A 72,089-nucleotide genomic window follows, 5' to 3' on the forward strand; every position below is an offset into this window, starting at 1 on the left:
TCCCCGTAACACACCTAACCTTTTGCACACAAAGGGGCAATTTGGCATTGCCAATCCACCTAACTCATCAATCTTTGGAAACTAAGGGGTAATTAGCAAGGCCAATCCACCTAACCCATCAATCTAAGGGGCAATTTAGCACGGCCAATCCACCTAACCTGCACATCTTTGGAAACCTGAGCACCCAGAGGAAACCCACGCACACACGGGGAGAACATACAAACTCCACAAGGTCACCCAGGGTCTGAATCGAGCCCAGGTCCCTGGCTCTGTGAGGCAGCAGTGTTAACCACTGTGCCAACCCCTCTGGTTTTATCCATGAGTTGGTTAGGCCACTTCACTTCATTTTGTTCATTAAGATACCAGTGTCAAATTTTCTTGTTACTTTTTCAATTAATCTGGTAACTATGTAATTACTTTCAGAGTTTATTGTACCATGAGTAACAGACTGGAACTAGCAGTTTTCACAAACCATAATATGTTAAACAAAGATAGTCCCCTGCATGCATCCACTTAGAAGCGTTCTCACTTAATGTCCTGTGAAAAATGAGATGTAAATGCAAGGCATAGTTCTCCATGAACAAGGAATTTAATCAAATCAGTGGGATTCACATCGAAAGCTGCATCTTTATTCGTCTATTTCATATAAAATGAACAGCTGGCCGTTTGAAATTCCCTCTTCATCTCAGTGCTAATTTGGTATAAGGAAAGCAGAGTTCACATGGCACCACATGTTCTTATTCCAGAGTAACTGGTCTCCTACATGTTCCTTCAACCTCGCTATTGATTAATTGAGTACTGTGCAGAGAAATGTGTACTCCAGATTATAGGGAATGTGAGCACCATTTACGGCTTGAGTGGTGATTGTGAACTCCAAAAGTATCTGGAGCACGATCAAAATAAATGTGACAATTGTCTTATCACTTGCTGTCTGACAATCATGTACCCAGAATACACATTGCACCCCCTGCACCTTCTGCGAACTCCTCAGGGAAAAAAAACCAATCAGATTATTCAAGTGTCAAATTTACTCGCTGTAAATCCATGTTGACGCCTTTGGTTTTGTCCATGAGTTGCTTCGACCAGTTCAGTTCATTTTGTTTAATTGAGGCATATGTGTCACATTGGAGTAAAGAACAAGTTGACTTTCTTATTAACTTTTCAATTAATCCGCTAACTATTGAATGACTTCCAGATATTGTTGTACTATGAGTAATAGGCAGGAAATAGCATTTTTCATATTCAATAGACCAGGATATGGTCAGGCAAAAATAGTCACTTACATGCATCCACTGAGAAGCATTCTCACTTAATATCCCTGTCTTGCAGAGCATTCACTTCTCCGAAACATCCATCAGGCAGAAATCATTTACTCATGCGAAAGGCCTTATTAAGTTGAATGAAACAAATTTTGCTCTATCATTTCGAAAATAGCCTATAAGGTCAGTAACTTCTGATAACTGCACTCTTTACGACCTCATTTTCAGGGACATTATCTAAATTGTTTCCTAGTGGAATGTGTGCGTATGAACATATTTATTTGCACCGAGGTACAACTAAAGTGTTCCTTGAATTTCATTTTGAAAATTACCTTTAAAATCCACAATGTTTTAGTTGCTAAGCAGCTGTTAGGTTTTGATGTCTTGCATGTCAGATTCCGTGTTATTATTTGTCCTTGGGATCATGGTGACAGATTACTAACCTAGTTATATTCCAATTCCAATTCTCTTCCCGCACCTGGTGATGCACTTTTGTCTTTTTCCATACCGAGTAATTCAGGGAAGAGGTCACTAGTCTGTCACCAGGGGCTTTTAGCTTGAAGGTGCACCATTCCCCATCGAGCATGGCTGGCCAGGTGCCTCTCCCACTCTTAGCGTGAGCCATTGGCGTGTTGTGTGGATTTTGCAGGTTAATACACTCAACCTGTTTGGTCACGTTAATAATAATAATACTGATAATCTTTATTAGATTATCACGGCAGGGTAGCACAGTGGTTAGCAATGGTTGCTTCACAGCGCCAGAGTCTGAAGTTCGATTCCCAGCTTGGGTCACTGTCTGTGGGGAGTCTGCACGTTCTCCTTGTGTCTGCGTGGGTTTCCTCCGGGTGCTCCGGCTTCCTCCCACAAGTTCCAAAAGTCGTGCTGTTAAGTAATTTCGATATTCTGAATTCTCCCTCTGTGTACCCGAACAGGCGCCGGAATGTGGTGACTAGGGGCTTTTCACAGTAACTTCATTGCAGTGTGAATGTAACCTACTTGTGACAATAAAGATTATTATTTTTATTAGTGTCACAAGTAAGCTTACATTAACACTGCAATGAAGTTACTGTGAAAATCCCCTAGTCGCCACACTCCGCCATCTGTTCGGGTACACTGAGTGGGAGAATTCAGAACGTCCAATTCACCTAACAAGCACATCTTTCAGGACTTGTGGGAGGAGCAGCTGGAGGAAACCCACGCAGACACAGGGAGAACGTGCAGACTCCACACAGACAATTCCGTGGCCATCAAGTCCTGGAGTGGGACTCAAAGCGTCGTTATATGGCAAGTGTTAATAATCAACCATACCATGTGGAGCTGTGGACACTTATTGATGGTGGGACCAATGAATAATGATTTTGATTGCAGTTACCACTTGGGGCAGAATTTTCAAGTTCTGTCTCACCCCCCCCCCCCCCTCCCCCATGGTGAATTAAGCACTAATCCCACTAGAGGCCGACGTGAAATCGTTTTGCATTACGTTACTGGGATGCAGCAGGTTTTTACACTGGTGTTGAAAACATCTGGATCAATATGTCATGCAAATGTCAGCACTTACCTGAAGAAAGGCTGCAGAGATTGGACGATGGAGGCCTCCAGCGACCGTGGACCCTGGAAGCATGTCGTGCAGCAGTAGGTGGAGCATCCGCCATGTGAACCTTCAAACAGCAACTTTCTGGACGTGGATTTGGCACTGCAGTTGGACAGCTGTAGTAGATACTATTGGACACTGATGGTCTGTGCTGGGGCAGATTAGATGAGGGGGAGAATAATGAAGAGATGGAGCGGGTATGGAGGTCTTTGGGGCTGGTGAGGTTGGGGGTGGTAGGAGAAAGAGACAGATGTTGCAGGGGTCATCACATTAAAGATGAGATCGCGGAGTACTTGGGAATGCGTGATAAAATAGGACTGAGTCAGCACGGCTTCGTCAAGGGGCGGTCTGACAAATCTGTTAGAGTTCTTTGAGGAAGTAACAAGGACGTTAGAGAAAGGAGAAACCAGTGGACGTGATTTATTTAGATTTCCAGAAGGCCTTTGACAAGGTGCCACATAGGAGACTGTTAAATAAGTTCAGAGCCCATGGTGTTCAGGGTACGATCCTGGCATGGATAGAGGATTGGCTGACTGGCAGAAGGCAGAGAGTGGGGATAAAGGGGTCTTTTTCAGGATGGCAGCCGGTGACAAGTGGTGTACCTCAGGGGTCGGTGCACTGACCACAACTTTTCACAATATACATTAATGATCTTGAGGAAGGAACTCAAGGCACGGTTGCTAAATTTGCAGATGATACAAAGATCTGCAGGGGGGCAGGTAGTGTTTAGGAAGCAGGCGGGCTGCAGAAGGACTTGGACAGGTTAGGAGTGTGGGCCAAGAATTGGCAGATGGAATACAATGTGGAAAAGTGTGAGGTTATGCCCTTTGGAAGGAGAAATGGAGGCACAGACTATTTTCTAAATGGTAAAATGCTTAGGAAATCAGGAGCACAAATGGACTTGGGAGTCCTTGTTCACAATTCTCTTAAGGTTAACGTGCAGGTTCAGTTAGCAGTTAGGAAGGCAAATGTTAAGATTCATGTCGAGAGGCCTACAATACAAGACCTTGGATGTACTTCTGAAGCTATATAAGGCTCTGGTTAGACCCCACTTGGAGTATTGTGAGCAGTTTTGCGCCCCGTATCTAAGGAAGGATGTTCTGGCCTTGGAAAAGGTCCAGAGGAGGTTCACAAGAATGATCCCTGGAATGAAGAGCTTGTCGTATGAGCAACAGTTGAGGACTTTGGGTCTGTACTCATTGGAGTTTAGAAGGATGAGGGGGATCTAATTGAATCTTACAGGCCTAGATAGAGTGGACGTGGAGAAAATGTTTCCACTTGTAGGAAAAACTGGAAGCAGAGGACAGAATCTCAAACTAAAGGGACAATCCTTTAAAACAGGAGGAGGAATTTCTTCAGAGGGTGGTGAATCTGTGGAACTCTTTGTCACAGAAGGCTATGGAGGCTAAATCACTGAGTGCCTTTAAAACAGAAGTAGATAGGTTTTTGATCAATAAGGGAATCAGGGGTTATGGGGAGATGGCAGGAGAATGGGGATGAGAAAAATATCAGCCATGATTGAATGGCAGAGCAGACTCGATGGCTGAGTGGCCTAGTTCTGCTCCTATGCCTTATGGTTCATCAAATGCATGATCTAGTATGGAGTGAGAAGGTGGGAGGCATCGTGCTGAAGGACAGCGAGGGACATTGTGAAAGTGTGAATGGGAATGGGGGAGGGGAGGAAGTGGGGAAAGAGATTCAGAGGTATGAGTTTCTAGTGTTATTTGAGGAGCCCATGGAGCATACTCAAGGGATTGATGGTAGGAATGGATGGTGAGGCTTAGAGGGGGCAGTGGGAGCTGTAGGGTGGGAAAGTGAGGGTTCAGCGATGGTGGGTGAAGGGGCACTGAGGGTTGTTGGAGGGGACACGGAAGGAGAAGTGGATTGTAGGAATTGTCAGAATGCATGGGGGTTGGGGGAGGGCAGTGCAGATCTAAAGTTACGAGGTTGGGCTCCTCAGGAAGTTAGGGAAATGGACATTCACCTGTATGGGATGGAGGGTGACAGAGGAGTATTGAAGGGTAATTGTTGGAAAGTTAAATATTGTACCTGAGGGGTCAATGGTTATGTGGGGCAGGGTGTAGGTCACGGGAGAAGGGAAAGGGTGATTGGATGGTGAATGGCACGAAAACCATGGCTGCTCCAAACGCTACAGAGACTCCTCGTGGAGATCTCGAAATGCAGCATGGGCGTTGACTCATCAGGGGATGAGTGGAGATGCAGGTCAGCTGAACTGGGCAGATGAAGGAGAACCCCAGCATTTAATACTGACAATGCTGGGGCATTGGAACTGATGAGAGTATGAAGGGGAAATGCTCAGTATGAGTTGGAGAGTTCTTGCACATGGCTCGCAAGGGCCGTGGCAAATATTGTGGCCTCCCTGTACATGCATGATTCCAGGGGTCATAGACCCAGCCTGGTGTGTCCCTCAGAAGATGGTGGGGAGGGGAGAACACCTGAAGGATTATCAGACTTCATTAAAGTGTAAGTGGGCAATATTTCCAAAAGTGTTAGAAGATTATCAATGATTTAGAGAAAATGCTGTCTGATTAGTAAGTTTGCGGATGACACCAAAGTTGGTGGAGTGGCAGATAGTGTTGAGGATTGTCAGAAGATACAGAAGGACATAGATAGGTTAGAGATGTGGGCAAAGAAATGGCAAATGGAGTTAAATCCGGACAAAGTGAGGCAATGCATTTTGATAGGTCTAACATAGAGGGGAAATATACTGTAAATGGTAAAACTCTTCGGAATATTGAAAGTCAGAGAGATTTGGGCATGCATGTCCACAGATCTTTGAAGGTGGCAACACAAGTGCATAAGGTAGTCAAGAAAGCATACGGAATGCTTGCCTTCATTGGACGGAGCATCGAGTATAAAAATTGGCAAGTCATGCTACAGTTGTATAGAATCTTGCAATATTGCACACAATTCTGGTTGTCACACTACCCGAAGGATGTGGAGGCTTTGGAGAGGGTGCAGAGGAGGTTTACCAGGATGTTGCCTGGTCCTGAGGGTGTTAGCCATGTAGAGAGGTTGAATAGACTCAGACTGTTTTCATTCGAAAGACGGAGGTTGAGGGGTGACCTGATAGACATGAAGGACATGGATAGAGTAGATGTGCATGCACTCTTTCGCAGGGTAGAGGGGTCAGTCCCCACCAGGGGGCATAGGTTTAAGCTCCGTGCGGCAACGTTCAGAGGAGATATGCGAGGCAGATTTTTTACGTAGAGTGTGGTGAATGCCTGGAACGTGTTGCCAGAGGAGTAGGGGAGGCTATGGGAGCAGATACATTACCGGCGTTCAAAAGGCATCTTGACAAACACATGGATTGGATAGGTATAGAGGGATACGGCATAAGGAAATGCTGAGGGTTTTGGCAAAGGTTGGTATCATGACTGGTACAGGCTTGGAGGGCCAAAGGGCCTGTTCCTGTGCAGCATTGTTCTTTGTTCATAGTGCACCCTGAAATCACAGCTTGTTAAGCCTACATTCTCAACCTTACAGTAGGGGTGGAGGTAGCCTGCTGACCAGTTTGTTCGGTTGTCTTGGAGGGCCTTGGAGGGGATCTTCTGGAAACCCGATGCCTGGTGGGCCCTGGCTTACTTTGGCTGTCCTGCTGTGGACCAGCTGCTCCCTCCGCAGTCACAGAGGATGAAGCGGAAAGGGGTCACAGGCAAGAGGGATTCCAAAGGGCCTGACACCCTCAAGGGGTTTTGAGTGTCCAACAGCTACTTCTCCATTTGGGTGCCTGAGGGCCCCTGCCTGACTCCTTGTAGGAACGGGGCACCTGGAGGGAGGTTGGGTTTCCCCATACTCCTCTCACATAGCTGATGTGTTGGGTAAGCTGGGTCTACGAGGATTGCGTTTACTGCAGTGGTGAGAGAGACAGGCCTCCAACACTTGAAGAAATGCAACTCAATTTTATTGAACACTTAACTATAATTCATGCTTTAACTGTGGGTTGACACTCTGTTGACTTGACTGGAGACCTGAGGCTAACCTGACCAGACTATCTTACTACCACATGGTGTTTGTTCTAGTTGTTGCTCACGGGCTCTGACTGTCTCAGAGGCTGGATCCCGAGAGAGCGGGAAAACTAGTGCCCTCTGGCTTTATAGTGGTCGTGTCCTGTCTGGTGATTGGCTGCTGTATTCTGTGTGGTCACTGGTTATCCTGTGTGTCAATCACTGCCTGTCTGCACTCCATCATATACCTGGATGTATATTATGACAATAGCTGCTTCAAAAGCTCACCCATAGCCACTGCGATGGAATTTTGTTCTGTGCAGATCTCTGATGGAAGTTGGACATTCTGTTGGACCACCCTCCCATGGAGACCTCCATGCATGCATACATCATCAGCACATCAGAGAGCACGCGGATGGACTCATCCATCACGTGCCACTTTATTGAGGGCACCTTTTCCTGATGTTGTCCTGTCTCTCACTGTGTCTCCGGCACCTCATGCATGCCGCATCCCAGAGGCTTGTCATCGCAATGCATTCTATGCTCGGTTCTAGCAGGAAACCATCAATCCACTGTCGACTGCCCCAGCAGCCCCGGACAAACCCATACCCACCGTCACAGCTTCCAAAGTCAGATCGGCCTTCCTGAAAGTGAACTCTCGGAAGGTGACGGGACAGGATAGGGTGCCTGGTCGTGCACTCAGAGCCTGTGCGGACTAGCTGGCAGATTCGTTCACGTGTTCAACCTATCCCTATTCTGCTTCGAGCTCCCCACCTGCTTCAAGAAGATCACCATTGTACCGAGAACCAGACAACGTGCATCAATGACTACTGTCCGGTGGCCCTGACATCAGTCGTAATGAATTGCTTCACGAGGTTGGTCATGAAGTGCATGGACTCCATACTCCCAGGATGACTAGATCCACTGCAATTCACATACCGCCGCAACCGGTCCACAGCAGACACCATCTCCCTACCCTTCACTCGTCCCTGGAGCATCTCAACAACAAGGACTCCTACATCAGACTCTATCTATTGACTACAGCGCTGCCTTCAACACCATAATCCCAGCCAAGCTCGTATCAAAGCTCCAAAACCTAGGACTTGGCTCCTCCCTCTGCAACTGGATCCTCGACTTTCTGACCCACAGACCACAATCAGTAAGAATAAACAACACCACCTCCTCCACGAGAGTCCTCAATACCAGGGCCCTGGAAGGCTGCGTACGTAGTCCCCTACTATACCCCCTGTAAACACATGACTGCGGGGCAAAATTTGGTTCCAACTGCGTCTACAAGTTTGCTGATGACATGACCATAGTGGGAATGAATTCGAACAATGGCGAGTCAAAATACAGGAGGGTGACAGAGAACCTAGTGGAGTGGTGCAGCGACAACAATCTCTCCCTCACTAAAGAGCTGGTCATTGACTTCAGGAAGCAAAGTACTGTACACACCCCTGTCAGCATCAAGGTGGAGACAATTGACAGATTCAAATTCCTAAGTGTGCACATCACCAAAAATTTGTCCTGGTCCACCCACATCGAAGCTATCACCAAGAAAGCACAACCGCACTTTTACTTCCTCAGGAAACTATGGAAATTCGGCATATCCACATTGACTCTTACCAACTTTTACAGATGAACCATAGAAAGCACCCTGTCTGGCTGCATCACAGCCTGGTAAGGCAACTGCTCATCCCAAGTCCCCAAGAAACTTCAGAGAGTCGTGTACACCGCCCAGTCCATCACACAAACCCGCCTCCCGTCCACTGACTCTATCTGCACCTCCTGCTGCCTTGGGAAAGCAGGCAGCAAAATCAAAGACCCCTCCCACCCGACTGACTCACTCTTCCAATTTCTTCCATCGGGCAGGAGATACAAATGTCTGAGAACACGCACGAACAAATTCAAGCAGAGCTTCTTCCCCGCTGTTACCAGATTCCTATACGACCCTTGTATGGACTGACCTGATTAATACTACACACTTGTATGCTGCACCTGATGCTGGTGTCTATTTATTTCCATTGTGTACCTTGTGTTGCCCTGTTATGTTTTTGCTTTATTTTTCATGTACTAAATGATCTGTTTGAGCTGCTCGCAGAAAAATACTTTTCACTGTACCTCGGTACACATGACAATAAGCAAATCCAATCCAATCCGATTCGCAGATACCCCTTGTCCAGCAGTCCTGCGAGTGCAGTGAGCTTGACCTACCCTGGCCTTCTACTGCTGTGGTCACATGCCTGTGTGGTAACCACCAGACTGTGAGAGCCGGGCTGAACTAGATTGAGTTCCAACTGAGGTGTGTGTCGCTGCGCTGGTGGAGGATGCTGCGATGCCTCTACAGGTACACTTTCCTACGCTCCCATTGCCTCAGTCTTCTGTGGGCTGGGTGAATGGCTGGACAGCGTCTCCTCTTGTTCCCTTACCCACTTCCTGCTGATATCTGTAAGTGAGAGTGAAGAGAGCGAGTGACTGCATGGGCTGCCTCCAACATGGATGAACTCATGCCCTTTACGTTTCTATGTGACACGCATGGTTCCTTACTAGATGGAGGCCGCCCGCAGATCTCTCCATCACCACAGGCTTGGTGTGGCTCCTCACCTGTCAACTGGGCTGTCGCTGCTCAAAGTCAGTGAGTCTCTTGAGGTCATTCCCCGCCCCACTCCACCCCACCCAATCTCCTCTCGGTCCCCCCTATTGTTCCTCACCTTTTCCTGCTCAAAGAGAGAAGATAGGGTTTAAAGTCATCGGGTTTTCTGTATCTTTCTCACTATTCCAGGCTTACAAATAACCCACTGCATTGCGGCCCATGTGATTGGTGCATTGCAGGGTGTCCTCAAGGGCTCTGGGGCAGCGCCCTCCAGAGCGGTGAGCCCACGCAGGTAGAGGGAAAAGGCTCACAGAGGCATGTCTTTATTGGTGCTTGCTGGTGTTCTCAATGCCTAACCCCTTCAACCCCCCACCCACCCTCCATCCCAGATAGATCTGAGCTCTGTGTGTGGAAAGGTCAGGGATCCACAGTGGTCCCTCCATCTGCAGACTCGATGGAGTTCAGTGGGGCTGTGAGGCATTGCCAGACTGGAAGACAATGTAGGTCAGCGAGAACAGGGGCGATTTGATGGCAATTAGTGTGTGGGCATCAGACCTCTGGAGGAGCTTGGGTTTGCAGGGGGTGTAAGCTGGGAGATGGGTCAGGAGTGTATCAGAATAGTCAAGTCTAGAGGTTAAAAAGGGCATGGATAAAGGTTTCAGCAGAATTTGAGCAGAGGCTGGGCCAGAATTGGTGAAGGTAGACAGTCTTGACGTCGGAACAGATGTGTGGTCAGAAGTTCAGCTCAGTTTGTGAACGTCTTCCGCCTCAAGCAGTTGCCAAGGAGAGCTAAGTGGGGTTCCATAACTTGTAAAAGTGACCAGGACTTCAGAGTCTGTTAACAGATTCTGTCCTGATGTTCCACAGCAATACTCGGGTGAAGAAATATTCAATGATGAACATTCTTTTGAATTCCATGCATGGGAAAAACGTATTTTTCTGAGCAAGTGACTGTGGAGCAGCTCAGTAAATCATTCTGCAAATGGCTTGGGTTATTTAAGGTGACAAAGTGCTTCATAAATGTAAATATTCCCATGAGGAGTGTGGACTTATAACATTTATGACTATGATCATCGCTTCTCGGCCTTTTGGCTAAGATGAGAGTGAGATCAGGTGTAATGCCTGGATATGGTAAGACTCTCTAGTGGGGACCATGAATTGGATTCAATCTGAATTAGTTTTTGGAGCAAACAAGGAGCTGGATTAGGGGTTTGCCCTGTCCATTCTCTTGAGCTCTGGCTTTGTAACACTGATAAAGGAATAATTTTAAACAAAATTATGACTATGATCGCTTCACAAGAATTATAAACCCTAGTTAGATTTGTACCTGAACGTTTAATTACATGACCTCTCCCTCCAACAGTCCAGAACAGTCAAACTGTCAGAGTTCCCTATCTTCAACTTTATTTAACTAACAAAGAAACACTCAAAGAATTTTTTTTGAAAATCATAAGTTTTCCTCATGCCCCAGTGATTTCAGGAGATGAATCTTCAATTCTAATAGACTCAGGGCAAACTCCTAATCGCTGTAAAAAGGAGATTCACCAGGATGTTGCCTGGGCTGGAGCGGCTGTCACTGTAAAGTTCCAGGCGAACAGGGCAGCACGGTGGCGCAGTGGGTTAGCACTGCGGCCTCACGGCGCTGAGGTCCCAGGTTCGATTCTGGGTCACTGTCTGTGTGGAGTTTGCACATTCACCCTGTGTTTGTGTGGGTTTCACCCTCACAATCCAAAGATGTGCAGGGTAGGTGGATTGGCCACACTAAATTGCCCCTTAATTGGAAAAAATAAATTGGATACTCTAAATTTAAGGAAAAGAAAGTTCCAGGCAAGTGACCACACGGAATCAATGACTGTTAGAAAACTTCATATTTATTTTACCTCCGTGATACAAGTCCTACTCCCCGAAGGTGCTCCCATGCCCGGCCTACTCGTGGGTCGGGGTATTTATGTTCTAGTGAATCCTTGCCTCAAGGTATAGCTCCGCCCCCTCATCTGGGGAGATCCTATTCTGGTGAGTCCACTGGGACTCTGATGTTGCAGACCCCGTGACCTCTGGTCGGGTTATATTCGTTAGGCTGGGTTATTTTCCTTTGAGAAGAGAAGGCTGAGGGGGGAGGACCTGATTGAGGTGTGCAAAATTATGGGGGACATTGGTGGGATAGATAGGAAAAGGCGTTTCTCCTTAGTCGAGATAACCAGGTGCAGAGATTTAAAGTGAGGAGCAGGAGAATTAGAGGTGATGTGAGGGAAAACATTTTTATCCAGAGTTGGTGGGAATCTGGAACTCACTGACTAAAAGAATGGAAGAGGTGGGGCCTTCACTGCATTTAAGAAGCATTTAAATGAGTACTTGAAATGCCACAGCATAAGGCTGGAAAACGAGATTAGAATAGATAGGTGCTTGATGGCCGCCACAGACATGATGGGCCGAAGGGCCTCTTTCTGTCCTGTAAATGTCTATGACTCTATGACTGCAGCCTCATTATCTCTGTGTTGATCAGACATATAAAAAATTGGTCAAAGATGTGTGTGAGCAGGTTCTATCTGAGCTCTCCCAAAGTAGCAGTGAAATCCTATCAATGACTTCAGGATAAATCCCAGATAGACTTGAGATTTCTGTGCAAATCCTTGCAGTTATGCACTTTGTTACAGTTATATCAAGTTTGCCCTGCGCAGTGACAGAAAATTCATTAAACAGTCACAAGCTGATCTCTCCTGGTTATCCACAGTGTGTAACAGTCAAAAGTGGCGGTGGTTACAATGTTTGCTGAGGAGGATCAGAAGGCTCATCTGGCCCTGGATTAGCGGATTTTCACAGTAGAATAGATTCACAGAATCGTAGATTGTTAGAGTAGGGACAGGTTCATCCTATCTACTCAGTCCAGATCCTTCATCCTTTGCAATACCCCTCTCAAATCTCCTCTTAATCTTCTTCTGTCCAAAAGAACAATACCAATCCTCCAACCTATCTCCATAACTGCAGTTTACAGTGTTGTTTTATATTGCTTTCTTGGAGCCGATAGACTTTTGCTGATCTTTCCCACAGATGCTCTTATTGTCCAACAACAGGTTTACTTCCATCACCATGCTGAAAGAAAAGCTCCATGATGGAAAATGCATACGTTTGATGCCATGGGCGGAATATTCCGAAAAAATAACTATTATTTTCGGGAAGTAAATTGTTGCGGTTCCCGACAGCCCCAGCATGCGATCCAAACCGCAATTTTTAAGCATTGAGAACTTTTTCGCCCCCACGTGAAAAACGCTACGCCTGAGTCACAGTGTGTCTGATTCGCCCGCGCTGAGGCGGTCACCTGAACACTTTAATGAAGGATGAGCCACATTTAAATGGCACCACAGCACTTGCTGTCATTCAAACCTGATTAGGGATGGCAGCGAGGAAACCAGCTCCTCGATTTACTGAGGGGGGCCTCAAGCTATTTTCTGGATGCCATAGAGGAGAGGCAGGCTACAATACCGTCGGGCTGGCAGGAGGCCCTCCAGTGAGGTGATGGATCCCTCCTGGGAGACTGTCACAGTACCGGTCAGTGCCAGCAGCCTGATCAAGAGGAAGGATGTGCAATGTCGGAAAACGATGAATGACCTATTCCGATCAGCCGGGGTAAGTGCTCTTGGTCTCCTCTCTGCACTCTAACTTGCCATCACCCCTGGAATGTTACCTCAATCCCATTCTAATCCAATTTTCCAGCACTTGCTGCCATCACACAGGCCCCAACAACCGACTCCCACCAGCCTCCTCACACCCTCTGACACTCCTGTTCAGAATCCCTCCCGGCTTAGGTGCATGAAAGACCGCCCTACCTTGGACTCAACCGTTGCAGGCAGAAAGAGGGAGAGCACCCAACCGCGTTTTCTGGACGTCTTTGAATCCATTTTACTGCAATATTCGGTGAGTCAGCCCGCGCCCATCTATCAGCAGACAATACGGCCAAATGGACCCTTACGTTAGTGTCCCACGCCACAGAGGCAGTACAGAAGGCATGCGCCAATTATGACCTCTCAGACCCAGCACACAATGAAGTGTGGGTTCAAAAACGATTGTCCAAAGCTTGGGAACAGTCGGCACAGAAAAGGACAGAAAACGAGAGAGTAGACGCCACCATGAACACAATTAAGGCTCACCAAGACCCCACATGGGTAAATGAAGGCAGAGGTACAGCGCAGCACCCCAAGACACAGGAATGCTACAATTGTGGACACGAAGGACATTATGCCCGAAAATGCAATGCCCCTCCAAAGCATCAAAGGAATCAACACCCAAAAGCCCCCCCCTCCCCCCCAGAAACAATGCCCGACCCATTCACAGCATTAGCGCCCGACCAGATAATTCGGCCACGAGTGGCACTGATTGACGGTGTTTGGCTTCTCAACTTGGGTCTGCGATACCCTCTGGGACAAGTCCGGAAGACCAGTCGTTGCAGGCACAGTCCGGGGACACCCTGTAGAGTTCCTTTGGGACACAGGAGGGTCCCGAACCACGTTAAACTCCTCCATCATGTTCCAGAAAGAGATATGGCCCACCACGGATATCGTTACCATTATTGGCTTCACAGGTCACCTCCAGCAGGGACACATCAAAGCCCCTGTGGACGTACAGCTCGGTAATATTAGGACAAAACATTTGGTTGTGTTAGTAGACTTGCCCCAGTCAGCAGAACACATTTTAGGTATCGATTTCATGAGCACACACAACCTCCCATTCGGCCCAGTCAACCGATGCATCTGGAAAATGGCTAGAGCTGCGTGAGCTCCCGCCGTGCTCACATAAGGAGATTATGCCTATAGAATCAGCTCCATAGGAGAGTACTAGTTTGATCCACAAACCATTACCACAGACATAGCAGTTAGAGAGGTCTTGAAAAGACTTCAGACAGCATTTGCCCAGCACAAGCACGACTGCAGTAAAATCCCAGGTGTTGTAAACATTACAGGTCCCGATCCCAAGCCCCAGAAACAGTACGGCTTCCCACAGCAAGCCGAGGGAGAAATAGCCAATGTAATTCAAAGCTTATTGAAGCAAGGCGTCATTTGACCCGTTGCATCGGCAAATAATGCCCCGATTTGGCACGTAAGGAAACCCGATGGATCATGCCGACTGACCATCGACTACCGGGAATTGAACAAAGTAACCCCCCTAGCCGCCCCCACCATTGCCACTAGTCCCGAGACCATGTTGAGACAGGGACTCCAGTCGAAGTTTTTTTCCGTTTTAGACATCAGTAATGGCTTTTGGTCCATACCACTGGACAAAGCATGCCAGTATAAATTTGCGTTCACTTTCCAGGGAAAGCAGTACACAAGCCTTCCACAAGGCTTCCACAATTCCCCCTCCATTTTTCACAGACAGTTGGCAAACGGATTACCTGAATTTTCCCGTCCTGAATGCCTTGTTCAGTATGTGGACGACTTGCTCCTTCAGACTGACACCAAGGAAGGGCACATCTCGCTTCTTTTGGAATTATTAGAACTCCTTACAATGATTGGATGCAAAATTAATGCCAAGAAAGCCCAAATTCTTCAGGAACAGGTCACTTACTTAGGTACAGTCATCGTGCATGGGGAGCGTGAAATAGAATTCAAACAGATTGAGTCCATTGTAAATTTGCCCTTGCCCCAGAACGTTACAGCCCTCCGGTCATTTTTAGGACTGGTTGGCTATTGTCGGAACCATATCGACGGATTCGCCACAAATGCAGCTCCACTCTCCGAGTTATGAAAGAAACAGGCACCATGGAAATGGCTTCCACAGCACACGGATGCCGGGAATGCATTGAAACGCACCCTGAGCACGGCCCCCGCTTTGCCAGCCCCCGATCCCCACTCCCCGTACGCGATAGAGATAGCGACCACTGATCGCACCCTTTTGGCCGTACTCCTGCAGGAAAGGCACGATCGTCTGGGACCCGTAGCCTATGCCTCACGAGTCTTTGATCCGGTCGAACAAGGATTTTCAGCCTGCAACAGGCACCGATGAGCAGTTTTCTGGGCGGTACAGTACTTCTCGTACATAACCGGATTCAACCCAGTAACCATTTTGCCCGAGCACACCCCAACACAGCTTTTATTGGACGGCAGATTAAAGGACGGCACAGTAAGCCAAATTTGCACAACGCGATGGGCCCTACTCCTACAGGGACGCGACATCACGGTAAAACGGACCAAAATGCATACGTTTTTGGCCGATAATTTGCACTTAGCAGGAACCCCACATGAGTCCGAGATCATAGCCCCCAAGCACAGCACAGTCCCCTTTCTTCCAAAGTCGGTACCAAGAAAGACAGGTATCAGACCCCAGGCCACAGACAAATGATCTAAATTTTCCCGCCCTGAATGCCTTGTTCAGTATGTGGACGGATCCTCCACAGTCCTTGAAGGAAAATGGATAACAGGCTATGGTATTTATGTAGAGGACGCGCAGGGACACGCTTTCAAAGAGATAGCTTTAAAATTGCCTGGACACTTAGGTTCGCAGGCAGCCGAGTTAGCAGCCATTGCTTACATTGTCCAGCACCCCGATTCGTTCCCAATCCCTGCAGACATATATTCGGACAGTTTGTACGTCTGCAACAGCCTTACAGAATTCTTACCCTGTGGGAATCGAGAGGATTTATTTCCACAGACGGAAAACCTCTACCCTCAGCCCCATTACTCAAACATATCCTTCAGACAGCTAAAGGCAGAGAATACGGCATCATCAAAGTAAGAAGTCAACATCATTCCTCCCCACCCGGTAATGTGAAAGCTGACACCCTAGCGAAGGCAGGCTCACGACATGGCCACTTTTGGCAACCCCCAGAGAGTGCCCCAGTACACGCAGTTCAGGTCTCACAGACCAACATCCAAGACCTAGCCCAGGCACAAAAGGAAGACAAGACAATGAGGGAAATTTTAAAAGGAAACATCCCAGCTCCCTTTGACGGTCCATGAGGGAATCGTTTTAAGGATGGAGTTTATGTAGTCCCCACCCAGGACAGAAACAAAATTATTTGCAAGTTCCATGACGGTCATGGACATCAAGAGATTGAGTTCACCCTTGCCCACCTCAGACCCCTCTGCTGGTGGCCCGATTTGAAAACCAACGTGTCCCACAACGTCGAGAATTGTTTAATTTGCTCCCAAAACAACCCCGACCGGTGTGCGAAAAAAGACCAGCTCGCCCTGTAAATGGCCCATGGACAAACCTCCAATTAGATTATATTGGCCCCTCCCCCCCTGCAGAAATGGTTACAAGTACGTCTTCGTAGTGATAGACATATTCACGGAATGGGTCGAAGCATTCCCAGTGACAGCAAACACAGCCAAGGCCACCAAAATGGTCTTAACAGAACAGATTTTTTACAAGATGGGAACTCCCCCGTTCTATTGAGTCGGACCAAGGTTCCCACTTTACGGGAAGAGTCATGAAAAATGTTGTGACAATATTTGGTATTAAACAAAAGTTCCACGTTGCATATCACCCACAGTCTAGCAGAATAGTGGAGCGCATGAATCATACGCTAAAAGCCACCCTTAGGAAAATGGTGCAGCAGCACAATGCAACATGGGACACAGTGCTTCCATTCACACTGATGTTTATTAGGAACACAGTGTCGAGCTCGTCAGGACATACCCCCCATACCCTCATGACCGGATGACCATGAAGGGTACCGAATGCTTATTCGGACTTGATTTGGCCAGCCCCGCAGTTACCGCCCTGACCCATGAGGAAGCAGTCCAGAACATGGTCGAGAATATTAAAGCAGCACAGCTCACTGCAGCTGTTCGACTAGGCGCTAAATGAAAGCAGAGTAAGGCCTGCTTTGACAAAACAGTACACCCGACGGAGTATACAGTCTGACAGCAGGTAATGATCACCTTGTACAACCCTAGTTCATTCCTCTCCCCAAAATGTGCAGGACCCTATTCAATTTCAGACAAGGCAAGCCCCTCAGTTTACAAAATCAAGTTCCCAAATGGAAAATCAGGATGGTTCCATGTCAATCAACTCAAGGTTTATGGAACGCAGTGTAGCCAATCGCACCATCTCTCATTGGCGATGGCAGATACTGAGGACCCGCCCACTGACAACCCAAGTTCCCCCTCCCCCAGCAGTAGCAGCACGTCCACAGACGCAACCTTGACCACGCCCCCAGAATCAAATTTCACCCTGACGCTTGATTTGGCTGCTAGCAACAGCGACAGCACCACTGACGCCCCTGAGAGACCTGAACAGAGATCCCACGACCCATGCCCCAGCCACTACAGGCCCAGAGACCCCAACGATGATACACTCAGCCCCTTTGAAACAATTTATCTGCCCAATCCGGAACCTGACCCGCCACCCAACGATAGCGACACCACCCTGACAACCTCCCTACGGACCAAGAAGCACTGGCACCGTGACAATTCCTGTCGCCTGACGAGAAATGACAAAATGGACCCCACATTGGCACATGCCACGTTAGCATGCAAACTCCATGAAAGAATTTGGCACCCGGGAGATGGAGACATCTACGAGTCTGAATCCCGCCATGGTAACCCCTTTGCAAATCTTTTTGAGATGGAACCGTGAGGTGTCGAGATAATGAGAGTCAGGAACTGGTAGATATTCACAGTGTCCTGCACTCTGATGGAGCCTGCCCGTTTTTTTCTTTGATTTGTTATTTTTATACGTTGAACGTTCGTTTATTTGTGTGACTACTCGTGTCGTTCTAACTTAATTTCTTGATACAGTTTCTTCTTTCGGTCTCACACCAACGTTCTTGATACAGTCATAACTGCTATTCTGACGCCACATGGCAGTTAGTGAAACAAGTTTGTTGGTAACCAATATTGTTACAAATTCGTTCCTTGGAAGGTCACTCAGGCAGTGGAGTAACGGTACTGATCCCCGCCCTGCCTGGGGACCCCCTATACATTTGGTCAGCCAAGCGCGGGTAGTGGAGCAACGGCACTGATCACCGCCCTACCCGGGGATCCCACCATTCTTGCCCTGCCGCGGATCATACACACCGCCCCATTCGGATACTTGGTTTCAAAACTCTTTTTCTGTTTTTTTTCGACCCCTGTGGTTTAAAGAATGCTCTTTGCCACTTCTTTTGCCCTTCCTGGCAACCCGTCGGTTGCTATCCCCTGCATACTATTTACATGTAAGAAACACTCAGCTGGAAAAACAAGTCTGCAGAGGACGGAGAAATTGTCCACCCACTCAGCACATCGACCATAGGCTGCGAGAGTTCTCGCGCTGTGACAGAGAACCTTTGGAATGTATTGTCTCCGCAAATGGTTGTTTAAAAAAAAAATGAGGGAGTCACATCTGGTGATGATTATAATGGAAAAATTGACATTAAGGAGACACAGACGGATATACGAGATTTTAAACAACACGATTATAACAGACACTATGCTTATTCCCTTAGAGAGAAACGAAGACACTCGACGGTGAAGGAAAACCAAAACAAGATGAAGACGACCCTGATGATCGACATCATGGTCGTCGTTGGAACAATCCATTTGCGCGCGTTACCTACCTCCATCCCCCTCACCACACCGGCCCCGAACACGACCACCCAGCACACACACCCAGCCACCGATACCCCCACATGGCGTGAGAACCTCATCAAATGGTATTCCATGTCCCACACAGTGGAAGCCCTACTAGTAATAACCATATTATACAGCATCACTCAGACAATTAGATTGCTCCAGTATATACATTCAGAGCCCCTTTCCTCGGACTCCAGCAAACACCACCCTCTTTCGGAACCTTTTCTTTAATAAATTCCGCGGTTGTTGTTTTTGTGAATAAAGTTTATTTTTCTGTGTACACAAGTCTCAATGATAGGGAGAAATGCGATGCAGCTATCAATTTTTTTTGTATTGTAACATAAATTTTGGATTGTAAATAGCAGCATGAGTGTAGTCTAGTTAGAGACAGTTAGAGGTTCCCCTTTTTCTGAATGTTAAATGGCCCCCTAGAGATTCTTAGACATGTGTTGTTTAGGGAAATTAGGTAAATGTTTTTGGACCCATAGGACAGAGTAGAGTAAACCTGTCCTTGGTTAAGGGTACCCGGCATCCCAAGAAAACAAAGAAGACCCAGTATTGTGATCCTTCATGCTTCGCGTTGTGGATCAAGAGGACGGAGTGTACCCATCTCAGGTGGCCACTTCCAACTAAGCACAGAGCAACTCACAAAGACTGATGGGTAAAATGGACAAGCCAAGAGTCAGGCAGGTTCTGAGCCTGAAATGCATATTCGTTAGCAAAGTCCAGACGGTATCGAAACCCCGTCCCATTAGCATGTTAATCAGGCCGATTAGCAGGTGATGGCCCATCTTTCCCAAAACAAAGGACTAGTACTCCAGCTACCGGGACAATCCCAGAGATTTTGGCGCCACTCCCTGTCCAAGGGAAACGCAAACAACGGGGTCAATGACCGCTTGAGACACCCCCAGTCATCCAGATCCCCGCCCACTTATTGGTTAAGGAATCAAACGGAGTGATCAGTGATCACCCAATTAGTAAGGCCCAAAGTGAAGGACCGCCCAAAAGAGTGCGAAAGCCCCCCAAGTATAAAGGAAGAGTTCGCCATATGTTCGCTCTCTTTTGGCCTTGGTACCCCGGTCACGGCCATCACCAACTGCAGCAACACCAGAAACAAGTTCGAGTTCAACGCCCACTACCAGAAGGACGAGCCCAGCCGAGCAGCAGTTACCACTTCGAACCCGAGAGATCCTGAACAGCGGCCACTGTTTCCTGACCTAAACCGGGTGCCCTAGGTTAAGTACAGGTTGTCTTAGTAATAGGTGTAGTTAACTAGTAGTGTATGTTGCATGATTGATTGTCTGTAAATAAAGTACCCTTGACCTTGAACTAACTAACTGGTGTTTGGCTCTTTGATCGATAGCCTGTTGAAACCTGTGGTGGTATTATTCAATACCTGGCGACTCTAAGCATTCAGACATAGACAATACAGAAAGAAGGCAAATTCACTGATTGCCCTAATTGGAAGAGAGCCAGAGTAAAGAGCATAGTAAAGAGAAAACGCACAACAGTATCCTTATTGGAGATAGCAAATCGAGAGGATCAGCCATGATCGCGGTGAACAGCAGAGCAGGCTCAAAGGGCCGAATGGCCTACTCCTATTCCTATTTTCCGTATACCGATGTTTCAAGTAGGCCTGAAGGATTCCGCACAAGTTGAAGAAGACGCTTGGGGTGAGGGGCTTGATCTAATTGATATTTCTCCCTCAACCCACACCTCCAATACAGAATTACTGATCATTTATCTCATTGCTGCTTTTGCAAAACCGTGTGCCCAGTTTTTAATCTTGCGGTCAAATTTGCCGACATCACAACAGTTAGCTGCATTCCAAAGTGACCCATTCTGAGCTGTCACTGAAAGGGGAAAATGTAAAAGAAAACAAGATTTTTAGCCCTTCAAGAATTTTCTAAGATCCCCATTGGAGCAGCGTATTTTAGAGTTGCAACTTCCTGCCTGGTCACGTTAATGGCTTGGAGATCACGCACTCACGGTGCTCCCAATTTGTGCACCCAGCAGGGTCGATGCTGGGGATATCTCAGAGAACGCTCCCAGAGATACAAGGCTCCAAATCCTCATGTACTAAGAGATTAAATTAGTTTGCGAAAGCCAGTTGGTGCTTCGGTGTCAAGACCAGGTGAGTGAAGAATTTATCCTGCAGCCTCTCAGCTGGAACAGCTGTTATTTATTTCTTTATTTTTTTTCTATATATATATTTAGAGTACCCAATTAATTTTTTCCAATTAAGGGGCAATATAGCGTAGTCAATTCACCTACCCTGCACATCTTTGGGTTGTGGGGGCGAAACCCACGCAAACAGAGGGAGAATGTGCAAACTCCACACGGACAGTGACCCAGAGCCGGGATTGAACCTGGGACCTCGGCGGCGTGAGGCAGCAGGGTTAACCCACTGCACCACCGTGCTGCCCTGAACAGCTGTTCTAACAGATGTTGGAGACGAACCATCTGCACTTGGTTGATATGTAACATCCTAACAAATCGACAGCAAAGCCTGGCAAACATTAGGAACAGGAGGAGGCCACCATGTCTTTGCTCTTCCATTCTATCAGGTCTCTTCCACATATTCCATTTATCTGCCTTTCATCCATAGCCCAGAATGGCCGTAATCTCACAAAAACCCATCTCAGGCTGGAAGTTCTCATTTGATATCCATCATCCATCCATTCACTGGATGATGTGAAAATGTTTCCTGATTTTCTGGTCATGTTATGGTCCATGGGCAATGCAAATGAGTGATCCACAAAGGACCGTCGACATCTCTCCGTTAGAGAGAAACAGTGGGATCCATAACCTGAGGGGCACCACTCCGTAAGCATGTGGGCAAGGTGAGGAGGTAGGCCAGTATGAAGAGTCAACTTCTTTATATTGGAATGGTGTATAAATTGGAATAATAATATCTATTCCCTGGTCTTTGCAGCCACCATGTGGAATCTTAACGGTAATGCAGTATTTCAGAAGATTTTGTTTCACTTCAGTTCTTCATTCGATCGATAAATCTCTCTATAATTACTCATTGATGCGAGTTTAGGCTTTATTAAGTTTTTTTGTGGGCCACAGTGAAAGGGGTCAGGGTTGGGGGAATGAGATCAGGATCGAGAGAGTGGAGTTAGGGTCAGAGAATGGGGTTAGTAGAGTCTGGAGAATGGGGGTCTGGGTCAGGGGACTGTGGACAGTAATTAGGGCAAGAACCAGATTCAATAGAGATTCAATGGAATGATACATAAAGAGTTGAACGGCGTAGGTTGTCATTTTTCGCTGATCCTCAAATAGTCCTCCCCAAGTTAAAAAATATTGTCCTCCCAATATTTTAATAATAATAATCTTTATTGTCACAAGTAGGCTTACATTAACACTGCAATGAAGTTACTGTGGAAAGCCCCTAGTCGCCACATTCCAGCGCCTGTTTGGGTACACTGAGGGAGAATTCAGAATGTCTAAATTCAGAATTTACAAATTGCCTAACAGCACGTCTTTTCGGGACTTGTGGGAGGAAACCAGAGCAACCGGAGGAAACCCAAGCAGACACGGGGAGAATGGGCACACTCCACACTGACAGTGACTCAAGCCTGGAATCGAACTTGGGACCCTGGATCTGTGAAGCAACAGTGCTACCCACTGTGCTACCATGCTGCCCTACCACATTGGCCTACTCAGCTGCAAAGCTGCCTCCCAACAAGTTTCTGAGACAGAGCGTTCAGAGTATAGGGCAGACAGTGTATAGAGTGAACATAGTATAGACTGCAGAGCCTACAGCGTTTGGGCAGGCAGAGAGCATAGACTGCTAAATCTACAGGTCAAAGTACAGAGCACAGAGTAAACCATCTACAGCGATTGGAATGTACAGCATATAGAATGCACAAAGTGTAGGGCGCTCAGTGTGTAGGGTGCTCAGGATGTAAGGGGCTCAGAGTGTAGGGGGCACAGTGTGTAGGGGGCACAGTGTGCAGGACGCGCAGAGTATACAGTTGTAAGAAATGAGGGTCTTTAATAAACACGTCCATTCTCTCTCCAGAAAGGCAATTCCTAAACAGTCCCTGAAAATGTGAGTGTCACATTGTGCAGGCTGCCATCTTGATATTCCTCAGTTGATCGGATGGCGATCTGTCTATGCCCTTATCTAGGGCAGCGCTTAGAAAGGCCAGGAGATGATGTCAACTAGAAAGCTGACCAGGAGCAGGGTGATGAACACAGGGAGGAGGTGACCTCATTTTGGGTACCTGTCCTGTATTCATTGATCAAGAGGGTTTCAGTAGCTCAGGATTTCTCACAATTTTCCAGTCACGGAACCAGTTTGACCTCCCAAGAGAGCTGAAGGAGCCCCTGGGAAACATTCTTATTATATTGAAGAATTGAACCAGCAAAAATGATTATTATTGTGCAATAGGTACAAACGTCCAAAAATAAACTGAAAAGATGTTTCTATGTCTTATATTATTCAACAAGTGCTTCCAAATCTTACCTTCATTTTGTTGTTTTTAATGGGCGTACCCACTCACACTCACTCTTTCACCCTCTCTCACCCTTACCCACAGAGGGTGGGTCTGTGGCTGAAGAGATGGTCGGAAGGGGAGGGTTTCAGATTCCAGGGGCATTGGGGCCTGTTCTGCGGGAGGTGGGACCACTGCAAACTGGATGGGTTACACTTGGGCAGGACCAGGACTGATTACCTCGGGGTTATATTTCTTAGAGTGGGTGGGCGGGTTTAAACTATAAAGGGAGGGGGCTGGGTACCTATGCAAGGAGTCTCAGGTGGGGGAAACAGGGACAAGAACAAAAGACAGCAAGAGGAATACGAAAAGTGATAGGTAGAGAAATCAAGGGTCAGAATCAAACAGGGCCACAGTGAAAAATAATGGGAACGGGACAAGGGATGTTAAAAAACAACCCCAAGGCTTTGTGCCTTAATGAGTGGAGCATTCGCAATAAAGTGGATGAATTAATTGCGTGAATAGATGTAAACATAGTCATAGTCATAGAATTTACACTGCAGAAGGAGGCCATTCAGCCCATCGAGTCTGCACTGGTCCTTGGAAAGAGCACCCTACCTAAGTCCATGGCTCCACCCTAGCCCCGTAATCCAGTAACACCACCTAATATATTGGACACTCGATGTGATCATCAATTCACACGAGTCGATTAGTAGAAGTGAACAGTGGTTTTAATATGCTAGATCTGTGCCTGCCTGCCTGCGACTGCTTTGTACCGAGTGCCGTCTACAGGCTTACAGGTTTATATACCACCCCCGAGGGGGCGGAGCCACAGGTAGAGCCCACAAGGGCTTCAACATAATACAACACAATACCGTGGTGAATTGTAGTAACATATGTTCACCACATTCGCCCCCTGTTAAAAAATTGAAGTCTAGCGGGGGTGAAGTGGGCTCACAGATCGAGTCTGTCCCTGTCTGCGCCTTGATCATTCCCTTTGATCGCCTCAGCTCCGGCTTCGCTGCGGGCACGGGTGTTGGGCTCGTTCCTGCGGGCACGGGTGTTGGGCTCGTTGACTCCGGGAGTGTGTCGTCTGGTGCTTCATAATGGTAGGTCGCGATGGGGGGAGGGGGGTGTAGGCCATGTAGGGGTGGGGGCGGTGTTCAGTGTAGGGTGGAGGGGGTAGGTGATGGTCGCAGGGGAACCAGCGGGTGCCAGATCCCGGAGGGAGATGTATCTTGCCGGCCATCGTGGTGCGCCACGTAGGCATACTGAGGGTTGGCGTGTAGCAGCTGGACCCTCTCGACCAAGGGGTCGGACTTATGGCTCCTCACATGCTTCCGGAGGAGGACAGGCCCTGGTATTGTCAGCCAGGACAGAAGCGAGACCCCGGAGGTGGATTTCCTGGGGAAGACAAACAGCCAGTCATGGGGGGGTCTTGTTCGTGGCTGCGCAGAGGAGCGACCTAATGGAGCGGAGCGCGTCGGGGAGGACCTCCTGCCAGCGGGAAACTGGGAGACTTATAGCCCGTAGGGCCAGAAGGACGGCCTTCCAGACCGTTACGTTCTCCCTCTCCACCTGTCCGTTTCCCCGGGGGTTGTAGCGGGTAGTCCTGCTCGAGGCAATGCCCTTAGCGAGCAGGTACTGATGCAGCTCATCGCTCATAAATGAGGAGCCCCGGTCACTGTGAACGTAAGTGGGGAAACCGAACAGGGTAAAGATGCTAAGCAGGGCCTTATGACAGTGGCAGTGGTCATGTCGGGGCAGGGGATGGCAAAGGGGAAACGGGAGTACTCGTCAACGACATTAAGAAAATACACATTGCGGTCAGTAGCGGGGAGGGGCCCTTTGAAATCGACGCTGAGACGCTCAAGGAGGCAGGATTCCTTTACCACGTGGGCCTCGTCTGGCCGGCAGAAGTGCGGTTTGCACTCCGCGCAGACTTGGCAGTCCCTGGTCATGGCCCTGACCTCCTCGGTGGAGTAGGGCAGGTTGCCGGCCTTGATGAAGTGGAGAAGCCGGGTGACCCCCGGGTGACAGAGGTCATTGTGGATGACCCAAAGCAGGTCATCTTGCGCGCTGGCGCATGTGTCGCGGGACAGGGCATCTGGGGGCTCATTGAGCTTCCCCGGACGATACACAATATCATAATTATAGGTGGAGAGTTCAATTCTCCACCTCAAGATTTTATCGTTCTTGATCTTGCCCCGCTGTGCGTTGTTGAACATGAAGGCTACCGACCATTGGTCGGTGACGAAGGTGAACCTCCTACCGGCCAGGTAATGCCTCCAATGCTGCTCAGCTTCCACAATGGCTTGAGCTTCCTTTACGACAGAGGAGTGTCGAATCTCAGAGGTGTTGCGGGTACAGGAAAAAAAGGCCACGGGCCTGCCCGCCAGGTTAAGGGTCACAGCCGGGGCGGCATCTGACGCGTCGCTCTCCACCTGGAAGGGGATGGACTTGTCCACCGCATGCATCGCAGCCTTGGTAATGTCTGCCTTGATGCGGCTGAAGACCAGGTGGGCCTCAGTCGTCAGTGGGAAGATGGTGGCTTTGATAAGTGGTCGGGCTTTGTCTGCATAGTTGGGGACCCACTAAGCATAATGTGAAAATAACCCCAGGCATCCTTTCAGGGCCTTGGGGCAGTGGGGAAGGGGAGTTGCAGGAGGGGGCGCATGCGGTCGGGGTCGGGCCCTAGGACTCCATTTTCCATGACATAGCCGAGGATGGCTAGTCGGGTTCGGTGGAAAACGCATTTCTCCTTGTTGTCGGTGAGATTGAGGGCTTGGGCGGTTTGGAGGAACTTCGGAAGGTTAGCATTGTGGTCCTGCTGATCATGGCCGCAGATGGTGACGTTATCCAAGTACAGGAATGTGGCTCGCAGCCCGTACTGGTCAACCATTCGGTTCATCGTTCTTTGGAAGACCGAGACCCCATTGGTGATGCCGAAGGGGACCCTGAGGAAGTGGAGGAGGTGGTCATCTGCCTCAAAGGCCGTGTGTAGCGGTCTTCTGGGTGGATTGGAAGCTGGTGGTATGTGGACTTCAAATCTACGTGGAGAAAACCCGGTAGTGTGCAATCTGATTAACCATGTCCGCTATACGGGGAAGGGGGTACGCATCGAGTTGCTTGTACCGATTTATGGTTTGGCTGTAGTCTACAAACATCAGGTTCTTTTCCCCGGTCCTGACCACCACCTTTTGGGCTCTCCAGGGGTTCGCGACACAGTACCCCAGATCTGCACTGAATGTGATCCGGAAGCAAAGGAGATTGTTTGGGAAATGGGGTAAATCTGGAGGGAACAGCGCCTTACCGTGTCTGGATTTATGAAGCTCTCCATGCTCCCAGGGTCAAAGAGGGACAGGGCGTTTCGTGCCCATTGACCCGGACGATCATCATGGAGTTCTTGAGGTGCTCCTCTTGACAGCACCGAGCTGCGGCGTGGTCGGTGGTAGCGGGGTGGTCCCAAGATGGCGGCCCCCGTCGGTCCACGTGTCGGGCGGCGTTGAAGCAGGTGGCCAAGATGGTGGCCCCCGTCGGTTGCACACTGTCGGGAGACGTTGAAGTTGGCGGTCAAAATGGTGGTCCCGATGAGTTGCACTTGTCGGGTAGAGTTAATGATGGCGGAAAGCACGAGACGGATGACGAGTCAGAAGGGGGCATTACCGGCAGGCACGCAGCCATGCTGCGGGGTCTACGGGCCTATTAGTCTGTAAGTTGGGCTTGCGGTTTTGGAACTTTGGATCCGGCCAAGCAGACTTTGGCAAAATGTCCTTTCTTGCCGCAGATGCTGCAGGTAGCGTAGCGAGCTGGGCAAAGCTGCCTGAGGTGCTGGTTCTGATTGCAGAAATAGCAGGGCGGGCCCTCGGGTTGGGCGGGCAGCCACGCGGCACAGGCCTGGGACACCTTCGGGTCGGGTGATGGTCGCGCCTCCGGGGCCCACGCGGGAAGCGCGTGGTCGAAGGGGAAAGCATTTAGGCTCTGGAGGGCTACCTCTGACGAGGTGGATAGTTTTACCGTCTTTTCTCAGCCGAGGGCGCCCTTTTCGAGCAGGCGCTGTCTGACATAGTTGTTTTCGGACTCCAGCCACATAGGTGTCCCGGATGGTAAGTTCCATGTGCTGCGAGGCCGTGACGTCCTTGTAGTTGCAGTTTCGAGCGAGTACCCTCCGGTCGCATAGATAGTCCTCCAGCGATTCACCGGAGCGTTGACGATGTGTGGTGAGGGGATGCCGCGCAAACACTTTGTTTACCGGCCTCACGTGATGTCTCTTCAGGATCGCGTCTGCGTACGTGGCCGCGTCTTCGAGTAGTACGGAGATTCTGTGGCTCACCCGGGCGTAGAGGAGACTCAGCTTCTGTGCCTCGGTGACGGCAGGCGAGGAGGAGGCGGCGAGGTAGGCCTCAAAGCAGCCGAGCCAGTGTGAAAAGTTTCCCTTGGCTTCAGCTGCCTGTGGGTCGAGTTCCAGTCGATCAGGTTTGAGGGCGGCTTCCATTGCGACGATCAATTCACACAAGGGCAGCACGGTAGCATAGTGGTTAGCACAATTGCTTCACAGCTCCAGGGTCCCAGGTTCAATTCCCAGCCTGGGTCACTGTCTGTGCCGAGTCTGCACGTCCTCCCCGTGTGTGCGTGGGTTTCCTCCGGGTGCTCCAGTTTCCTCCCACAGTCCAAAGCTGTGCAGGTTAGCTGGATTGGCCATGCTAAATTGCCCTTAGTGTCCAAAATTGCCCTTAGAGGTGGGTGGGTTTACTGGGTTATGGGGATAGGGTGGAAGTGTGGGCTTGGGTAGGGTGCTCTTTCCAAGAACCGGTGCAGACTTGATGGGCCGAATGGCCTCCTTCTGCACTGTAAATTCTATGAAATTCTATGATTAGTAGAAGTGAACAGTGGTTTTAATATGCTGGATCTGTGCCTGCCTGCGATTGCTCTGTACTGAGTGCAGCCTCCAGGCTTACTACCCCAGAGGGGGCAGAGCCACAGGCGGAGCCCATAAGGGCATCAACATAATACAACACAATACCGTGTGAATTGTAGTAGCTTACGTTCACCACAACACTTAAGGGGCAATTTAGCATGGCCAATCCACCTAACCTGCACATCATTAAACGGGTATGATATAGTCGGGATTTCGGAGACATGGCTGCAGGGTGACCAGGAAACAACATCCAGGGGTATTTAGTATTTAGGAAGGCCAGACAAAAAGGAAAAGGCAGTGGAGTTGCATTGCTGGTTAAAGAGGAAATTAACACAACAATGAGGAAGGATATTAGCTCCGACAATGTGGAATCTGTGTGGGTGAAGCTGCAAAATACCAAGTGGAAAAAAACATTATTAGGGGTTGTATATAGACCCTCAATCTGTAGAGGTGATGTTGGAAATGATATGAAACGGAAAATAGAGATACATGCAATCAAGAAACATCTGTAATTATGGGTAACCTTAATCTGCATATAGATTGGGCAAATCAAATTAGTAACAATACCATGGAGGAGGAAATCCTTGAGTGTATATGGATTGGTTTTCTGGACCAATATATTGAGGAACCAACAATAGGACAGGCCATCCTAGACTGGGCATTGTCCAATGAGAAAAGAATAATTGGCAATTTAGTTATGCCCCTGAGAGATGAGCGACCATAATATGGTAGAATTCTTCATCAGGACGTAGTTGATTCTGAGGCTAGGGTCCTGAATCTTTTTAAAGGAAACTACGATGGTATGAGGCATAAGTTGACTATGGTGGATCGCAGAACGTTACTTCAAGGGGTGATGGTGGATCAGTAATGGTAAACATTGAGAGAGTGCATGGGTGAACTGAAATAATTGTTCATTCCTGTCTGGCTCACAAATGAAACAGTAAAGGTAAAAGTAAACAGTGCATCATGCCTTACAAGGAAAATTAGAGTTGGTACTGTATCCACGGAAGAGGCAAACTGGTCAGAAAAAAACTGAAGATTGGGAACAGTTTGAAATTCAGCAAAGGAGGGCAAAGGGATTGATTAAGAAGTGGAAAAAATAATCAGAGAATAAGCTTGTGGGGAACACAACAACTGACTGTAAAAGCATCTATAGATATGAAAGAGAAAAAGATTGGTGAAGACAAATGTAGGTCCCTTACAGTCAGAATAAGGGGAATTTATAATGGGGAACAAAGAAATGGCTGAGCAACTAAATACATACTTTGGTTCTGTCTTCACAAAGGACACAAATAACATGTCAGAAATGTTGGAGAACATAGGGTTTAGTGAGAGTGCGGAACTGAAGGAAATCAGGATTAGTAGAGAAATGGCATTTGGGAAATTGAGGGTATTGAAAGCCAATAAATCCCAGGGTCTGATAATCTACATCCCAGACTAGTTAAGGAAGTTGCCCCAAGGATAGTGGATGCATTAGTGGTCACCTTCTGAGATTCGATAGACTCTGGAACAATTCCTAGAGATTGGACGGTAGCTAGTGTAACCCCACTATTTAAAAAGTGAGTTAGAGAGAAAACAAGAAATTATTGGCCAGTCAGCCTGACATCAGTGGTGGGGAAAGTGCTAGAGTCCATTATAAAAGATTTAATAGCAGAGCATTGGGAAAACAGTGGCAGGACCTGAATCAGCCGCTCAGCATGGGTTTAGAAAGGGAAATCATGCTTGACAAATCGACTGGAATTCTTCGAGGGTGTAATCAGTAGAGTTGATGAGGGGGAGACAGTGGATATGGTTTATTTGGGCTTTCAAAAGGCTTTTGCCATATAAGAGATCAGCATGTAAATTTAAAACGCATGGGATTGAGGGTAGTGAATCGAGATGAATAGAAAACTTGATGTCAGACAGGAAAGAAAGAGTAAGACTCAGTTTTGTAGCCACAAAAATGCCCACCTAGTCCCCTTACAATTGAATCCCCTATCACAACAGCCATATCCATCTTTTTCCTCCCCGTCGGCACACCTGTAGTGTCATGGACCTGGCTTTTACTGCATTCCCCTGAGAAATCATTACCCCCAACAGTATGCAGGACATCTGTTTGAGAGGACTATGGCCCCAGGGGACCTCTGCACCACCTGCCTACCTTGATTCTGCCTGCCAGTCTTCTATTCCCTTTCTACCTGTGGAGACTTCACCTGGGGTGTGATCACCTTACTAAACATGCTATCCATGAAAATCTCAGCCTCACGGATACTCCAGAGGGACTCCAGCAACGGCTTCAGCTCCAATACATGGGTTCCCAGTAGCTGCAGCTGGAGACACTTCCTACACGCTTGTATATCCTGGACAATGTAAGTGTCTCTGGTGTCCCACATAGCACAGGAGGAACATTCCACATGACTAAGCTGTCCTGTCATGACTTGCCCTCAGAACATTCCCTTACTACTTCAACGTTGAAGAATATTAATCACACTCAGGACCTTCTTCTACTCCAGATGTTGACTCTGCAACAACATACCATACCTGTATTCTCACTGTACCATCAAACAGTAGAATAGATAGTCAACAGTTCCTACTTATTAATCAGCAGGTGCCCAGATGCATCACTGAGATGCTGACTTCAGGACCTTTTTCCCAGACTGCTTCACTGTGATGCTGACAACAGGGTTCACTTCCTAGCCTACTTCACTGAGATGCTGACTGGAGGACACTGTTCCCAGACTGCTTCACTGCGGCCTGGTGGTAGGACACTTTTTCCAGCTCCAGCCGCCTCTCGACCCCCCCCCCCCCCCCCCCCCCCCCCCCGGCCCAGCTCTTCTGAGGCCCCAGCTGGACTGACAGCGGAACCTTTGGAGGAGTCCTACGGAACCCCAGACAAATGGTATGTTGACCTTCATAGCAAGAGAATTCGGGTACAGGAGCAGTGATGTCTTGCTTCTGTTATACTGGGCCTTGTTGAGGCCACAGCTGGAATATTGGGCGGGATTCTCCGACCCCACGCAGGGTCCGAGAATTGGCGGGAAGCGGCGTTATTTCCGCTCCCGCAGGTTTTCGAATTCTCCCGCCGGTAAAAAACCGGCGTTGTGCAAATCCCGCCGGCAGCCTGTGAAAACAGCTGGCGCCGGCGGGATTTCATTTTATTTGCACTGACCGTAAATCTCCGGCCCGGATGGGCCGAAGTCCCGCCGACGTGGCCACGGGTCACGTCGGCGCAAATCAAAGTTGGTTTAAAACGGCGTCAACCATTGATGATGGTTGACGCCGTTCAGTGTCGGGGGTGGGTTGCGGCATGGGGGGGGTGGGTTGCGGCATGGGGGGGGGGTTGCGGCATGGGGGGGGGTGGGTTGCGGCATGGGGGGGGGTGGGTTGCGGCATGGGGGGGTGGGTTGCGGCATGGGGGGGGTGGGTTGCGGCCATCGGGGGGGGGGTGGGTTGCGGCCATCGGGGGGGTTGCGGCCATCGGGGGGGTTGCGGCCATCGGGGGAGTGGGTTGCGGCCATCGGGGGGTTGCGGCCATCGGGGGGTTGCGGCCATCGGGGGGTTGCGGCCATCGGGGGGGTTGCGGCCATCGGGGGAGTGGGTTGCGGCCATCGGGGGAGTGGGTTGCGGCCATCGGGGGGGTTGCGGCCATCGGGGGGTTGCGGCCATCGGGGGGGTTGCGGCCATCGGAGGGGTTGCGGCCATCGGGGGGGTTGCGGCCATCGGGGGGTTGCGGCCATCGGGGGGTGGGTTGCGGCATCGGGGGGGTTTGGGGGCAGCGGCGGGCAGAGAGGGGGGGGGCGACGGATGCCCGGGGCCAACGCACCGTCGCCCCCCCCCCCTGTACGCCGCTGCCCCCTACCCTAACCACCCCCCCCCTCACCACCCCTACCTCCCTCCAACGCCCCTACCCCCCTCCCCACCACCCCTACCCCCCTCCAACGCCGCCCCCCATCTCTCGCAACGCCGCAACCCCCCCCCCTCAACGCCGGGTCCCCCCCCCCTCCACGCCGGGTCCCCCCCCCCTCAACGCCGGGTCCCCCCCCCCTCAACGCCGGGTCCCCCCCCCCCTCAACGCCGGGTTCCCCCCCCCTCAACGCCGGGTCCCCCCCCCTCAACGCCGCAACCCCCCACCCTCAACGCCACAACCCCCCACCCTGTCCCCCTCCCTCTGAAGGCCGGTACCCACACCCCCCCCCTCTCTCCTCCTCCCCCCTTCCTTCCTCCTCCCCCCCTTCCTTCCTCCTCCCCCCCTTCCTTCCTCCGTTAGTGGGGGGGGGGGGGGTGCGGCGTTAGTGGGGGGGTGGGTGCGGCGTTGGAGTGGGGTAGGGGTGGTGAAGGGGGTAGGGGTGGTGAGGGGAGGGGGTTGGGGTAGGGGCAGCGGCGTGCAGAGGAGGGGGGCGACGGATGCCCGAGGCCAACGCACCGTCGCCCCCCCTCTGCACGCAGCTGCCCCTACCCCAACCCCCTCCCTTCACCACCCCTACCCCCTTCACCACCCCTACCCCCCTCCAACGCCGCACCCCCACACCCCCACTAACGCCGCACCCCCCCCCCCCACTAACAGAGGAAGGAAGGGGGGGAGGAGGAGAGAGGGGGGGAGGAGGAGGAGAGAGGGGGGGAGGAGGAGGAGAGAGGGGGGGGAGGAGGAGAGGGGGGGAGGAGGAGAGAGGGGGGGGAGGAGGAGAGAGGGTGGGGTGTGGGTACCGGCCTTCAGAGGGAGGGGGACGGGGTGTGGGTACCGGCATTGAGGGGGGGGGCCCGGCGTTGAGGGGGGGACCCGGCGTTGAGGGGGGGGACCCGGCATTGAGGGGGGGGGGGGACCCGGCGTTGAGGGGGGGGGACCCGGCGTTGAGGGGGGGGGACCCGGCGTTGAGGGGGGGGGGACCCGGCATTGAGGGGGGGGGGACCCGGCGTTGAGGGGGGGGGGACCCGGCGTTGAGGGGGGGGGGACCCGGCGTTGAGGGGGGGGGGGACCCGGCGTTGAGGGGGGGGGAGACCCGGCGTTGAGGGGGGGGGGAGACCCGGCGTTGAGGGGGGGGGAGACCCGACGTTGGAGGGGGGGGGAGAGCCTACGTTGGAGGGGGGTAGGTGTGGTGGGGAGGGAGGTAGGGGTGGTGGGGAGGGATGTAGGGGTGGTGGGGAGGGAGGGAGGTAGGGGTGGTGAGGGGGGGTTGAGGTAGGGGTGGTGGGGGGGGGTTGAGGTAGGGGTGGTGGGGGGGTTGAGGTAGGGGTGGTGAGGGGGGGGTTGGGGTAGGGGGCAGCGGCGGACAGGGGGGGGCGACGGTGCGTTGGCCCCGGGCATCCGTCGCCCCCCCTCTCTGCCCGCCGCTGCCCCCAAACCCCCCCCCCCAAATGCCGGAACACACACACCCCCCCCCCCCCAAATGCCGGAACACACCCCCCCAAATGCCGGAACACACCCCCCCCCCAAATGCCGGAACACACCCCCCCCCCAAATGCCGGAACACCCCCCCCCCCCCAAATGCCGGAACCCCCCCAAATGCCGGAACACCCCCCCCCAAATGCCGGAACACACCCCCCCCCAAATGCCGGAACACACCCCCCCCCCCCAAATGGCGGAACACACCCCCCCCCAAATGCCGGAACACACCCCCCCCCCAAATGCCGGAACACACCCCCCCCCCCCAAATGCCGGAACACACCCTCCCCCAAATGCCGGAACACACCCCCCCCCCCCCCAAAGGCCGGAACACACCCCCCCCCAAATGCCGGAACACCCCCCCCCCCCCAAATGCCGGAACACACCCCCCCCCCAAATGCCGGAACACCCCCCCCCCCCCCCCCACCCCCCCCCAAATGCCGGAACACACACCCCCCCCCCCAAATGCCGGAACACACACCCCCCCCTGTCTCTCTCCTCCTTATCCTCCAAAAAACGCCGGGTCTCACCACTTCCGCAGCTGGTGAAACTGACGCGTATCGCGTCAGTCAGCTGCTGGCCCCTCCGGGAACGGAGAATAGCGGCCTTAAAGAAGGCCCCGGCGCCGGAGTGATTAACACCGATTTTTTTCGCAGGCAACCCGCGTTACGAAGGGCTACGGAGAATCCCGCCCATTGTGTGCAGTTCTGGTCTCCTTATCTAAGGAAGGAAGTTCTTGCTATGGAGGGAGTGTAACAGAGGTTTAACACACTGATTCCTGGGACGGCGGGTCTGATTTATGGGAAGAGATTGAGTGTCAATTAGGATTATATTTTCTGGAGTTTAGAAGATTGAGGGGGAATCTCATAGAAACCTATAAAATTCTACAGGACTTGACAAGGTAGATCCAGGAAAGAGGTTCCCGATGGTGGAGTTGTCCGGAACTAGGCGACCACAGTTTAAGAATACAGGGTAAACTGTTTAGAACAGAGATGAGGATTAATTTCTTCACCCAGAGAGTGGTGAACCTGTGGAATTCTCTAGCACAGAAAGTAGTAGAGGCCAAATCATTGTATGTTTTTAAGAAGGCTTTAGATATAGCTCTTGAGGCTATGGCGACCTAAGGATGTGGGGGGAAAGCGGGAACAGGTGATTGAGTTGAATGATCAGCCGTAATCCTATTAAATGGCAGAGCAGGCAGGAAGGGCTGAATGGCCTCAACCTGCTCCTATTTTCTATCTGCTTCAATCCATGGGGTGAGATTTTCCAGCCATTCACACTGGCAGGATCTTCCGGTTCCGTTGACAGTGCACCCCCGTCGCGGATTTCCCGGGATTGAGGTGTGCATTCAACCAGAAACCCCGTTGACAACGATGGGAACAGAACATCCTGCTACCGGCCAATGGTGCGCTTTCGTGGCTGTGTCTTCAGCTGCTAAGGGCCTAGTTTCTGAAACTTCCCCCTTAAAATATTCGGTCTCTCTACCTCTTCCTTCCCTTGAAGAACTCTCTTCAAACTCATTTCTTTCACCAAACGTTCCCTCTTCCTTCCTGATGCGGGCATCCATTTTGTTTTTGATTCCACCTCTATACTTTGGAACATATGTGAAAGTTGCTATATAAATGCAACTTGTGCGGTGTCTTTTGCCACACGGGAATGCACATCCGTGTATGTATATGCGTGTTTGCATATTTGAGAGTGTCTGTGATATGTCAAAGGGGATGATTTTGAGTCCGTATTCTCCACCCATGAGAAACTCGGCCCGGGGTCAATTGAAAAACGCAAATCTCCCCTGCGAGACTGGGTTTTGGAATTTTCACCGCCCCTATTTTCTCTATTTGGAATAGTGCAAATCATGCTGCAGGAACCCTGAAACCTCATTTTAATACATTAACATGTCATTAGTGATCACTCTCTCCAGACCATCCCCCCTCACAGAATATTCACCAGTGACCAGCATCACATGAGCTTCATTTACAAAAGGTTTGGTCAGGCATGAGGCAATCGAAGGGATCCATCCAGGGGCACAGAGGTAATTAGAACCCTGGGGGGAGGGCAGGGGGTAGAGAGACATGCCCAGAAGTACCCTGGCACTGCCCCCGGCACAGGGTAGCATTGCCAGGTTGGGACTGTCAGGTTGGTACTGCCAGGGTACAGTCCCAGGGGGGAACCCTAGTGGGTGCTTTTATGTGTATTGGGCGGGGGGGGGGGGGGGGGGGGGGGGGAGAGAGACCGGATACTGAGGAGGGAGGGGATGATGAAGGATGATTGTTGTGGGGGGTGAACCCAAGACCTCCTTGATGTGTGCTGGGCTCCGTTAGACTGCCACCCTTTCAAGGTGGCACCCCAATCTGTTTGGAGCCCGTTCTTGGCTCCAGAAGGGCCCACCCTGTCAGATTGATGGCATAAACGATGCTCACTCACTTTGTTTGGGGAAAGAGGCTGAGAATTCTGTGAGAAATGCACCGTTTTTCTCACAGGAACTGACACTTTGCCATTTTCTTTGGTAAGATTCTGCCCATAGAGTCTTACAGCACAGAAAAAGACCCTTCGGCACATCGTAAAGGCGCTGTTCATCAAGCACTTATCTTTTGCAATCCCATTTTCCAGCATCTGGTCAGTAGCCTGTATGCAATGTCCTTTCAAGAACTCATCAAAATGCTTCTTAAATGTTGGGAGGGTTCCCACCTCTGCCATCCTTTTAGGCACTGAGTTCCAGATTCCCACCACCCTCTGGGTGAAAAACAATTCCCCAAATTCCCTCTAAATATCCTTAAATCTTTGTCCCCTGGTTATTGACCACTTTACTCTGGGAAAAAGGTTTTTCCTATCTACCCTATCGATGACCCTCGTCATTTCATACACGTCAATCAGGCCCCCTCTCAGCTTTCTCTGCTCTAAGGAAAACAACCCCAGCCTAACCAGCCTCTCTTCATAGCTGAAATGCTTCAGCCCAGTCAACACATATGTACACATGTTTTTCTCTTGGCTGCTCATGCTTCTCGCTCTCGGCATGTTGTACTTGGCTGTCTTGGTGGAAACAGCTGGGTTTGACCGGCAGCTCTTCCTGACTGGTGCCTGGTGTGGACTTCATCAAATTCAGAATGTGAATATTAAAAAACAGAGCCAAAGAAAAGCAGGGGTAATTCCTGGAGTCTTGGCTAATGTTCAATGAACATCAGATCAACTTGACATTTGCTGCACGTGAGATGTGGCTGTGAGCAACTTAATGACAATAATCTTCATTAGTGTCACAAAGTAGGCTTACGTTAGCACTGCAATGAAGTTACTGTGAAAATCCCCCAGTTGCCACACTATGGTGCTTGTTCGGGTACACAGAGGGAAAATTCAGTTTATCCAATTCACCTAACAAGCAAGTCTTTCGGACCTGTGGGAGGAAACCGGAGCACCCGGAGGAAACCCACACAGACACGGGGAGAACGTGCAGACTCCGCACAGTGACCCAAGCGGGAATCGAACCTAGGACCACTGTGCTACCAAGCCGTCCAATTGCCTGCATGATTACAGTGACTGCCATTTCGCTGTGAATCACTTTGGAATGTCCTGATCCACATGGTGAGGCATCATCGAACAACAAGCTCGTTAAAATCCAGATTGCAGTCAGGAGCACCATGTAACACACGCACATAATATTGGTGCTTCACCTGAGCAGAGAGGGCTTCACTGTTTACCTGAATGATGCCACCTTTAAAAACACACCAGCCCTTCAGCACCAGCGATTCAGTGTGTTGGTGAATAATACCTTAAGCAAAAAGTTCAAGTTCAGAGTCGGCGATGAACCAGCAATTTTTCGATAAAGTGGCAAGAGGATTACCGTTAAGCCAAGTTGAACTTTGAACTCCATCATATGAAAGGAAGAACAGAGCCAAAAACTGCTGCTTTAGGATAACGTCACTGCCACTTAAATGAGGGAGATCTTCCCAGCACATGTTGGGTCGAGTAGAGTTTGGAGGGGAAGTAGACTGCTGCCCGTTTAAAGATTAAATGCAAAGGAACCAACTAATTGGAGGATCTACAATGGGAGAGCAGATGGTGGACCTGTCAGTTCATTTCCTCCTGTTCCTTTAAGCAAAATTACTCAGTGATTTCAAATCAGTCTGAAAGTTATTTTACAATCTACTATTAATATCTTGGAAATGAAGATCGAGAGATGAAGATCCTCCAATTTAACTAAATTGAAACAAACAGGAGAAATACTTTTCAGCCCATTACCCTCACAATAACCTTATTGAAAGACGATTAAAACCATTGCCATTTGATGCTTTATCTATCACTTTTATGACGGCACATAGCTTTAAGCTTAACCTCTCCCTCATTATCAAGTTGTGATCTCATTCGTCTTTGTGGAAGAATCAAGCATTATGGGTTGAATGCCAACATTAAATGAGAACATAAAAGCATTTTATAATCTTTACCAAAATGTAAAAATGTCCAGAACAAGTTTTCTTTCATTGAGTCAAACTATTTTGAGATGAGCAACTGAGCGGATTGTTCAGCCGTTCGGCTGAATTATCAGGATTCGACAAAGATGTGACGATTAGGAGGATCAGCCATGCTAAATTGCCCCTTAGTGTCCAAAGATGTGCAGGTTTGGCCGAGTTATAGGGTTACAGTTATACAGGGTGGAGGAGTGGGATTTGGTAGGGTGCTCTGTCAAAGGGCCAGTGCAGACTGAATGGGTCGAATTGCCTCCTTTTGCGCTGCAGACATTCAATGATTCTAAAGGCCTCTCACAAATCTGCCCTTTAACGTGCTCCAAACAGCCCCAGGAATTCGAATGTAAAACCAAAATACTGTGGATGCTGGAAATTTGAAATAAAAACAGAAATGTCTGGAAACACACAAGTCTGGCAGCATCTGTGAAGCGAGAAACAGAGTTAACAGTTCAACTTGAAAAAGACTCTTTGGAACTTTCAGAAACTGCGGCCTCTCCAAATTACCCTCTGGGGCAATTTTAGTTCAGTGGATCCAAAGCTCCACTTCTTACGCCGATCAGTCACATTTTGTGAGTAAAGCAGAAAGATCAATCAAGTCAATTACCCCACGCCGGGTAGGTTCGGACTCTGTTTTCTTCTGGGTATAATCTGATCATGATTTGCAAACATTAATGAAGCTTAATCTTTCCTTAGGCAGCCACCATGACTGCACATTTCTGTAGACAGCCAAGGCCTGAGGCTGTACATCATAGTATTTACAGTGCAGAAGGAGGCCATTCAGCCCATTGAGTCCGCACCAGCCTTTGGAAAGAGCACCTGGAACCCAGTAACCCCACCTAATCTTTTGGACACCAGGGGGCAATTTATCATGACCAATCCACCTAACCTGCACATCTTTGGACTGTGGGAGGAAACCGGAGCACTCGATGGAAACCCATGCAGACACTGGGAGAATGTACAAACACGCACAGTCACCTGAGGCCAGAATTGAACCCGGGTCCCTGGAGCCAGTATCCTACAGCCTTTGTACTAACTGTGAACCTTGCTGAATTAAGTGTCTATGTTGAATCTTTCTTCTGAATGCTTTTCTTTATTGCGAAAGAACTCTCGCTGTAAATAATTTCCACAGATAGGTGTCCCCAGAGATCTGTAAAGAAAAATCTAGTTTGCAGATGTCACATTGCATGACCTCCCCATGACATGGGAAGAATATCAATTACACCATCCCAACATGTCAGACGGGCTGGAAGCTCCGACAATGAGGTCAGATCTATTCAAACCTCAGATTGAAGCAAGTAAAAAACATCAATCTTAATTTGCCTTTCAGACAAAAGAAAACATTATTATGCACTATTAAACTAATCACCCTGGATTTTATGTAGAGACTAGATGGAGGTTAATTCGACATTAGGCAGTCAAGTGAAATGAGGAATATTAGATAATCTCACCTGTTAGCAGTTCTACTCAAGCGAATATAAATTAAAATCGGCAGGGGTGTAAACCAGGGGGAAATGTATAGCTATGAGAAATATATACCTGTGAGAGATGTATACCAAAATGATGCATATACCAGGGCAAGATGTATACCTGTGAGTTTTGAATACCAGGGAGGCGATAGGCTGAAGGGCCGGTTTTGTTTTGTAAAGCCCTATAACACTATATGTATACCAGGGAGATATGTAAAGGAAAGATGTATACCAGTCAGAAATATATACAAGTCAGAGTATACAAGGCGGCATTGTAGCACAATGGTTAGCACTGTTGCTTCACAGCACTAGGGTCCCAGGTTCGATGCTTGGGTCATTGTATGTGCAGAGTCTGCACGTTCTCCCTGTGTCTGCGTGGGTTTCCTCCGGATGCTCTGGTTTCCTCCCACGAGTCTCGAAAGACGTGCTGTTAGGTAATTTGGACATTCTGAATTCTCCCTCTGTGTACCCAAACAGGCACCGGAATGTGGTGACTAGGATTTTCACAGTAACTTCATTGCAGTGTTAATGTAAGGTTGCTTGCGACAATAATAAAGATTATTATTGTTATTATTACAGCAATGTCTTCAGGGGAGGTTTCTTACCTTGCTTCAATAAAATAAATATTTTGTCGTTCTATTGCCATTTCAGATTACACATTTTGTTCAACATTCTAAGTCATCAGACAATTCACCAGTACTTTTGGTGGATGACGATGAATGTACAGTTTCTGCATTGCTCATTATTTAGAACTTTATATAGTAAAATGACAACCTATCTTTGCGCAGAGCGTCCTCCTCTTGCCTTACCTTCAATTCTCAGTGCAACCTGCAGAGCTTGACCTTCCAATTCGGCGGCCCTATACCCCGCCTCACTGTCTGCAGCCTCGCGTCCCTCAAAGTGGACCCCCCCTCCTTGTTTGCTATTCTCACCCCCGATTGCAAACCCGTCGCGACATGGAGCAGACGGTACAGCGCCCAGGACCGGTCCTCCATCAGGTCCGAGGTCCAGAGGCTGCTGACGGAAGGGGTCATCGAGGGCAGCAACATTCCCTGGCGAGCCCAAGTGCTGGTGGTCCGGACTGGGGAGAAAAACCGGATGGTCATCGACTATAGCCAGACCATCAACCGGTTTACGCAACTGGAGGCGTTTCCTCTCCCCCGTATTTCCGCCATGGTAAACGAGATCGTGACATACAAGGCCTTCTCCACTGTGGACCTTAAGTCCGCTTACCACCAGCTCCCCCTCCGCGCGAGTGACCGCAAATACACCGCGTTTGAGGCAGATGGGCGCCTCTACCACTTCCATAGGGTTCCATTTGGTGTCACAAATGGGGTCAACGGGAGATTGACCGAATGGTCGACAAGAACGGATTACGGGCTACCTTCCCGTATCTTGATAATGTCACCAGCTGCGGCCACGATCAGCAGGACCATGACGCCAACCTCCAGAAATTCCTCCAAACCGCAAAATACCTTAACCTCACATACAATAAGGATAAGTGCGTGTTTAGCACCAACCGTCTAGCCATCCTCGGCTACGTAGTGCGTAAAGGAGTGATAGGCCCCGACCCCGAACGCATGCGACCCCTGATGGAACTCCCTCTCCCCAATACTCTCAAATCCCTCAAATGCTGCCTGGGTTTCTTCGCGTACTACGCCCAATGGGTTCCCAACTACTCTGACAAGGCCCGTCTCCTCATTCAAACCACGACCTTCCCGCCGTCGACAGAGGCCTGCCAGGCCTTTAGCCGCATCAAAGCGGACATCGCAAAGGCCATGATGCGCGCCATCGACGAGTCCCTCCCCTTCCAGGTCGAGAGCGACGCAGCAGAAGTTGCTCTGGCGGCCACCCCGAACCAAGCGGGCAGACCCGTGGCCTTCTTCTCCAGAACTCTCCAGGCTTCCGAACTCCGCCACCCCTCTGTGGAAAAGGAAGCCCAGGCCATAGTCGAAGCTGTGCGACATTGGAGGCACTATTTGGCCGGCAGGAGGTTTACCCTCCTCACAGACCAACGGTCAGTAGCCTTCATGTTTGATAATGCACAAAGGGGCAAGATTAAGAACGACAAGATCTTACGGTGGCGGATCGAGTTGTCCACTTACAACTATGCGATCTTGTATCGTCCTGGGAAGCTCAATGAGCCTCCTGATGCCCTGTCCCGCGGTACCTGCGCCAGCGCGCAGATAGACCGCCTCCGCTCCCTCCACGCGGACCTCTGCCATCCAGGGGTGACCCGTCTCTACCATTTCATTAAGGCCCGCAACCTGCCTTTCTTCATCGTGGAAGCCAGGACAGTAACCCGTGACTGCCACATCTGCGCAGAGTGCAAACCGCACTTCTACCGCCCCGAGCGCGCACACCTGATCAAAGCATCCCGCCCCTTCGAACGTTTCAGCATTGACTTCAAGGGGCTCCTTCCCTCTAACAACCGCAACATTTACTTCCTGGCGTTAATCGACGAATTCTCCCGCTTCCCCTTCGCCATTCCCTGCCCCGACATGACCACATCGACCGTCATTAAGGCCCTCCTCTCCATCTTCTCCCTGTTCGGCTACCCCACGTACATACACAGCGATCGGGGGTCCTCCTTTATGAGCGACGAGCTGCGTCAATTCCTGCTCAACAGGGGCATTGCCTCTAGCAGGACGACCAGCTATAACCCCCGGGGTAACGGACAGGTCGAGCGGGAGAATGGTACCATCTGGAAGACCATACTACTGGCCCTCCGGTCCAGAGATCTCCCTATTTCCCGATGGCAAGAGGTTATCCCCGATGCCCTATCCGCTCACTCCTCTGTACCGCAACAAATCAGACACCTCATGAACGTCTTCTTGTTTTCCCCAGGAAGTCGTCCTCCAGATCCCCTCTCCCGACGTGGCTGGCCACCCCCGGACCCATCTTGCTCCGGAAGCATGTGCGGGTGCACAAGTCCGACCCGTTGGTGGAACAAGTCCAGTTACTCCACGCTAACCCGCAGTATGCGTATGTGGAGTACCCCGACGGTCGGCAGGACACGGTCTCCCTCAGGGACCTGGCACCCGCCGGCGTGCGGCCTTCCCCCCCTTCACCACAGACCCCCCCCTGTTTTTTCCCCCCAGCGCCCCACTCAGGTCACCCCCTTCCCCATCCATGGCGTCTCACCAGCCAGCTCGGGTGACGGAGACTATTCAAGGACCATCGCTCCCGGACTCCAGGACGTCAGCGGAACCACCACCATCGGCTGAACCGACGTCACCTACTGCCAGAACGTCACGGGCCACGAAAAGACTGATCAAATCGATCTAAATTTCAACAGCTCCATGGACTTTGTTGGGACTTTGTGTAATATTGCTAATTGTCTGGGCCAGTGGGAAGCCAAAAATGTAATAAAAGAAAAGGAGAGAAAATTTTTGTTCTCCTGGCTGCTACTCATATCACCAGTTCTCCTCCCCTCCCCTCCCCTCCCCCCCCCCCCCCCCGGCTTCTTTCTCCGCAAGGGGTGAATGTGGTGATATGATTTGCATAGCTGTCTGCCATTGGTGCAGAACACCGGCTTACCATTGGCCCTGGTCGGCCATGTGCCTCTCAACCGATTGTTTGAGACCAGTCATGTGACAGCTCTCCGATTGGTCGAGAGGCTGAGTTAACCACGCCTCCATACCGAGGTATAAATAGTCAGAACGCCAGGCGGTCGTCCATTTTATTGTAGACAATCGCAGGGCTAAGTTCTAGCTTATTAAAGCCTAACTTTTGTATAGCAACTCGTCTCTCGTGCAATTGATGGCTCATCATGTTTTAACTTTCATTTGTGATTTGTTTTTGTTCAAGCAGCGCCACTTTAAGAGGCTGCTCCTTTAACTTGTCCCTCAGTTTAGCTTAACTGGATTCATACAAAATTGTTGGTAACCAATCAGTGGCTGTGTTTGCATGAACATAACACACACTGATATACTCTTCATGATTTGGTCAAATCCTCATGTTGTCAATGGGAGGTGAACAGTTTTGGGATTACTAATCGTTAATCGTGTGCTTGGTAAAGGAGTGTTTTCCTGCAGTGTTTTGGGTCCTCTGCATAATGAGCACCTTCTTAAATGTTGTAGTCTGCGGTTCCATCCTACTAACAGCAGTATACGCACGTTAACCTCACAGTGATGTGAAGTAACCTTCATCAGACTTACTGTGCTGCACTCACCGTTCGACCAAATGGAACTTGAAATATTCATCACAGTTTTCTGGAAAATTCACAGTACAAAATGAGTTGTTTTTCTGTCCAGCTGTGACTGACTGACAAAAATATTCAGTTCCATTTTAATCAGAGAACTTTAATGCTCTGGGATCCTGCAGGGAGAGAGTCCATTATTCTTCAGCTCCTTTGTGAACAATCGTTTGTTGTGTTTTCAAAACCCTGCAGTTGCTTTCAACTCCGCAGTCACTTGTTGCCGTTTCGAGATGTGCTCTGCCATTGTATGTTTCCCTTCTCTATACTCTAGCCCACCACTGTACTCTCACAGAGCAGCTACCCCAACTCCCTTATCTCCTCCCTGCCCCCCTCCTCCCACACCACATCCAGCCGAGCAAACATTTAATTAAATTTATTACCTCCCTCACCCTCCCCCCCACCCCTTTTGCTGCTGCTGAAATATACCTACAAACTTTGATTTGTCTCATCCTCAGGGACATTTCCCCCTCCCAAACAAAGCTCTCCTGCCAACAGTTCCACCTTGGAATGAGGACCTGGGCTGAGGGCATGCCTCAAGGATGGTCCCTCCTTGATACGCATGCACCGTGTTCTCCACTGAAACCATTCTCCAGCAATAAGGATTTATTTACAGGCCTCACCTCTGATTTGTCCTCTACTCCACCCGTACCTTCTTTTCACTTGAGAAACTCAGCATTTTGTAACCTCCTGCCTCTCCTTCAAATTTGCCAGGTTCTTCAGATTTTTTTCATTCATGTCTAATGTTTTTTTTTCTGTAATTGCTGCTCTACTCCCCTGAGAAAATGGCAGGGCATTGGTGGGAGCCCTGTGGATCTTTTGGACCTATAGTAGACCTCTATTATCATCCCAAGCTCCAGGCTTGCTTCTTCAATGAGACATCCCCCCCCCCCCCCCCTCCCCACCATTTTCTTTCCTGGACACAGTATTCCTTCACCAAGATTGCCCTTGCCCTGTCTGCTTCTGATCGCCTTATCTCCAATCCCATTCCTTTGTACCCAAAAGATTCCATCAGCCTGGATGGGAGCAAATATTCAAGAAGGCAGAAGGGCAAGAAACTGAAGGCCAGTGAGCTTGACATCAGTCATGGGGAAGGTGCTGGAGGTTGTAGCTGTGCAATTAGAGAAACCCGAAGCAATGGGAAGAGACAGCATAGATTTTTGAAAGGGAAATAATATTTAGCCAACTAATTATAGTTTGGCAGCATGTTGGGGCAGTGGATAGCACTGTTGCCTCACGGTACCGAGGTCCCAGGTTCAATCCCGGCTCTGGGTTCACTGTCCGCGTGGAGTTTGCACGATCTCCCCGTGTTTGCGTGGATTTTGCCTCCACAACACACAGATGTGCAAGGTAGGTGCATTGGTCACACTAAATGACCCCTTAATTGGAAAAATGAATTGGGCACTCTAAATTTAAAAGAAAATCTAATTGTCGTTCTTTGAAGGAATCACATGTGCTGTGAATAAAGGGGAACCTGTCGACTTACTGTACTTGGATTTCCAGAAGGCATTTGGTTATTGCAGAAAATTGAAGCTCATGTCATGGGGTGGCATGGTAGCATAGTGGTTAGCAATATTGCTTCACAGCACCAGGGTCTTGGGTTCGATTCCCAGCTTGGGTCACTGTCTATGCGCAGAATGCACGTTCCCCCTGTGTCTGCGTGGGTTTCCTCCGGGGGCTCCGGTTTCCTTCCACAAGTCCCGAAAGACGTGCTGTTAGGTAATTTGGACATTCTGAATTCTCCCTCTGTGTACCTGAACAGTTGCCGGAATGTGGCGAATAAGGGCTTTTCACAGTAACCTAACTGCAGTGTTAATGTAAGACTACTTGTGGCAATAAAGATTATTATTATTATCGGGGGTGACGTATGAGCCGGGATTGACGATTGCCTGGCAGGTAGAAAACATGGAATATGCATAAATAGGTCTTTTTCTGATTGGTATGTTGTGATGCATAGTCTTTGAGCTGTCTGTCTTGGAGACTCAACTTTTGAAAATTTATATCAAAAACCTAGATGAGGGGAGTGAGGGCAAAGTAGTTGAATTTGCAGGTAACATAAAGGTAGGTAGGAAAATGTTCCATGCACCTTCTAGGAAGCACTTGAGATAAAAGAGGCAGACAATTAAAAAAAATTGCCGTTAGGAGAACACAAGTTAGGCTGCGTTAATGGATCCCGGCAGAGCTATGCAAACAAACTATCTAATTCTCCCCTTTGAAACTGAATCGACCTGTCAATCAAAAGTTTTTCAGCAAGCAATGAAGTGTGAAATTGAATGTAAACAATCCAGTTAAAAGATGTCAGCCTTCCAGTCACACACACAGACTTCAATATTTCAAATGGCAATAGAATTGACTGTGTGAAAACCAGTTCATAGGTTTCCGGATGACTTTTATCTTCATCTCACAGAACCTAAACTTGACATAATGACAGAGTTTTTAAAGGGTTTAGGATTACAAATGAGAACACTCGCTTTATTATGAGGGAGGTGTATATCTGAGATACTGAGCGACTGTTTAAATGTTCTAAGGGAAGAAGAGAGCAAGCCATGGGCAACATGGCAGCACAGTGATTAGCATAGTTGCTTCACAACTCCAGGGTCCCAGGTTGGATTCCTGGCTTGGGTCACTGTCTGTGTGGAGTTTGCACTTTCTCCCTGTGTCTGCGTGGGTTTCCTTCACGTGCTCCGGTTTCCTCCCACAGTCCAAAGATGTGCAGGTTAAATGCATTGGCCTTGCAAAATTGCCCTGAGTATCCAAAAAGTTTAGGTGGGGTTACTGGGTTACGGGGATAAGGTGGAAGCATGGGCTTAGGTAGAGTGCTCTGTCCAAGGGCGGGTGTAGACCTGATAGGCCGAATTACCTCATTATGCACTGTAAATTCTATGAAGAACGGATTGTTCTTTGTGTAATCTACTAATCAATTTTAGCTAGGTCTCTGCCAAGCTATGAGACATGGCAGGTGTGCGAAAAAACATATCCAGTACTTTTTCTAAGACTGCGCATGTAGATGCTAAGCTGGTTTTGATAGGCACCAGTCAATCTTAAGTAGTGGCCAATGTTTGATTAACAAAGCATCCTCTAAGAAACAAACATTAATTTGAACAAAGCAGGAGGCCTCAGCTGAGAATTAGAAGCCAATTAACATAAATGAGGCATTAAAACAGAGATAAGAACATAAGAACTAGGAGCAGGAGTAGGCCATCTGACCCCTCGAGCCTGCTCCGCCATTCAATAAGATCATGGCTGATCTTTTGTACACTCAGCTTCACTTTCCAGCCCGAGCACCATAACCCTTAATCCCTTTATTCTTCAAAAAACTATCTATCTTTATCTTAAAAACATTTAATGAAGGAGCCTCAACTGCTTCAATGGGCAAGGAATTCCATAGATTCACAATCCTTTGGGTGAAGAAGTTCCTCCTAAACTCAGTCCTAAATCTACTGCCCCTTATTTTGAGGCTGTGCCCCCTCCTTCTGCTTTCACCCGCCAGAGGAAACAATCTGTCCGCATCTACCCTATCTATTCCCTTCATAATTTTATATGTTTCTATAAGATCCCCCCCCCGCATCCTTTTAAATTCCAACGAGTACAGTCCCAGTCTTCTCAACCTCTCCTTATAATCCAACCCCTTCAGCTCTGGGATTAACCTATTGAACCTCCTCTGCACACCCTCCAGCGCCAGTACGTCCTTTCTCAGGTAAGGAGACCAAAACTGAACACAATACTCCAGGTGTGGCCTCACTAACACCTTATACAATTGCAGCATAACCTCCCTAGTCTTAAACTCCATCCCTCCAGCAATGAAGGATAAAACTCCATTTGCCTTCTTAATCACCTACTGCACCCGTAAACCAACTTTTTGCGACTCATGCACTAACACACCGAGGTCTCTCCGCACAGTAGCATGTTTTAATATTTTATCATTTAAATAATAATCCCTTTTGCTGTTATTCCTACCAAAATGGATAAACTCACATTTGTCAACATTGTATTCCATTTGCCAGACCCGAGCCCATCAAATCCCTCTACAAACTTCCGGTATCCTCTGCACTTTTTGCTTTACCACCCATCTTAGTGTCGTCTGCAAGCTTGGGCACATTGCACTTGGTCCCCAACTCTAAATCATCTATGTAAATTGTGACCAATTGTGGGCCCAACACTGATCCCTGAGGGACACCACTAGCTACTCATTGCCAACCAGAGAAACACCCATTAATCCCCACTCTTTGCTTTCTATTAATTAACCAATCCTCGATCCATGCTACTACATTACCCTTAATGCCATGCATCTTTATCTTATGCAGCAACCTTTTGTGTGGCACCTTGTCAAAAGCTTTCTGGAAATCCAGCTAAACCAAATGCATTAGCTCCCCGTTATCTACCACACTGGTAATGTCCTCAGAAAATTCCACTAAATTAGTTAGGCATGACCTGCCCTTTATGAACCCATGCTGCGCCTGCCCAATGAGACAATTTCCATCCAGATGCCTTACTATTTCTGCCTTGATGATAGATTCCAGCATCTTCCCTACTACCGAAGTTAAGCTAACTGGCCTATAATTACCCACTTTCTGCCTACCTCCTTTTTTAAGCACTGGTGTCACGTTTGCTAATATCCAATCCACCGGGCCAACCCCAGAGTCTAGTGAATTTTGGTAAATTATCACTGGTGCATTTGCAATTTCCCTAGCCACCTCTTTTAGCGCACTCTGGGATGCATTCCATCAGGGCCAGGAGACTTGTCTACCTTTAGCCCCATTAGCTTGCCCATCACTACTTCCTTAGTGATAACAATCATCTCAAGGTTCTCACCTGTCATAGCCTCATTTCCATCAGTCACTGGCATGTTATTTGTGTCTTCCACTGTGAAGACCGACCCAAAAAACCTGTTCAGTTCCTCAGCCATTTCCTCGTCTCCCATTATTAAATCTCCCTTCTCATCCTCTAAAGGACCCAAGAATTCCCTTAAAAGTAGGACCTTGAGGTCGAGGTCTTTTGTTCCTGAATTATTGAATCATCTATCTGTTTTGTTTGTGTTTAAAGTGATTTCCTTTGTGCTTAATGCTTTTTGCCATGTGCTTGACTTTTTATGTATTGTTTGATATTTTATTTCTAAGTTTTTATTTAGTTCTAATTCAAGTGTATACCAGTGAATAATTAACAATAAAGTTGTATTTCTGACACTTCCCACTAACCAGTCTACCGATTCTTATGAAAATAAGTTACACATCCACCATTCAACATGCTCATGGCTGATCCTCTATATCAATACCATACTCCAGTCTTCTCCCCTCCCATACCCCTTGACACAATTCAAGTTTAGAAATCTATCTATTTAATTCTTGCATATTGGCAATGATTTGGCCTCCCCAGCCTTCTGTAGTAGAGAATTCCAATGATTCACCACCCTCTGAGTGAAGACTTTTTTCCTCATCTCAGTCCTAAAGGTCATGAATAAATCCAAAAGGAATTTCTACGTAGCATTCATTGCCCAGAGAGTGGTGAGAATGTGGTACACATTACTACATCTCTCACTAGTGTCCATCTGTTACTAGTGTCCGTCTGTCAAATTTATTGCAAATTTAGGTTTGGACTTCAGAAATTGGAGACTGAGTGTGGAAGGGAAATTAACATAAATGAAATACTGCTGAAATATTCTGGTTTCGGCCTTATTATGAAAACACATTGTCCTCCGAAAGATAACAAAATGTGTAGTGGAACTGTTTTTAGCCAAGGGCAAGAACATACGTACTACGTATTTTAGCTTACATACTTACCAAGCTCTATTTAATATAGTAAGAAGTCTTACAACACCAGGTTAAAGTCCAACAGGTTTGTTTCAAACACGAGCTTTCGGAGCACGGCTCCTTCTTCAGGTGAATCTGAAGAAGGAGCCGTGCTCCGAAAGCTCGTGTTTGAAACAAACCTGTTGGACTTTAACCTGGTGTTGTAAGACTTCTTACTGTGCTCACCCCAGTCCAACGCCGGCATCTCCACATCATGGCTATTTAATATAAACATGGCTGTTTACTTCAAACTGTGATTTCAGACTATAAAACATGCTGTCTTCAATCGAATCTCAGAGTGCAGTGCAATGGCTTTGCAACGAGAACACTCTCTCTCCGCAAATATATTTGTGTAAATAAATTTCCTTATATCGAACCTTGAGGAATTTGTCTTTATTATGATTTCCACGACAAATTGGCGTAGTCGTTGCAGTTTCCCTAATTTAAAGGGACATGAACCCCGAAACGATTCTCTAAACAGGAGTCTCTCAGCTGAAAGGGAGAGAGCCATAGCACAACCTCAGCTGAAAGAGGGGTCTGCGGCTCGGCAGCCTTAATTACTGGCCAGTGACTCATGCTAGGAGAGTTATCTTAATTAATAAATTAATGATAGCTGCATGGGAAGAAAAAGGTGCCTTAGAGACTAAAATTAAAAAAAAAGACTTTGAGGTTTGTGAAAGGATAAACAGCGGTGTGCGCTCCCTATAGTATTTGTAAATGATTTCCGCGGTCGTTGTTATTGTTATGTATATGTTCTAAAGTATTTTGCAGAAGGAACGATGAGCAATAAACTCGCACCCTCACAGGTCATCCCGAAGTCTCGGTAAAGACATCCAGAGCGAGAAAGAAGGTGAAATCCTTGAAGAAGACAGATAAGGGAGTCAAAATGAGTAAGAAAGTGAAAAGAAACAATCGTAAAGCAACGGAATGAGGTAGGAAAACCTATATGTCCCACATAGGAATCTAATGAAGCTGACCCCCTCTCGGAAAAAAAACAGGGGAGTAAAAGTAAATAGAAGATTAAGGTAAAAGCGTAACAGATGGGTTCCTCTAGAAAAAGGGAATTCAGATTTGTGTGTGAGATAAGACTAACTGTTAACTGTGAGGTGTGTGAGCTGTGAGAATCTGTGTGTTCTGTTTAACCAATTAATTTTAGTCAAAGCATGAAGTGCTATGTGGGTTGTATTTTTCATCGTCTTTAATCGTCTTTAAATCACTTAAGTGATTTTTGTTGAGATTTCTCCAATGAACTGAAACATACGGAAATTAAAATCAGTTTAAAAGAAAGAAAGTGCCTTTATGAATAAAAGTAATTGAATATGAATAAATTTTCAGATTAAGTGAAAAAACGTAAATGGCATCATGCCAAGTTCTCCGCCCCTTAGATTCTGCAGGAAACATTAACCATTTCAGCAGACAGTTGATTTTTTCTGAATTGACAAAGAAAAAATATACGTCTCTAAGAATAGCTAATGCCTATAAAATCAATCATTGGAAATTGACTTTAATGTGTGCTATTTATAGCCCCCTCCCAGGGGATGTTTTGCTGCTTCTAAAATACTCTTATGGTGCATCTTGGCCAGCTTTGAAGCTTTGGGATTGCAATCCCACCCGGCATAAATGGGGGCTGGGTTCCCAATAATGATAATCATTTGAATGAAGGAAATGAGTCCCTTGAACACTGGTTAATAAATAGAGGGAAAGAGGATATCATGCAAGGGGCCAAAAAGCATTTAACCCCCAGGAAGTGACTCCTGACCCTATTAGGCAGACAGACACTCTGCAAATTAGGAGCGGTAATACATTGCATTGATAATGGAATGTTTATAGAACTTTCTCAAATACGAGCTCACCAGCTGCAAAATTTAATAACTTCTGAGCCTACGCCCGATCGCTCGATGTCTGTGTTCTATGCTGGCAGCTGAACGTTAACCCTAACAGTACCACTGTTAAAAAAAAAATTTAAAACTGCAGGAAGTCTTGCTAAAGATTAATGACCCTTGGGCACAGCTATTAAAACACCTGATAGAGTCCAGATGAGAGAATATAGTGACCCTGAAGTGTTGGCTCGTGTAGACTCGAGAGATGAACAGGCATTTCCAACACTGATGAAGGTTCAACTCAATTTTATTAACTACTTCTAACTAACTAACACACGATGACTGTGGATCTAAATGATGCTAATTTAAACTAGAGACCTAAGCCTTGTCCGAACCAGTTGATTCTCTCAGCACGTGTTGTAAGTCTGTGCTGGGCTGTATGAGTTCCTGTTACAATCAGAGGCAGCACCCAGAATGAGCGTGAACCGTGGTGCCCTCTGCCTTTACAGTGTGTGTATTCTAACTGGTGATTGGCTGCGGCATTTGTACATGTTGATTGGCCCCTGTGTGTGTCCATCAGTGTGTGCCTGCACCATGATGTACTGGTGTATATTATGACAGACCCATTGCACGGCTTGGTATGCTCATGAGGATGAGCACGCATACAATTTCCAAGTCACTTAGGAAAGCAGACCTCATTGCATATCACTCCTTTTTATTTTTCGGTGTTGTGGGATTAGGAATGTTAGTACAGTTGACCTATAGTCAGAGAGACCTTTTTAGGATGGGTTTAACTTCAGAACCCCGTTTAACATTGGCCGTAAGACATCCCTCTAAGGCAAAGCAAATAGGAGAACTGATCAAAGAGGCCAAAGGAAAAAAGTAATACATGGGATTTATATTGAAATGGACGGACAAAATTGCCTGATAGAGTTTTATGGCAACAGGAGGGCAAAGTGACCTGGAAAGAGGAGCAATGGCCCTCTACATTTGAAAGACAACAACCTTCCCGAGAGACCCAGCATTTACTCCCTTCAGTCCTGGCCCAGGTACTGGCACATCTATGGGCTCAACATAAAAACCATGTTGGAAAAGTTCATTCTGCCCCAGCACATAGGGTGCAGTTACAGAAGAACGTTGCCCTGCCCTGCTTAAAACTATACAGGTTGGCACCGGAAGCAGAAAAAGGGATAGAGGGAGTGATCAATGCACTATTACAGCAAGGGGTACTGAAGAGAACATAAAGCCCCTGTAACACTCGTATACTCCCCATTCCAAAGGTAGGAAGACACAACGAGTGGTGGTTTGTGCAAGATCTTAGAACCATCAATAAAACTGTTATCACTATTGCTCCATTGGTGCAGGACACAAATGTCATTTTTTTCGACCTGATTCACCCACGAGAAAATCTTTCTCACCAATGGGTCAGTAAACTGACCAAATGATATGACCCTCCTGGCCAGCTATGCAATAGTAACTCCATTCAAGATAGTGGAAGCTTTTGCTCTGCCTTCGGGAATGTCTGCTCAAGCGGCCGAATAGTTTGCCCTTACTAAAGCATGTATTCTAGCTAAAAATAAAACAGTCAATATTTATATGATTCCCAATCCGCTTTTGGGGTAGTACATGATTTTGGCTAATTATGGAAAAACAGGGGATTCATAACTTTCTCCGGCCAACCTATTAAACATGCTAAATTGGTTTTAAATTTACTAGTTGCTGTTCAGCTGCCCAATAAGAAAGCCGTTTTAAAGTGTGAAGCGCACACTACCGCAGACGATGAAGTCTCATGCGGCAATAGATTTCCTGATAAAATAGCAAAGGAATTGGCTTTCAAACAGCAGCCACAACTGCAAGCGGCTGCAGTTGAACTTCCATCCACCATAACAGAAGCAAAGTTAAAACAGGCACAGGAGCAAGCCTCCCTACAGGAGCATCATTGTTGGTGAAAAGCAGGTTGCTATCAAGACAATTTTGATAGGTGGATAAGGGCTTTGAAAATAGACCAAAAGTATGAAGCTCTCAGAGAAATTATACTTTTGGAGGAGTTTTAAAAAATCAATTCCTGATGTAGTGAGAACTCATGGGGAAGAGCAGAGGGTTAAAACTGCAAGATTAGCACAGAAATGGCAGATGATTATAAATTAGTTCATAAACTAAAGTTTGGTTTCCGACATCAGTTTCAGCCTGTGAGGGATAGACCCAGGGGACATGAGAAATACTCAAGTGGTGAAGGTAAAGGTGATCTGATGGGAGATAATAAGGAGAGTGTACCTCAGACGAAAAAAGAAATCCAGGAGGGTGGAAAAGAAATGAAAAGTTTTCAAATGTTTTTACTGTAATAAACTCGGCCATGTAAAGTCACAGTGTTGGTGGTTGAAGAAAAGCACTGGGAAGACTGATGTGGTAAAACAGGATAAGACAGTGGGGTTTGTTAAAGTGGTAAAAGAAAGCCCAAGTGAAGCAAAGGAGGTGCAAAAGATTGTACAGCCTGATCAAGAGGTGATTGATAAGATCTCTTCAAAGAATTTACATGTGTGGGTAAAGTTTACTCATGTGTATCAGGAGGAGCAGGTAAATAAGTCACAATTTTATGAGATATGGGAGCTAGTCAATCTTTGATGGTAAGAGATGAGGAGTTATGTAGTCTGCGAAGAATGTTGCCAGAAAAGGTGGTAATATGTGGAATTCAGGGTGAGAGGAGTAGTGTTCCATTATATAAGTTAAAGTTGGAAAGTCCAGTGAAGAGTGGTGAAGTGGTAATAGGAGTAATAGAGAAATTATCTTGTCCAGGAATACAGTTTATCTTGGGTAATGATATAGCTGGATCGCAGGTGGGAGTGATGCCTACTGTGGTTGATAAACCAGTGGAAAATCAGACAACTGAAGCGTTGAAGGACGAATATCCTGGAATTGCGATACCAATGGGTATTAAAAGTGACAGGAGAACTCATTTCACTTGCAAATTGACTAAAGCCCTAACAGAAGCCATGGGATTTGATTGGAAATTGCATATACCATATCAGCCACAATACTCAGGAATGGTGGAAAGGGCGGATGGAATAATTAAAACTGCATTTACAAAAGTATGTCAACAAAATGGGCTGCTATGGCCAGATGCCATACCCATAGTAATGTATGCCCTGAGAAATCAGAGAAATCGTAATACGGGTTTAACCCCGTATGAGATATTAATGGAACGTCCCATGACAACTGGAACTAAAACCCCAATGACTCCAGCGACAGTAGCCTTAATATGGGCAGATGAGGCATCACTAAAATTTGCCCGGGCCATGTGTGAAACCGCTGGGAAAAAAACATGAAAAGGTGCGACAGGCTCAGATGCATCGAAAAGAGGGAAATACACATCCTGTCAACCTGGAGATCAAGTGTATGTGAAAGCACTAAACAAAGATTATTTTTCTCCGAGGTGGAATGGACCCTACCAAGTGCTGCTAACAACCCAAACAGCCGTTAAAGTAAAAGAAAAGCCAGATGGCATCCACGCAACTCGTGTAAACTACATCATACGGAACACTGAGAGTGCTAGCGAAATGCTAACCTGAACAGAATGACGGCGTTGATGTTTTTATATTATCATATTAATCCAACATCATGTAGAGGGTAAACTGTTTACTAATACCTCAATATACATGTCTCACTCATATGCAGAGAGAGTAAATAAATTCAGTTGTTGGGTTTGTACACAAATTTCCAGATGCTCGGGGGATGGCTTCCCTGTGCGACCTATCCCATTCGCCAGTAAAGAGATAGCAGAATGGACTCTAAGACAAAATAGTACAGGATGTGGTGAAGATACACAGAATATGGTAGATTGGAGATTAGTTGGATATGATATGAATAGGTTTGAGGAATGGTGGTAGGTCTAATGTGACACGTCAACCGCCCTGGTTGATCCTTCCCAATTATACTGGAGTCCCAAAAGGAATTATATGCTTTAAGAATCAGAAAACATATGGGACCTATCCAGTAGGCACGAGTCAGTGAGATCAGACCTTGAATTGGCAACCCCCTATGCTCCACCTTACAGCTAAAGGATTATCCATCTTTGATTAGTCAGGAGTTGAAAATCGAACTAGTGGAGGCTCCTGGGAAGGGAATCCGATTAGACGAATGATGACTGATAGTAAAGGAAACCTGACCGCATATAACAACACGTATTTTATCTGTGGACGTAAGGCGTACCCGTGGTTACCAGAAAATTGGGAAGGCTCCTGCTATTTGGGATATGTAGTCCCTTATGTACATCACGTTCAGCAACTGCAGGACCATCCCCATCACAGGGCGACACAAAGTGTTATGATATGGGCACAAATGCTGGGAATAATGATACCACCATTAGGAATAGCCACTAATGCATACGAACTACGCAAACTACGAGACATCCTTGCGCAGGTAGCTAATGACAATGCAGAAGCTGTAAACCAGATAGAAACTGAGATGGTTGCTATAAGAGTGGTTGCCCTGCAGAATAGAATGGCTCTTGATTTCTTGTTAGCTGAAAAGGGAGGCACTTGTGCCCTGATTGGAAGTGACTGTTGCACATACATCCCTGATAACTCAGAAAAATGAAATGAAAATCGTTTATTGTCACGAGTAGGCTTCAATGAAGTTACTGTGAAAAGCCCCTAGTCACCACCGATAATCTGGTGGATCACATTGGTAGAGAGGTAACAAGATTACACAAAAATGAGGGATGGGACTTTGACTTTGGATGGTAGGATCGTCAGAACAGAAGATTGCTTTCTGGATTATAATCGCCATTGTAATCTTGATTGTCGTATGGTTACTGTTTTAATATTGCGCAAGATATTTTTATTGCACTAACACGGGAGAACAGCCCTGGCTGCCTTGCCTCCTTGCTACTGTAGCCACCTGGGTTGGCCACTTCCCGACGTAATTATGAAGATTCGCTAAGAATGCAGGAAATTCAGCCAAGGACAGAAAAACAAGCAGGTGTAAAGTTTCCTGTATATTAGGACTTGCAGAACCCAGACAGACTCGAAACCAAAAACCATCTACATAGTAATGAGCGATCCCTGGGAACAATTGGTAACATTAAGAGTAATCAAGACCAAACCAGACTACTCGGTGCCAGCAGGAGCCAAGACAAAGGAAGGCCAACGGACACTTAGGAACCGCCCAGCGATCAGGGAACAGCTCCAGTATTGGAGAAATCGATCCAAGTGATCAGAACTCAGTCCAGTCACTTGGAACCAGGTACGGGGGCCCGCCCAAAAGGGCGCGAAGCCCCTGGAGACTATAAAGTAGAGTCCCCAAGTTCAATTTGTTCTTCTTGGCAGGGTTTCTCAGCAGCTCGAAACAACCCTTGACCGTAACCTGCCTAGCAGCTGCACCAACCAAGTAAGTGTCCAGTCAACGCACGCTACGAGATAGGCGCTCCTAACCATTAGTCCATACCAGCTGGAAGCCTGCAGACTCAGGATCGAACGAGAGACCATTGTTCCCTGACCTAGTGGGTCCCTTTTCCAAAGCTAAGTATTGGCCTGTTAGTGTTAGAAATAGACTAGTGAGTAGTATTTTATGCATGAGTAGCGATTGACTGTATATATAATAAATGTGTTTTGATTTGAACCTTACTAACTGGTGTATTGAGTTATTGATCAGCACTTGAACTTGAACCTCGTGGTGGTATCATAAAGATACCTGGCGACTCTAGAGCAAGGTGATTAAACAGAGCAATTAAGCACACTTAGCAACATTTAGCAACACTACCAGGCTCATAACACGCAGGTAACTGTCATAACATCCATTTCCCTTACATTATAAACCACCCTTCACTACGGAGGACATGATAATTTACTAAAAGGTGTTGACCAAAAGATCAACAAGGAGGGAATTGTGGAAGGGAAATTAACATAAATGAAATACTGCTGAAATATTCTGGTTTCGGCCTTATGAAAACACACTGTCCTCCGAAAGATAACAAAATGTGTAGTGGAATTGTTTTTATCCAAGGGCAAGTACATATGGACTACGTATAAAGTACTTTCCAAGGTCTATTTAATATAAACATGGCTGTTTACTTCAAACTGTGATTTCAGACTATAAAACATGCTGTCTTCAATCGAATCTCAGAGTGCAGTGCAATGGCTTTGCAGCTAGAACACTCTCTCTCCGCAAATATATTTGTGTAAATAAATTTCCTTAAATCGAACCTCGAGGAATTTGTCTTTATTATGATTTCCACGACAACTGAGCTTCCATAATGTTGGAAATATGGCACGTAAATATTCAGGTCTACAATCAAGACGGATCAATGCAAGCCCCTGTGCATTTTTCTTCCCACGTTTCAGTTAGTCCATGAATTTAATCTGCAATGTTGCAGCTGAATCCTGTGAGTGATCTGAACATTTTTTTTGACTTTGCTCATGTGTGTGCCTGTTCTTTCGGTTTCCAAGCACCAGTGAAATATGATGTAATCATGCTTGGGGCACATGGAAAACATTTGATGGTCAAAGGAGTTTGTGAAACAGGTGGTTCTTCGTGCAGATGCGGTTTTGGTTTTGAAAATGAACTTTGTTGATATATAAGAAACCTCATCAGACATAGCCACATCAAATTCAGAAAAACCACATGTGAAATCTGAAGCAAAGTCCTTAGCAGAGCAAGTTATAAGTATGATATTGCTGTTTTTATTGTTCTGTGAAATAATTTTCTTCAAAGAATTAATACCGTGAGAAAATCGCTGCAAAAGGTTGATACAACTTTATTGAACGCTGCACAATTATTAGCCTAGGTAAAAGATTTGTCATAGTAGTTCAAATTGACTAAAGCTCGGTGGAAGCAGAGGCATAACTTTAACAGAAAATACAGGTCCCTCTGATGATGAGCAGCATATAAAATACAGGAATTGTTTTTCTGATGTAACTAGAAGCAATTAATCTATTTTGAAGGGAATAGAAGATCGTTGTTGAGACTGTCAATGTTATTTGTTAGATAAGAATGGTCCCAGGTTCAATTCCGACCTTGGGTGACTGTGTGGAGTTTTCACATTCCCCCCATGTTTGTGTGTGTTTCCTCCGGTGTCCTCCCACAGTCCAAAGATGTGCAGGCAAGGTGGATTGGCCATGCTAAATTGCCACTTAGTGTCCAAAGGTTGGGTGGGGGTTTGGGCCAAAGTAGGATGCTCCTTCAGAGAGTCGGTGCAGAGGCTGAATGTCCTACTTCTGCACTGTAGGGATTCGATGATTCTAATTGCAGAGTAAATGTGAATCCCTAAAGAAAACTTGATATATTTTGTATGCTTTTCGACAGGAGTTTGGATTAAAACACTAAAAACCACTGCAGCATTCACATTAATTCTGCAGGGAGGACACAGACACAAATCGTTCTGAAAATAAAGCAAAGCAATTCATTTGTTTCATCGATAAAGATTAGCTCTGTGCTTTGGGAACACCAGCTTATTTTTACAGACTTGCACATGATTGTTTGCAGGCAACCTTTCCAAAAGTAGAATCCATTCTGAAAACATTTTTTTATAATACCTGTCACCAATATTTCTGGTGAACATTCTCTTTCTCTATTGAAAAGGGTTAAAAAAATTATTTGTGAAGTACGATGAGTCAGGAACACTTGACAAGTTCAGCAATATTAATGATTGACAATGCATTTTTGCAAGGTTTTACCAACGACGGTGCAATTGATAGTTTTGTGAAGTAAAAGTATTTTAGAAGCAAACTAAATTGCCGTGCCAACAAGGGATTAAGCAAGATAATCTTAAAAATCTATTAGTGTTGCATATTCTATTGTTTAAATTCTGTTTTTCAAAATGGACCATTGCTGGTCAGATATAATGACTGCAGCTGGTCATGTGCTGACAGTTCGACCACCATCGCTCTCAAGACTGGCTTTCAGAAATTCTCTTCAGGATAAAGAACGGAATCCTGCTGACAGAGCAATTAATATTGGACTTGGACTCACTGGACATTCCACTCATGTGAATTTACTGTAATATCTTACATAGAAACTTGGAATATAGGAGCAGGAGGAGGCCATTCGGCCCTTCAAGCCTACTCTGCCATTCGTCATGATCATGGCTGATCATCCAACTCAGTAACCTAATCCTGCTTTCTCCCGATAACGCTTGATTCCCATTCACCTCAAGTGCCATATCTAGCCGCCTCATTGTTCATCAGCAATTTCCATGTTTGATTGCCTCAAGACACACATTGCAATATTAACCATCTTTACTGTGATTCTGACAAGAGGTAAGCCTGGATTTCAATTCAGCAGTTATTCATACAGGTGTGTTTTTAACAAGTTAAAAAGCACTAAAGCAGTTAAGTAATGGCCATTTAATTTATTTTTGTGGCTTGCGCCTTTGCGTTCTGTGGGGCGAGCATGGGTGGAGGGGTCATTGGGGAGGGTGGAAGGGTCATTGGGGAGGGTGTGATAACTTTACAAGTGGCATGCTAAAAAGGGTGTGTATGTTTTAATTTGGATTATGGCAACGTAATATTTAGCTGGGAAGAAGAGAAGTCAAAACTTCTTGGACCAAGAATAATGGAAAATCTTGAAGCAGGCCAAAATATAAATAACAACGTCTCCTTACAGATCTTCAGAAGGGGTCATAAAATGCTATTACAAGATGGTTCTGACCTCATCATAAGATTGAAAAAACTCCCCCAGGGCTTTTTGCTTTTAGCTTTCACTGTACTTGGGCGGGATTCTCCGACCCCCTGCCAGGTTGGAGAATCGCCAGGGGGTGGCGTGAATCCCGCCGCTCCGACGCCGGCTGCCGAATTCTCTGGCGGCGGTTGTCGGCCGCGCTGGTCGTGGGCCATTGGCAACTCTCCGGGCCCCGATGGGCCAAGCGGCCGCATGTTTTCGGCCAGTCCCGCCGGCGTGAAAAGGACATGGTCCATCCCGGCAGGAGCTGGCTTTTTGGCCGTCTAGCGGGGGGATCCAGCCCCGGGGGTGGGGGGGGCATGGTGGCCGAGCATACGATCGGGGCCCACTGATCTGCAGGTGGGCCTGTGCCGTGGGGCACACTTTCCCCCCGCGCCGACCTCTGTAAGGCTCCGCCATGGCTGGTGCGGAGAAGAAACCCCCTGCACATGCGCAGGAAACATGCTGGCAGTTCTGTGCATGCGCCAGAACACAGCAGCAGTCCTGCGCATGCGCCAACTCGCGCCGGCCGGCGGCGGCCCTTCGGCGCCAGTTGGTGCGGCGCAACCCCTCCAGCACCGGCCTAGCCCCCGGAAATGCGGAGGATTCCACAACGTCCGGGCAGCCCAACGCCGAAGTGTTTCGCGGCGCTCTTGGCGCCGGTATGGGCCATCCCACCAATCTTGTAACATCCGTTTTTTTCATTTATGTTTATCATTCTTAGATATCTTCCTTGTTTACTTCGATTATCTCATTTATAATTATCTCACGATTAAATATTGTGTTTTGATATTTTGATGTTCCAGTAAGACATTTGTAGAAGTATGTAAAGTTTAATAGAAAACATTTATTAACAAATATTTCAGGTCAGTTCGTTTTGCCTCTGGAAGGTAAATCAACAATTTATCCCAATTTTTAAGAACATCCTCATTTTCCAATTTAAGTTGAGGGATGTCAAATTCACAGTCATCTGGATTTGGTTCATCACTTTCAGTTAGAATCATTAAAACCTCCTCCTTTTTTTCTTCATCCCTTTCAAAATACCTTTAAAGCATATTCACATGACACACTCGGTGATTCTTCCTTCTATCTGGTGTTTTTATCACATAATTCATCTCACTTAATTTCCTTTCAATCCGATAAGGTCCACAAAACCTAGCTTTTAAAGGTTCACCCACCATTGGTAACAATACTAAAACTTTATATCCACTGGCAAAACTACGAACTTTGGATTTCTTGCCCGCTACCCGTTTCATCACATTTTGTGCAAGCTTTAAATGTTGTACAACCAATTCACCTGCTCTTGATGAGAAAATGGAGACCTTTACATATGCTGGTGGATGAAAAGTCGGCAGAGGTTCATCAAGTAGTGTTGCCGGAATGGTATAGGGGCAGCACGGTAGCATTGTGGATAGCACAATTGTTTCACAGCTCCAGGGTCCCAGGTTCGATTCCGGCTTGGGTCACTGTCTGTGCGGAGTCTGCACATCCTCCCCGTGTGTGCATGGGTTTCCTCCCACAGTCCAAAGATGTTCAGGTTAGGTGGATTGGCCATGATAAATTGCCCTTCGTGTCCAAAATTTCCCTTAGTGTTGGGTGGGGTTACTGGGTTATTGGGATAGGGTGGAGGTGTTGACCTTGGGGAGGGTGCTCATTCCAAGAGCCAGTACAGACTCGATGGGCCGAATGGCCTCCTTCTGCACTGTAAATTCTATGATAATCTATGATAATCTATGATTTACTCGTTCCCTAAAATTTGACACGCAAGCCAATAATGTAATTTCCGAATTCTCACCAACCAATTTTTCCTTAATCAATTTAAGTGGTCCTCTTACCTCATGACCAAAAATTAGTTCAAAAGGACTAAATTTGGTTGACTCATTAGGTGCATCCCTAATTGCAAACAGTACAAATGGAATTCCTTTATCCACATCCTCTGGATAATCTTGACAATACACCCTCAACATTGTCTTTAATGTCTGATGCCACCTTTCTAATGCTCCCTGCGTTGATTTAAATTGTTTTATTCCTGAGCTATCCATAACTTCTTTGAATAACTTTGAGGTAAAATTTGATCCTTGATCCGACCATATTTCTGTGGGTAGTCCATATCTTGTAAAGAATTTAAGTAACTCCTTCACAATCTTTTTAGCTGTAATATTGCGTACTGGAATGGCCTCTAGAAACCTAGTAGTCACATCCATTATAGTCAAAAGATATTGATTCTTACTTTTCGATTTAGGAAGCAGTCCTACGCAATCAATTAGGACCCTTGTAAAAGGTTCCTCAAATGTGGAATGGGTATTAAGGATGCTGCTTTTATCACTGCTTGAGGTTTCCCTATCACTTGACATGTGTGACATGATTGACAAAATGTAACTACATCTTTATGTAGTCCAGGCCAATAAAAATGTTTTTGGATTTTAGTTTGAATTTTCCTTATCCCCAAATGACCTCCCACTCGTACCTCATGTGCAACTCGCAACACCTCCTTTCTATACCATTCCGGCAATACTACTTGATGAACCTCTGCCGACTTTTCATCCACCTGCATATGTAAAGGTCTCCATTTTCTCATCAAGACATCTCTGTTACAGTAATAACATTCTGGTGTACACTCAGATTCCTCTTCCGTGTATGCTTTCTGATACATCCATTTTATTTCTATATCTTTCTGTTGTAACTCCACTAGTTTTCCTGAACTAAAAATATCCTCCTCATCCTCCAGCTGTTCTTTTCTGATAATTGCACTTCCACTTCATCTTCACTCTTTGATTTCTCCTCTTCTCTTAACCTGTGACTTTGCGACCTTGTTACTACACAATCTGGAAAAATGCCAGGATATTTGTCCTTCAACATTTCAGTTGTGTGATTTTCCACTGGCTTATCAACCACAGTAGGCATCACTCTAACCTGCGATCCAGCTATATCATTCCCCAAGATAAACTGTATTCCTGGACAAGAGAGTATCTCTATTAATCCTACTACCACTTCACCACTCTTCACTGGACTTTCCAATCTTACCTTATATAATGGACTTTCCAATCTTACCTTATATAATGGAACACTACTCCTCTCACCCCGAATTCCACATATTACCACCTTTTCTGGTAACATTCTTCCCAAACTACATAACTCTTCATCTCTTGCCATTAAAGATTGAATAGCTCCCGTATCTCTTAAAATTGTGACTTCTTTACCTGCTCCTCCTGATACACATGAGTAAACTTTACCAAAAAAGTAAATTCTATAAAGAGATCTGGCACCTTCTTATCAATCACCTCTTGATCAAGCTGCACAATCTTTCGCAGCTCCTTCGCTTCACTTGGGCTTTCCTTTACCACTTTAACAAACCCAACTGTCTTATCCTGTTTTACCACATCAGCCTTCCCAGTGCTTTTCTTCAACCACCAACATTGTGAATTTACATGGCCTGGTTTATTATGGTGAAAACATTTGAAACTTTTCATGTCTCTTCCACCCTCCTGGATTTCTTTTTTAATCTGAGGTACACTCTCTTTATTATCTCCCATCAGATCACCTTTACCTTTACCACTTGAGCATTTCTCTAATTCATAATCATCTGCCATTTCTGCTGCTAATTTCGCAGTTTTAACCCTCTGCTCTTCCCCATGAATTCTCACTACATCAGGAATTGAATTTTTAAACTCCTCCAAAATTATCATTTCTCTGAGAGATTTGTACGTTTGATCTATTTTCAAACCTATCCACCTATTCACCTTAGCCACCTATCAAAATTACTCTGTTTGATCCTTTCAAACTTCACGTATGTTTTGGCTAAATTCTTTCCTTAAATTTCTAAACTTTTGTCTGTAGGCTTCAGGCACTAGTTCATATGCACCCAAGATGGATTTTTTCACCTCCTCATACGTCCCAGATACCTCCTCCGGTAGTAATGCAAAGATTTCACTAGCTCTACCTACCAGCTTTGTTTGAATCAGTAATACTCACATCTCCTGTGGCCATTTAATTTGTTTAGCTACCTTCGCAAATGAGATGAAAAAGCTTCCACTTCCTTCTCGTCAAATGTCGGCAATGCTTGGGCATATTTGAATATATCCCCACCAAGCCTTTGACTTTGATGCTCTTTCTCTTTATCCTCATCATTATCCTCAAACTGTACATTTCCCTTTAAATCCGCCAATTTTAACTGACTGTCATGCTTCATGGCCATTTTCCAAAGTTCAAACTCTGTCTTTCTTTTTCCTCTCTATCCACATATTTTAATAGATTGTGATACAAGGAGCACACGGCCCACTCTACAGGTGTGGTGCAGCAGACATCTAACAGTATTTGTTAAAGAAAAACAATGTTTATTCTATGAACTCAAGTCAACCTTTTTAAAACATACAGTGAACATCTTAGCAACCATCAATTCAAATACAACCCCAAAGAATACAACACTAAGTAATCCTTAATAAATTGCCAAACAACATTCAGAAGACAAAAGACCCTTTTAACACAAAGATCAGGATTAAATTCACTATTGAGAGCAGTTATTCCTTTGAAAATCCCAAATTAACATTCATAAGCTTGCAGAGATTCACACAACACCCTGCTGTGATTTCAGCTTCTCCAAAACTAAAATGAAACCAAACCCACCCTGCAGCAAAAAGCCTAAACCGAAAGTAAAAAGCTGACAGACAGTCCAGCTCCACCCACTCTCTGACATCACTGCAGTAATAAACACCCGTTTCTTAAAGGTACTCTCACATGGCCAAATTCCTTCAGAAACAAGCTTAGCCTGTCCAACCTTACCTCATAATACAACCCACCCATTCCAGGTAAATTTCCTCTGAGCTGCTTCCAATGCATTCACATCCTTCCTTAAATAAGGAGACCAGTACTGTACACAGCACTCCACTCTGACCAGCTCCATGAGCGACAGGAGAGAAGAGGGACGGCAAAGATGGTGCTTAATTATTCTGTCATCCTGAGAAGCACAGAGGTGTTTCCTCTGGGCGGTCAACAAAAGTAATCCTGGCCATTGCTATCCCACCCTGAAGGAAAAATTGGTTCAGACCAGTATTCTTATTATCCAGTTTGGCTGTTTTTTGTTCTGGGTAGGACCCCTAACCTCTGGAACCCATAAGTCTCCCCCAACCTACCCTGGCAACGCAGCTTGGTAGCAGCAGTGAAATGGAGGCTTGAGGCAAATGCGTTCTTCTCAGCCCTACAGCACTGTAGCTAGTTTTAATGAGACCAAGGTCTCAAAGATAACAGGGTGCCTCTTTGCTGCCGCAACGGGCGTGCCCTCCCACAATCAAACCCCAATAAGTTAAAACGGACCCCTCTATTGCAAGTGATGCTATCGCAAGCAAATCGCCGCTATGGAATTGGGGTTTTTTTTTGTTTGTTTGTTTTTATAAATTTAGAGCACCCAATTCATTTTGTCCAATTAAGGAGCAATTTAGCGTGGCCAGTCCACCTCCCCTGCACATCCTTCTTTGGTTGTGGGGGCGAAACCCACGCAAACACGGGGAGAATGTGCAAACTCCACACGGGCAGTGACCCAGAGCTGGGATCGAACCTGGGACCTCGGCGCTGTGAGGCAGCGGTGCTAACCAGTGTACCACAGTGCTGCCTGGGGTTGATTTTAACTGGAACCTTCAGGTCCGGGAGCAATGGTGTTGCAGCCTCAAAAGGATTTGTCCTAGATTTCGAAATTTCACCAAGTTAAAAGATGCATCACATGTCAAAAAACATAATTACACTTTGTCGAAAAGAAGTACATGGCTCTCCCTCCTAATAAGTTGGACATAACTGCCCTTGATTTCGTGACCTCAGAACATGTGAGCCGACGATGATTCAGTTTTGATTTTGTAGTTCGGTGTGATGAATGGCTCATTTATCACTTTTTAGCGCTGACATTAATTGAAAATTGACTGCCACAGTGCATTTCAGCCGATGCTTTTACCAGCTATCTGCTGAGACGCTAGTGGAAATTGTAATTACATTTTGCTTCATTTCAGCTGTTATTTATGTGCAGCTCATTCTCAAGACAGGGTGATGTAAAGCTCTCTCTATGATAAGGTGACGCACATGGCAAGATTTAAAGAGGCTGTACTGTTAGAGTGGACACAATGCGAGAATCTTCAGGGCCGTTCATTAGGAAATCTGTTTACGGGTCAAACCAGTAGTTGGACCACCCCGCTGCTCATGAATACGTAAGCGCTTTGAGTCCTACAGTGTTTGCCAATTAATCGGAGCTCATTGGTGGTTGTTGCCTGAAATGTGTTCATTTGAAAAGGCATCCAGTTATTTCCATCATTTCACTGCAGAATGCTAACCCTAAATCTTTATATTGTAAATGCTTGTAAAACACTGGTTTGGTCTAAGCTGGAGCATTGTGGGCAATTCTGAGTAGTTTAAAATATATCAAAATCTTCGAAAGGGTGCAGGGGTGATTTATTGAAATAATATCAGGTATGAGACACTTCAGCTGGATCAGGGAAGCTGTGATTGTTCTCCTTACAGCAGCGACAGGAAAGGGGCGATTTAATAAAGGTGTAAAAAATTATGAGGGGTTTTGATTATAAATGCAGCACTTTGTAAGATGGTTATGTTTTAAAATGTCTCTTTTAACTTAAGGTAAAAGGTATGGACTTGAAATTCCTGAGAGTGGCAATCAGCGTTGGATTATCGCTTCATTCCCAATTACTTACCTCAGTTTGTCTTTGATCATATCTTGCCTGACCTTCTGACTCATGCCGGGCAAGATCCAGACAGTGCAGCACATTCCTGGGGCACCGCATCGAAGTCCAGGAGAGTCAAAGTTAAGGAGGCCCGTCCTTTTTTAAGCCCCCCGCACTATCCCCCCATACCTTGAAGTCATTCCTATTCACAAATCTATCTATTTCTTTCTTGAATATGCTCCATGACTGAGTATCCAGGGCCGTTTGGGGTGGAGAATTCCAACAATTCACCACTTTTACTGAATAAATTCCTCCTCATCTCAGACTTAAAGACTTGCCCCTTATCCTGATAATGTGTGCCCTGGTTCTGGTCTCGCCAGCCAAGGGAAACAACATCTACCTTGACACACCCTGTAAGAATTTTGTATGTTTTAATGATATCACCCCTTCATTCTTCTAAACTCCAGACAATACAGGCCCAATTTCCTCAATCTCTCCTCAAAAAACAATCCCTCCATCCCAGAAGTTAGTCTGGTGAATCTCCATTGAACTCCCTCTATGACAAGTATCACTCCCTAGTTAAGGAAACAAAAAATCAGATGATGTCTCACCAAGGCTCGATACAATTACAGCAAGACCTCTTTACACCTGTACTCAATCTCTTTGCGAGGAAGGTCAACAAATCATTTGCCTTCTTAATTGCTTGTTGCATCTTCTTGCTAGCTTTAGTGACTCATGAACAAAGACACTCAGATCCAGTTGGACATCAACACTTTCAACCCCTCACTAATTAAGGAATACTCTGTATTGCTGTTTTTTTCTATCAAAGTGGATAGGTTTGCACTTATTCCACATTGTATTCCACCTCCCGTGTTCTTGCCGATTCACTTAACCTGTCCAAGTTCCCTTGAAGTATCTATGCATCTGGCAGCCGATATCACAGTAAGTAGCACTGTTGCTTCACAGCTCCAGGGTCCCAGGTTTGATTCCTAACTTGGATCACTGTCTGTGTGGAGTCTGCACGTTCTCCCTATGTCTTCAGGGTTTCCTCCGAGTGCTCCAGTTTCCTCCCACAAGTCCCAAAAGACATGCTGGATGTCAGGAGATTCTCCCTCTGTGTACCCGAACAGGCGCCAGAATGTGGCGACTAGGGGATTTTCACAGTAACTTAATTGCACTGTTAATGTAACCCCACTTGTGACAATAATAATCTTTATCTGCCACACAACACCCATTGCCACCTAGTTTTTGGAAATATTACAGTTGGTCTCGACATCCAAATGATTGATTTAGACTGTGGCCCAGCAATGATCCTTGTGGTACCAAGTCGACAGAGCCTGTCATCCTGAAAATTATCCGTTTATTCCTACCCTCTACTTTCTGTCCGGTAACCAACCCTCAATCCATGCCAGTATATTACCCTCAACCCCATGTCCTCTAATTTCGTTCACTAACCTCCTGTGTGGGCCCTTATCAAAAGTTTTCTGAAAATCCAAACACACCACATGCCACAGTCTGTTAATCACCGCAGCCAGCCTGGCTTAGAGTTGGCAGCACACCATGTGGCATCCAAGCTCCATTCAAGTTTCAAAAACTCAGCCAAATCCAAGAAGCACCTGTTAATCGTCCTAACATGCTCAAAACAATGTTCCAAAGGGCCCAAATCTTTGATTTTAAAATGTGCTGCAAGAAATCGGTTCCCTTGATGTCGCGTCTGTGATCGCTGTAGGAGCCCAGCAAACCTCGCCAGTCGCAGGAAGAAGCATTGAAAAACCTGCTTTACGTGAAACAGCATTTAAAGCTGTACTCCCATGTTCCAAAAATCAACCATGGATGATGGGTCTGATAGCTGATGGCATAATTGAGGGCAAGTAATAGTGAATCTTCAGATAAGTTTGATACCTTTTGTAATTTAAGAATTATTAAATTTTGAAGCATGCAAAATTCAGCAAATATCATTACACAGAGCATTGTGAATCATAGAATCTCTACAGTGCAGAGGGAGGCCATTCAGCCCATTGTGTCGGCACCAACCTAGGCCACTCCCCCGCCCCGTCCCGTAACCCCACTTGGACGCTAATGGGAAATTTAGCAAGGCAAATCCACCTAACCTGCACATCTTTGGATGGTTGGAGGAAACCGGAGCACAAACCCACACAGAAACAGGGAGAAAGCGCAAACATAATTCAGACAGTCACCCAAGGTCAGAATCGAACCTGGGTCGCTGGCGCTGTGAGGAGGCAGTGTTAACAACTGTGCCACCGTGCCGCCACTAAATTAGTGTAGCAGCCTGGTGAATCCATTATTTCTTTCACAAATATATTACATAGATTGGCTGAGATAGTGACTGTGAAAACCTTCAGTCAGAGCTCATAGGAGACCGAATAGTAGGAGTGGCCAATGATGCCTTTTTGGATATAGTGCAGGTCAAAGAACATCTGACTCTAGAAAAGGCTATCCAAATAGTCAGGCAGTCTTAAATTCACCAACACCACCAAGCCATTTCAGATGGCAAAATTAAGCCATGGTATAGAGAACCCCAAATATCCATCTCATAAAGCAATAAAACGCCAGGGAGACTCCAGGACAAGGAAAACATTATCCAAACAATGGTGGGAGGCCATGTCATTGTTGTGGAGCCAGAAGACCTCATTGGCAAAAATAACGTCCAGCAATCTCTATGCACTTACCTCAACTCAGTCCCAAAACAGTCCGTGAGATTGAGGTATAAAGGGCAATGGTAAATTATGAAAGAAATCTAGCACAAAATATAAAAACGGGTAGCAAAGGTTTCTATAAGTATATAAAAGGAAGAGATTCGCTAAATGAACATTGTTCTCTTCGAGGATAAGGCCAGGGAGTTACTAATGGGGAATGAAGAAATGGCAGAGACACTAAATCAATATTGGGCCTCGCTTTTCACAATGGAGGACAATAGAACCATCCCAATAGTAACATGTAATGCAGGGGTTGTTAAAAGGGAGGAACTTCAAACAATCACCATAACTAGGGAAAATGTACTGAGCAATCTATTGGAATTAAAGGCATACAGGTTCCCAGGGCCTGATGGCCTACATCCGCGGGTCTTAAAGAAAGTGGCAGCAGAGGTAGTGGAGGCATTGGTTATAATATTCCAAAATTCCCTGGATTGGAAAAAGGCTAATATAATGCCCCTGTTCAAAAAGGGAGAACGGCAGAAAGTAGGAAACTATAGACTAGTTAGTTTAATGTCTGTTGTTGGGATTGTTGGAATACATAATTAAGGAAGTAGCAACGGGACATTTGGAAAGTCAAAATGCAGTCCATCAGAGTTAGTATGGTTTTCTGAAAGGTAAATTGTGTTTGAGTAATTTGCTCGAGTTCTTCAAAGATATAACAAGCAAAGTGAATAATGGGGACCCTGTAGATGTTGTGTATCTGGATTTCCAGAAGGTATTTGATAAGGTGCCAAACAAAAGGTTAATACACAAAATAAGTTCCCACAGGTTTGGGGGATAATATATTAGCTTGAATAGAAAACTGGCTAACCAACAGAATGCAGAGAGTGGGGATAAATGGGTCTTTTTCTTGTTGGCAAGCTGTAATTGGGAGGGGGGGGGGCACAGGATTCAGTCCTCGGGCCCCAACTATTTACAATCTATATTAATGGCTTGGATGCAGTGATGGAGGATGTTACAGCCAAATATGCAGCTGACACGAAAATAGGTAGGGGAAGCAAGTTGCAATGTTGCAGTAAGATATTTACAAATGTATTTAGATAGGCGGACCAAAATGTGGCAGATGAAATTTAAAGTGGATAAGTGTGATGTTATGACTCCCTGGGCTGTTTCTCGGTCAATTCCAGCTCCACCTGACCTAGAGTCGCAACAAAGTGCCCAATAACTAGAGTAACCAGGTTTGTAAATTGAAGCACATTAATTTTTATTAATAACAACAACTATAATTAAATATGCAACAAATACAACTTATTAACTATTACCTAATTCATAACCCCCCTCTTTAACTCACTCCCACACTCTACACACACACACGCACACACACACACACAAGGCAGACAAACAAACACAGAGGGGGAAAGAGGGATGTAAAAATAATGATGAAAGTAAAAGGATAAGACTCTATATTTCAGATGGTTGTCTTCCAGTACACCTTTCTTCAGTCGAGGATTTCAGTTCGACGTTTCTGCTTTCAGTCTGCAATGGTTTTCACTGTAGATTCATCCAAGTTCTCTTCAGGTTCAGAAACCATCAGATAGGCAGTATTTTTGGAGAGAGAGAGAGACACACACACAGATACTCGCAGTTGCTCCTCTGAGGGTCCAGGATCCGGCTGTCACTTCCTGCATCCTCTGAAAACCATCCCACACAGGTAGGACCCAATCACCACCTGTCACCGGGCAGAATACAGTGTTTGGCCAATCCCTCTGATCTCTCGGTTCTGCTGTTCGAAAGCTAACAAAGAGTACTATTTTGCAGCTTTTAAGGCCCTCACTTCCTCTGCTCAACTTAAAAGTATATGTCCATTAAACATCCATGGATCAAAAATGTTAACCACAAAGTAAAAGAAATGGGAAATAAGAGAATCAACAGGAAGGGCCCTTGCAGTGAGGTTATCCATTTTGGTCAGAGGAATAAAAAGGCAACTTATTCTCTAAATGGAGAGAAACCTCAAAATGCTTTGGTGCAGAGGAATCTAGGTGTTCTCGTACACAAATCGCAGAAAGTTAGTATGCAGATGTAGCAGGCAATAAGGAAACCAAATGGAATTTTGCCGTTCATTGCTAATGGAATAGAGTATAAAAGTAGAAAAGTGCCGTTTCAACTGTATGGTGAGAAGTCTTACAACACCAGGTTAAAGTCAAACAGGTTTCTTTCGAATCACTAGCTTTTGGAGCGCAGATCCTTCATCAGCTAAAGGAAGGGGTAGTGGATGCATTGGTTATAATATTCCAAAATTCCCTGGTTCCAGCGGATTGAAAAAAGGTTAAAAAAGGTTCATTCACCCGATGAAGGAGCTGCGCTCCGAAAGCTAGAGATTCGAAACAAACCTGTTGGATTTTAACATGGTGTTGTTAGACTTCTTACTGTGCCCACCCCAGTCCAACGCCGGGATCGCCACATCATGGCTACTGTATAGCATATTGGTGAGACCGCATCTGGAGCAGTGAGTTTTGGAGCCCCTTACATAAGGAAGGATGTAAATGTATTAGCGGTGGTTCAGGGAAGGTTCTCTAGGTTGATTCCATGGATGAAGGACTTGTTTTCTGGAGAGAGATTGAGTTTAGGCCTATACTCGCTGAGGTCAGAAGAATGAGGGGAGATCTAATTGAGGTATTCAAGATGCTAAAGTGATTGACAGAGTAGATGTAGAGAG

This window comes from Scyliorhinus canicula, chromosome 12 (genome assembly GCF_902713615.1).
Source record: "Scyliorhinus canicula chromosome 12, sScyCan1.1, whole genome shotgun sequence".
Lineage (NCBI taxonomy): Eukaryota > Metazoa > Chordata > Chondrichthyes > Carcharhiniformes > Scyliorhinidae > Scyliorhinus > Scyliorhinus canicula.